This window comes from Cupressus sempervirens, chromosome 7, assembly GCF_028749045.1.
Source record: "Cupressus sempervirens isolate cs-2001-9-10 chromosome 7, ASM2874904v1, whole genome shotgun sequence".
NCBI lineage: Eukaryota > Viridiplantae > Streptophyta > Pinopsida > Cupressales > Cupressaceae > Cupressus > Cupressus sempervirens.
Genome location: NC_143124.1, coordinates 627,779,283 through 627,851,371, shown reverse-complemented (window position 1 = coordinate 627,851,371; position 72,089 = coordinate 627,779,283).

The following is a 72,089-nucleotide window of genomic DNA, read 5'->3' as shown; positions in this document are numbered from 1 at the left end:
ATAGTCTACCCCTTATTTATATCTTTGATATAAGGATACATGACCTATAAACATGAAAGGGTGTCTCCCCTTTAAAATAGTATTTTCTATTCAATTATAATCATCTCTTTTCATTTAAATCCTTTTTACTTTAAAAATAATTGTTGTTTGATATCTTTAATGAGAGACCATTAGTAAGTTTAATCACCTAATATCATTGGCAGATATCTTATGCCTTTTATTTTTACTTTATTTTCTTCTTTGGTGGCATATGGATTTTTGAGTTGAAATTAATATTTTAACAATACTATACAAGTAATATAGTTTTGGGTGAATTATTCTTAGAAAGAAACGATTCTATTGTTTGAAGTTTGTTCACATTCTAGTATATGACTATCATAAGTTTGTCTTAGATTCATTCGCCTGGCACAAGTAAAACATGATAATTTTTTAGAATTCCTTGCTAGCAATCCTGATTCAAGATTCACATACTTTGGCTTATGTATTGGGACTTATAAACAAATGATCAATCCCATAATAGGCATGCATCCATAACCGAGGTGTCTGTATATGATGATCACTAAATTAGGGGACTACACTAGATGTAGTGTAGCATATCTTCTTAGATTTGCGGCTTCCAATCTAATCGGCATGGTATGAGGACACATCATCATGTGCTCCAAACCTGTATAGGCCCATTCCTTTTAATTTCTCACAACATTTAACTTCTCTGTGAATGATATTCCCATGCTTCTCCATTACCAAAACCTCAACTCGCTCATGTCCTCCTCCTATCTGACCTGCAGCTATTACAATGAATATATATATTGATCTATTCTTATCTTTTTTTGATGTTAGATCTTCATCTCTTTCTATTTGTAACCTATTATTTTATGAGTAAATATATTCATATATTAATCGTCATTTTACAATTCAAACCATAGAAGAGTGAATTTTATGGGGGCATGCTCTTGTCAAATGAATGAAAAGTAACTTGAATACTTTCTCATAAAGGTGTGATCATAATCCAATTTCATCTTTGGACTAGCAGAATGTATTACTTTTTTAAGAAATGTGTGGAGAAACTATGATTATTGTTCTATTTATAGAGAGCAAAGTATTATCTTTTGTAAAGAATATTTGAAAGTTGGATGTACAAGCATCCATACATGCACTTTTTTTTCTATTTTATTAACGCGGAGAAAGAAGAGATCCAAAGTCTATTCATTTCTCTTAAATATCACCAAATACATGACTTTTCTAGCCTTTGATGGTCTATAGTACAGTTTATTCAATACATAACACTTCAAAAACTTTTGATAGCTCATTTAAACCTTCATAGTGCTCTCTTCCTCATATAATTTGATTCCCTACAATCATCAATATATGACTTTAAACTCTATTGCAAAAATGGAGCCTCTAAAATTTGAGCTCCATCACCACTATCATATCATTTGGTTCCTTGCATGACATGGATGGAGAGCTATAAATCATCACTGAAGGCTCCATTATCAATAGTATACCTTGGATAGAATGGTTTGCAGAAGTGGTCACACTTTTTGACACACATTTTTGACACCCGTCATGGGGCTAGAACCAAGTTTCTAGCTCCATTTTGCTTCATTTTTGGATTTTCTTATGGTAGGTTTATTATTTTTTATTTTCCAATATGAATTATCATATAATAGATTTCTTCTTTGTGTGTAATAAACTTCTACTTTGCAGGAGATACCTGTCATATAGTGTTTTATTGCCCATTTTCTTTTCAAAATATTACCTATCTTTTGATGATTTATGATTTTAGTTCTATAGTTTTATTTCTTGTGCAGGTTTGATTGCCTAGATTTTGAAACTTTATTGTATGATAACTTGGTGAAGTCTATTTCATCACCTAGATTTATTTTCTTGCATTTTACTTGCATTTCATATTTCTAGTTCATCACAATATCTAATCAAGTGGTTTTGCAATGTTAGTTTACTTTCATTTTGATATTACATGTACTACTTTACAGGTGTATAGTAAAGGAAAAATAAAAATATATCATTGTGTTTTTTATTAGTAGCTTTTGCTTCATTTCATTAGGTACATTGAAATCTCATGAGTAGGGGTTCTTTTGTTGGTAGGGAAGTATGCTCCTATTTTTCTAAGACAATCAGAAACCTTGAACCTTTGGCTTGTTTTATAAAAATTTAATTGGATAGGTTGTTCTTTAGCAACCTTAGTTAACCTCACTTGGCATGTTTGGGAGAAGTATTAGGAAATAGAAGGGTATGCACTTTGCCTCTTAATTTGAGGGAAGTTAGAAATCTAGACCTCCACTTGTTATCTATTTGTGTTGATCTATAAGTGGGATCTTATATCCCTTAGAGATTCTATTTTTGAGGGAAAAATATTGTGGGAACAACCTAAGTGGCAAAAAGTGAACCACACTACTCCAATCCACTATAATAAAGAATCCCTTGACAGAGGCCAAAGTATCATGGGGGCATAATATTTCTATTAATCTAGTGAGGATTCTTGTGGGATTTTGACCATAAGGGAATTTATAGTTGGAAATGCTTGAATTGCTTGGGGTCCTTGACTCCTTAATCTTTCTTGTGATATCATTACATCTAACTACTCTTGGGGTAGTGGGGCCTTAATCCTTTATAAGTACCAAGAAGAATGTTATGAATGTAGCCCTTACTAAGAACCTAGGTCAGAGGCCAAACTATTTTATCCACATTGATATGTTGGTACAATAAATGATCCAAGTGGACTATCCAAATCACCCCAATATTTGACTCACCATATGTGTTCCTTTGGATGTGTTAAAATAACTCCACAATAAAGCCAAATTCCAATATCACTTTGTGTGAGGCAAGGGAGCATCAAGTTATGGGTTAAGGTATTGATGCAAACCATGACCTTTAGGTACATATTTCTCAACATGTTTTCAATTTGTTTTGAGACCTCTAGAAATTTATTGAGCAGCACATCATCGTAGTACTAGACCTTACACTTTGAGACTTTACATATGATTGAATAGTGTAAGGTTTTTTGTCCCTTAAATTGATTAAAGACTAATTATTTCATCACATTTTACTTAAAAAATAAATTCTTTTGAACATTAAACTTTTTATTATTATTAAGTTTTAATTTTTATAAATAGTCAACACTACTAAAATGATTTTTAAAAAATAAGCAAGAAAACTAGGTTTTTTGGGGTTAAAATCTAGGGCAGTTTGTATTTTCAGATTATTTTTTCACTGGTAATTCTAAGGTCCATCATACAATCATGAATTTTATCACCTGTTAGTGCTAGGGTTTATCATTTATCTTCTGGCTATATGGTGCCCAACCTATTTCCAAAATAGCATTTCAAAGGGTTTTATGGCCTATCTTCTTGAAAAATATTTTAGTGTTATCTTTTTGTCACCTGGCCCATATAGTTTTGTCATACAATTATTGTTCTAAGTCTCTAGTATTTGAGTCTTGTTCTCAGTTAGTTTAGGTAATCTTATACTTGGATTTTCTAATTTTTGGTCTCAATCTAGTGAGTTGGAGGTTGTTTCTAGCTAATAAGATCACTGGGATCACTTGACTACATACTTGGTTAGTGGATTTTTCACTTGTCCATCTTTCTCATCATCTCTTTTATTTATTTTTCTATCTAATCCCTTTTTTTTATTTGTAAGTTTATTACATAGGGAACTACCCACAACTTGGGCATCTTGTGACAAGTTATCTTTGCTCTTTTACATCATTACTTTGGAAGTGGACACTTTTCTTAATTAGTATGGATATCAAGTTATTCTAGTCATCCTATTAGCATCTTACATAATATTTCATGCCAGCTACAACTAGATATTGGATCCACTAAGGAAAGTGACCTAAGGCTATTTGTGATACATTACCTGAAAGAGATTCAAAAAATTGGGGTTTTAATCCATTTTTCACCACTTTTGAGACACCTCTTACTTCACTTAGGTCTCAATATAATATCTTTTTAACTATATATAGGGAAGAGTGTGGCAAGAGGTTAAATGAAATCCTAGATAAGATGGATAGTAGACAATTGTGATGCACAGAACAAGAGAGACAAGCCTATTTGGAAGAAGAGGTATGACACTTCGAATGTGGATTAAATAGAAAACCTTCTAGACATGGCTCACTTTCACCTCCAAGATCACAACATACTAGATATGCCTCACATGGTTCTCAATAAGAAAATGATTTTGATCAAGAAGTTACTGAAGAAGAAATATTAAAATTCCAACAAGACAAACACTTACAAAAAATCATGAAAGAAACCTTGGATTAATAAAAAGATAAATGCTTCATACACTTGGCCTCATAAGGAGTGAAATTGCCACATTATTTCAACATTTATATCTTGATTCAAAAGGAAGAACTGTCACCTTTGGAGGTCATCATGAAAAATTAGAAGAGGTGAACAAGAAAATGATGTGAATTGAGAAGGAGAAATAACAATCAATCACATCCTTTTCACTTGAATCTATATGTCATTTTCCTTTCCATAAGTATTTATATATGTCTTCTTTTCCCTGTAAGACTAAATTTCCAAAGTATGACAAGTATGATGGCAATGGAGACTGGCATGAACATCTTAGAAATTTTTGTGTTCTTAGAATGGATTTTATTCATGAACCAACATATATCATGAGATTTTTTCTAAGGAGTCTTAGTGGAAAAGACATGGAGTGTTTAACAAACCTATCTCCACCTATTAAATTTTGTTATCAATTAGTCAAATGCTTTTTCAAACAATACTCATACAACATTCAACATCCTGTCACTATGCTTGATCTTTGTAACACTAAAAATGAATGGGGTTACATTTGTAACTTTCATTTAGACTTGGAGGACTATTCTCTCAAAATACCCTTGTCAAATATCTAAATGTGAGAGAATTGATATCTTTGTGAACAACCATGTTCCTAATCTACATTTTGAGCTTAGAAAGCAATTGTTTGTCAAGTTTGATCATATGGTAGAATACAATTTAATTATGGTGTAGTTGACACGTCTAAACATAAGGAGCCCATTTTCAATTTGACTAATGGAATTCAAGAAATAAAACAACAAGAGGCTTCTAAATCTAATGATTCCAAAAAATCTAATGACTCTAATAGAGGGAGACTGACATGGGTATCCAAACCTAAACACAATTTTATACCTCTAGGAGACTCACTTAGAGTGGTGTTGAAGACCTTAGTCTCAAACAAGAGAATCACATTGTTGAACAAATCTATACCTTACGAACCCAAAGTTAAGCCTAAATGGTGGAATGAAAATAATTATTGTAACTATAATATGAACAAGGGCCATAATATTGAAAATTGTATGAGACTCAAACACCTCATTCAAAATCTCATTAATTAAAAGAAGGTTTGAGTGGATGGGCATGTGACTAACATTGATAATAAAGATTATACTAAACCATTCCCTAAGTACAAAGAAGGAGAAATATCTAACAACAAAAATGGGGATACTAAGATCAATTATACCTACACAGATACTAATAATGTCATACACATACTTGAACCCATTGATGATATGATAAACATGGTTAGGCTTAAGGGTGACAAATACAACTAGGATTCAAACATTGGTGAACCACCTAAGATCATTCTAAAGGGTGTTGGTTATTATTATACACAATGACAACCTTATGAAATTAACACAAAGAATACACAAGAGAAATGACCTATGATCATTCTTAGAGGATTTGATTCTCCATAAAAAACTAAGAGCTTCAACATTGTAACTCGAAGTCAATCTAAGTTCATACTCAAGGGTCCTAACTATTACAAACAAGAAACATCCAAATAGTTGACATCCAAGGAAGTAGAGAACTCATAAAAAAATGTCCACCTCTACCAAGTCAATTTATAACTTAATGGATTAATTAAAATGTATCTCCACTCATATTTCCATTTTTGAGTTGTTGGAACTCTCACCTATGCATAAGGATATCCTAGAGAAGAAATTACTCATGACAAGTGTTTCTAAGGACATTTCCATTGATCAATTCTAGGCCATGGTTAATCATATCATTGGCCCTCGTTATCTTACCTTTTTTGAAGAATATTATAAGTCCCTTAGCCATCTGTATAATCTACCATACATATCAAAGTCAAAATCTAAAAAGCCTCTATTAGATGTGTGTTCATATATGTAGGTGTAGGGTTGAATATATGTACATATAACTTGGTTAAATAGTTTGATATATCATAATTCACCATTGATCCTAGGAGGAAGATTACTATAAAGGCATATGATGAGGAAGAGATATCTTCTAAGGGTCTTATTGTACTATGTATTCAAGTTGGACAAGTTGAAAAAGATGTTTTCTTCCAAGTTTTGGACCTACCTTTTGCTTATAAGATCATGACGAGAAGACCTTGCATTCCTTATATGCAAGAAATGCTCTCTACCTATCATCAAGGCATCAAGTTTCCCTTTAATGACAATAAAGTATCTATTCCTAGGGGAAATATATGTAAATTAATGATCTTACTATTGAGTCCTTTGTACCACATGATAAAACTAGTAAGGAGACTAATAGAACACTTGTTGAATGTGAGAAAAAAATGAAATTGTTGAATATTGGAATGGGAGAGTATTAGTTAGACTTTATAACTACACTTCTTATTTCTCTATGCTCCTCTGGCAGACCTTCTAATAAACTAAATCCATTTTCCTCTACTATAACTATTTATAGTACCTTTGTTCAATCCTTAGTGCCTTTAGAAGATGATAATGAACATAGGATTGTTAAAGAGTGGATTTACCAAGAAGAAGTTCTTGAAGAAACCAGACTCACTATAAAGTTTCTCCTAAGAAATATAGCAAAAGGATATGCATTTCTTGCTAAAATAAGTTATCCAGGTCATGGTCCTTTAAGTGATAGATACCATGCTCTTTTTAAACCACTAAGTTAAACTAATGGATGCAATTCTAAAGAAAATACTAATTTGGGATTCTCTTATGCTGATAAGAGGCCTATTTATGATTAAGAACCTAATAGTAGACATGAATTTGAAGAAGAAACATTACCCATTAACACTATAACTCAAGAGGATGAAGATTTTTCTCCTTTGAATTCTATCCTTTGGGATGAATGTGAACCATTTGTTGATCATAGTATTAAAGCTTCTACATCCCACCAAAATATTGATTCAAATGTTGAGGATCCTAATAGAACAAGAATCTGTAAGAACATGGAACACTTGCTTGAAAGAAAGGAAAGTACTAATTCAATAGAAAATGAGTAGGATTCTCTCTCGTGTGAGTTTGGAGTGGATATAATCCATATTTATGATAACCAATATAAGGTAGAATATGAGTCACCCATAGGGCTAAATGAGTCAAATATACATGTTGCTTTTGTTTACCAGGCTAATAATGCTAGGAGATTGATCAATTTAGGTGTCTTTGAAGAAAACCTTATAAGCTCCAAATTGCTTGTCACTAGAGATGTTTTATATCATATAAATACCTTGGATCCCTCCACATCCCTTTCACTTATGCATCTAGATCTTATTGATTGGTGTTGTGCTTTCACAATGCACGCCCCATTTTGAGTCACAAAATGAGGACCCCCTAGTTTCAAAATTCCCTAGGAGGAATTTAGTATAGAGCCTTGGTCATTTTGGACCTTCCCTTGGGTATAGGTCAAGCTCTATTCTCTAACTGAGAAGGATTGGGAAGTAAGATAGGAAATAAACAAGTTTTTGGACTTCATGGTGCTTAAAGTGTGCATATGCACTCTTGCACACTTGCACACTTCACCCCCTCTCTAGGGATATGCACATGTGTGCACCCTCAAAGGTGTGCACCTATGGAGGTGCACATAAAGAACCTCTCAGGGCCTATGTAAGACCTCGTCCCCCTTACCTTTCCTCATCATTTTCTCTCTACACTCCCTGGCAACTGCACCTCTGCACTCATGAGCTCTACACTGCCTGGCAATCACACCTCTACACTCATGAGCTCTCCACTCCTACACTATCTCCCCTACACACAAAAATTATAGGTAAAGACCTCGGAGAAGTGTGCACATATGCACCCCTAATTTGTGCACATATGTGCACCTCTGACACAAGATAAACAACTAAAATGAGACTAATGCAACCTAATGAGTTGTGCACATACGCACCCCTAAGAGGTGTGCATGCACACACATCTGATAAAAAAAAGAAAAAAAATCTTAACTTAAAACACAACAAGACAATCCCCCCCCCCATCAAAGCACAATGTAGATGCACATGTGAGTAGTTGCACACATGTGCACCCTATAAACCTATCCAAGTTTGGTAGGTGTGCTACTGTGCAACTATGCACTAAGCCAAAAAAAGGCAAAATAAGTCAACTAGTGCACTTACCAAGGCATGCTAGTGCATGAAACAAGCCATTAGTTTTCCAGTCTGATTAGTTTTCACTCAACTTTTTCATCAATATGAGTCATGTAGAGTCCTCTTTTGGGAATTTCAACATAAGATGACTAATCTTTTCTTCTTTTGTGCAGATAAAATGGTTTCATAATTCATCTTCTATGACTGAGAAAATGGCAACAAAACCTGTTGCATTCAAATAACAAGGAGAACCAAAGAATTCTAGATTATAGGACATACATGTAGAGATTTGAGATATAGAGCTAGGTCACATTTACCAAAACACCTTTCTGACAATCTGTAAAAAACTAAAGGAGAGATCAACAATGATATCTACATTGATCTAGAGTGGGTTGGTGAATGATACTTCACACCCCACATTAGTTTAATCTTTTGAACTAATAATGATGCTAGTAGAATACTATGTGACAGAGGAGAAGGTCATAAAGAGGGTCATGGTCCTAGACCTACAACCTCACAACATTAAGAAAGTATTTCATCTCCCAAGGGAAGATCAATACCTCCAGATATCTTATGATGGAGAAGAAAGGTGGTACAGAGAGAATGAGAAAGAGGAAAAAGAGCTAGTGAAAACCTCATTTTTTATTGTCAAGATACCTCTAGGCCAAAGAGTAGGCAAGATGGATATGACCCAAGGATATATGAAAGGTGATATCAGATACTTGATTGTCCTCCTCAGTAGAGTAATGGGCCTCCTTGTAGTTGGTCACTTACAAATATGGATGGTTCACTTTATTGCAACCATAGGGCCACAAAGATGCCCATTGATTGGGCCACCATCCTAAGTGGCAACTTGGATATGCATGTGAGCAGTTGTGCACATGCACACTCTACTCACCTATCCAAGTTTTTTAGGTGTGTTAGTGCACAACTACACACTAAGCCAAATAAAGGCAAAATAAATGCACTAGTGCACTTTCCAAGGTGTGCTAGTGCATGACACAAGCTATTAGTTTTCCAATCCGATCAGTTTTCACTCAAATTTTTTATTAGTATGAGTCTTGTAGAGTCCTCTTTTGGGTCTTTCAATAGAGGATGACTAATTTTTACTTCTTTTGTGCAAATAAAATGACATTATTATTGGTATTCAATGGCTAAGAGAATGACACTAAAACCTATTGCATTTAAATACCAAGGAGCACCCAAGAATTCTAGATTCCAAGACATAGATGTAGAGATTCAAGATATAGAGCTAGGTCACATTTACTTGAATACCTTTCTCACAATTTGCAAAAAACCAAAGGAGAGGTCAGAGATGATATCTACATTGATCTAGAGTGGGATGGTGAATGACGCTTCACACCCCACATCAGTCTAATCTTCTGAACTAATAATGATGCTAGCAGAAAACTATGTGACAGAGGAGAAGATCATAATGAGGGTCATGAGAGAGATAGTCTTAGACCTCTAACCTTGCAACATTGAGAAAGTATTCCACCTCCCAGCAGTAGATCAATACCTCTAGATATCTTACAATGGAGTAGAAAGGTGGTACAAAGATAATGAGAAAGAGGCAAAAGAACTAATGTAAACCTCATTTTTGATTGACATGAAACCTCTACGCCAAAAAGTAGGCAAGGTGGATATGACTCGAGGATATATGAAAGGTGACATTAGATACTCAATTGTCCTCCTTAGCAAAGTAATTGGCCTCTCTATAGCGGGTCACTTACAAATATGGATGGTTTACTTTATTGCAACCATAAGGTCACAAAGATAACCATTGAGTGGGCCACCATCCTAAGTGACAACTTGGATGAGCAGCTAGTTGTAGTCAAGATAGACCCTCATTTTTACATGACATCATACATGGTGTATGTACTAGTAGCCAGAACCACTGACTATCTAGATCTATACAAAAAGCAAAGAATGCAAGATGCAAATGCTTGGCCCTATGTAATATACCCACAACTATTGAAGAAGAAGCCCCCACTTCAAAGTGTAGAATATAGGGTTGTCAATGATGGATTCATTTTTTCCATCACTGGGTTCATTGAGCAAGATTATACCAAAAGAATGTCAGTAGAGGCTACAACAACAATAAGTAAAGTAGGTGCCTACTACATTCAATTCAAGACATTCACATAGCTCCAACTAGCTAGTACTCTTTTATTCCCCAAAAAATCCCAAGATACCCTTCAAATTGGCTAATACTCTTGGAGATAGCCTACCAACTCACTTCTACTAATGATAGAGTGAGGAAATAGAATAAGAAGACATGGGTCTGGCCAATAAATATCGAGGCATTTGAGGTAAAGAAAAAATAGGATATCACTACCTTTGATTTAGAATGAGATCAGTATCCCTTGAAAGAATATAACTCTCCTCACCCATATTTCAAAAACATTGGACTAGTCTAGCATCTTGTGGGAAAAGAGTTCATCATGCAAAATCCCTAGAAGATCATTGGGTGAATGCAATAGATGACTATGATGTCCACATAAGGGACTATTTTAGGATGAGTTTATATCTAGGAGAGAATGTACATAAAATAAAGATTCCTCTAAAGGTCATAGAAAAGGATTCTTTATAAGTCATGGATCCTTTGTATAATAGAGACAAAATATATCACAAGCCAATTATGAACACAAAAAAAGGGCATGAGCAAAATGATGACATAGATCAATAGGATAGACATGTGGTAGAACTCAAAAGGGAATGGATATAGAAGCCATTTAGGATGGATCCAATTCCCCAGGCCATACCTCTACAAGCTACAGCTAGGCCTTAGAAAGGTAAGGATGCCAAGGTCACCATACCAACCTAACCCACTCAATCACCAGTGAGGCTAGAAATGATGCATCAATATGAGTGGGAGGTTGAGAATTTTGAGGCAAATAAGGGAAGAAAGAGGAAAAGGGTAGCCTATAGGAAAAGGAAACAAGCAATTGATCCCCAAACAACACCAACTCAGCAAGAGCTAGAGCCAGTAGACTGACCTCAAGCTGAGAAAGAGCAAGCACAACTAGAGTAGCAAGAAGAGGAATAACCAAAGGAACAATGGGTCTCACCATTGAGAACATCAAAGGAAGAATCCTCTCCCTTAGAACCAAAGAGAGAAAGAACAAAAACAACTATGGTGTGTGTCTAGAGGAGGAGATTAAAGAAGAAAAGTACTCCCTTCCCATAGGTTCTAGAGATCATCCTGAAAGAAAAGAATGAGGAAGAAGGGAAATAGATAGAATTTGTCCCCTTGAGTCAGAGAACTTGCTCAACCAAAGTAACAAATGAAGAGAGAAGGAGAATCTCTATTTGGACGCCTCCATCTACTCCAAGAGAGCCTATCCACATAGAAACTTTAGAGGATGAACAACAAAAGTGGATAGCTAAGATGGAGGGTGAAGGGACTAATGTCTTCAAACTCTCAAACTTTGATTTTATGCCATTGGGCACTAAGATGGTGGGTGAGAAGATAAGAGATACTCCTGTGAGTGAGCCTTTAGGAGAGGATTGGAATCAATTTCCTCCTCTTCCTTAAGGATCTTTGGGTATTCCATCGCCGCCATGGTAGAATATGGCCGCCATTTTGGATAAAGGGTTAGTAGCTCCACCTCCTCTGGCAATACAAGAAAAACTAGAAACTCAAGAAACCAAGGAGGGAGAATACCAACATCTTCATGGTGCTGAAGTATCGAAAGAGGGGTAGATAGAATAAACTCAACAAAGTCCCCTAGATATAGAGGCCAGATCCTTAGCCTAAAAAAAAAACATGTTGGTTTTTTAAAGTGTCATGTTTAAAAAATCCCCAATGAGAACAAAATACATCTAGGGGTAGCTACTTCCCATATACAACATACCCATTTAGACACCAGGGCCAACTATAAGGCTAGACACTTCTACTTTGAGCTCTACAAAACCTAGGTGGGTATACCTCAGATTCATTCATATGGCACTAGTGTTAAAGCATACACTTGAATCTAACAAAGCAAATAATACCCTTAATCTTCTAATACTTATGTAGAAAACATAGACATGAAATAGCTAGAATCATGACATATGAACTAGATAAGTTAAGTGAGGGTAACACTCTTCAACTCTAAAACAAAAAGGGAAAAGGACTTTGACTATAAAGATTGATTTCAATATAACCTATACATGAACAACATAACACTTTCATCATGTAGTTGATTAGTGCCTTATCTATTGGGCAATTCTACAAATCCCTAACATACATCCCTAAAAATCATTGAGACATTTCATATATTAGGACTTCCTGATCTATCCATTCACCTTATGAATCAAGCATCTACATCTTTCTAAATCTCATCACTCAACCTATCCCTTCATGAAATCTAAACCTTGTGATGATAGACTAACAATTTACATGACTCCTTGAAGCACAAGTAAACAATATCAACACATTCAACCTCGAATAGATTGCAACTAATTTTTATGCTCTTTGTGTACAAAACACAAGAGATCACAAACAAAATAAATAGGAGACAAGATTCAGACTGAAGATTAACATGTTGCATTTTATTCATTTCCTTTAAAGAAATACATAAAGGATGCATGAAACTAAAATATAAAACTACTAAATAGACTAGAACTATATGTATTATCACTACTTGTTGTTCATTACATTAGAGAAATGTTGAATGGTGTAGTCATAGTCGTGATATAAATTTCAACCTAACTAGATCCATCCTTGTGGTATCATAGTAGTGAAAAATTTCCAAGAACTAGAACCAACAAGTGTTATCATAGACTAATGAGAACCAACCCTTACAATCAGAGAGAAAGAGAAAGTTATGGGAAAGGAAAAAGAAACTAAATATGATCTAGAAGTGATACATGTCCACTTGAATCTCCATCCCATCCTATTGGAAAGCATCTATGTTCTCTCTATAACTAAAATCTTATAGGAATCTCGTCATTAAGCTTTAACAAACCAAAAATATCTTTTCCAACTAATGAGAAACCCTTGTGCTGATAAAAATATCATATATGCATCTGAAATATTCATAAAATCTTCTACTAAACTAATGTGAGAGTGAAAAAACCATAGCGCACACCTAGTTCACCCTTTTTGCCAAAAAAAAAATCTGAACTACTATACCCTAATGTGGTTGAAAAATTAGTACTTGGTACAAAACCCTAAATAGATCGTATATATTGCTTCCTATGCAAAAAAATCCAAAACTTGAAAATTTGTTTCGAGACCTTTCCAAGAGTATATGATAGTCATATATTTGCTTATCGGAGATGCCCTGAATGTCCATTTGATGTTTAGGTTCTTCACTGGTTTACAGGTCTGCATTTCTTTGCAAATTTTTTATGCAAAAAAGTTAACATTCACTAAGGTCAAAACATTATTATATAATCACCTTTTATTTAAAAGACCTTGCATGTAAAATAGAAAATAATCTTTTAAAAAAAAATTTAATGACCTTTTATTTTCCCTCAAATTTTGCATCTAGGTCAAACTTGGGTTGACCAATATGACACATGACAACTTGTGATTAGTCTAACCTTTGCTCTATCAATGTCACCTAGGTTCCACATGGCACCCTCTGATTGGTCCACTAACCTACCAACTATCACCTAACACACACCATGTGGCAGTCTCCTATTGGATCTCCATGCATAGTCATATTGCCACGTCATTCACCTATTGCGTGCCCTGCCATGTGATCGCCAAATGGCATCCTCTAATTGGCCCAATTATAGACTTATAAGTTTTCATGGGATTATACATATAGTAAAAAAAGGGGATGAGAATTGTTAGTAAGTATGATAGTTTGAATGGTTATGAGAAGAAAAGACTATGGGGATTGGATGTTCGGAAGTGTTGAATTGGAGAGTAGAGAGTAAACTTATTGAAGGTAATTCGATTAGAGGTTTTGTTGAAGTGGCATGGTCAACTCAATGATATTTCCATACTGTAGGCACTATGGAATGGTTATGAAAGATATATGTTTTCTCTCTCTTATTATATGTTTGCACATGTACACAATTATTTTGTGAAAGTTCTAGTTGCTGATCATATGATTTTGAATGTTTTAATTGCAACCATGTACTACAAGACAAGAGTTTCCCTTGGCTCATTGTATGAAGATACAACCATATTGGGATGGAAGGATTTTCTCCAAAAACTTGTATGAATAATGTGAAGGCTACATTTATGCTATTTACAAGACCAAATTTGAACACAAGATTGGGCATTTATGAAGTAAATTTGACCATTTGAATATCAATTTGATAACATAATGGAGCACTCCTTACGAAATTTGGAGGGTAGAATGCACGGTTGTCTCCTTAGTACATAAGTTGCTTGACTTGTGAGTAGAGTTGGTTTGCTAGAAGCTAAATCATCAAAACTGTAAAACACATGCCACCTATCCCTGCATATGGAAGGACCAAAATGCATGAAGGAAGGAGGAGAGAAGATTGTAAAAGGATGGAGTCAACGTCAATCTAGCTCTTTTGTGATGTTCTGATGTGTAATCGCATGCCTTATTCGGATGCAATCCTTTTTTAAAATACCATAGGTCAAGGATGTGCGGATACGTTTCACCAAGAGATTTTTCTTTATGCGTGGGCTTGTGTGTCGCAAATCATGGGTGCTACCATTGTAGAGTTTAGACTTCCATCCAAAGTCTCAAATTGTATTTTATAGTAATATGGAGCTAAAGCTTTCCACACATGTTGAAGGGAGAGAAATGAACTTAAAGCCCAATCCTCAAGTTGTGAATTCCATACTGGGGAGAATTGACTTGCATAGAAATAGACTTCTCAAAGCTAGTGCAAGTAAATCGATGGTGAGCCCCAAGTATATGTCATAGTTTTTAAGAGGAGGTAGGCAAACTGCAAATGAATAGTGTTAGTTTCATGCCACATATGGATTTTGCAATGAAGATGTGTTAAGTCTTTTATCCCACATTTCCCCTACGGAACATCTTCAACCTTTTAAAATATACCAATGCACCATAGTGTAATGTCTCAAAGGCACACACCTTTTGAGACAAAAGGCAAGCTCGTGGTGGGTCCCAGTCAATTGGAGGAAAACATAAACAAATTTTGAACACGTAGATCTATGACTAGGTAGTGATGTGGACTATCAAAAAAACTAAGAATTGACACGTGGATCTAGATGGGAAAATCACAAAGTGACACCTAGTACAAATTTTGAGGAGGAGTGACATGGTAGGTCCAAATTTGGAGGACTTAGATTGTGACACATGTTGGATCTGATAGTCATCACTTCCCTAGATTGTGAAGTTGCTTGATCATTAAAGAATGCGGAGAAGTGATGTTGTGACATGTGGCGGTCAACAGTCACATGGTGGATTTCGAGAGAAATTCTTAGGATGTTTTCATGTGTTAGATCCAATGGACATCACTTGCATAGAAATTGAAGTTTCTCAATCCTTAAAGAATGTAGGGAATCGACATGTCACCATGTGGTAGTTGGTCTAGGTGCCAATGATAGAGTATTCTAGCCAATCAGAGGATGCCATGTGGAAAAGCACCCAACAGGAAGGTGATGTGGCAAGATGACTATGTGTGGAGGTCCAATATGAGATTGTCATGTGGCAGATGTCAGGTGATAGGTGGAAAATTAGTAGACCAATAAGAGGGTACCACATGGCACCTAGGTTGTGGTGATGGTACAAAAACTCATGAATCACATCATGCCATGTGCCAAGTTTGTCAACCCAATTTGACTTGGATAGAAAATGAGGGGGAAATGTTCAAAAGTGCAGGATTTTTTATATTTTAATATTTTACTTTTGGAAAGCATGTACATGGGTCTTTTAAATTAAAAAAGGATATATTATATAGTTTTGACCTTAGGGAAAAAATAAATATTTGAAATGAGATGCAAACCTCAGAGCCATGCCAAGAGCCTGATTTTCAAGTAGAGATTTTGGGCATCTTCAATAAGAAAATATATGGCTATCACATACCGTTGGAATGCTCTTAGAATGAACTTTCTAGATTTGGAGTTTTCTTTTGTACATGAAGTCATATTTTTGAGTTATTTAGGGATTTGGGCTAGGTACTCATTTTTCAACCACATTCAGGTATAATAGGTTAAAGTTGGTTTTTGGCAAAATGATGAACTAGGTGTGCACCAAGGTTGTTAGGGATGTAGTTAGTGATGGTTTTTTTCCACCTCTAAATTAGTTTAGTAGAAGATTTTATCAGTGTTTGAGATGCATACATGATGATTTTATCAGAAGAAGGGTTTATCATCAGTTAGAGAAGATATTTTGAGTTTGTTCAAACATGATGATGAGATTCCTTTTAGATTTTGATTGTAGAGAGAAGAGAGATTCTTTGCAGTAGTAGGGGATGCATATTCAAGTGGACATGTGTCACTTCTAGATCAGATCCAGTTTCTTCTTCATTTCCTATATCTCTCTCTTTCTCTCTCATTGTAAAGGTTATTTCCAATTCTTGGACATTTTTCACTACTATGATACCACAAGGATGGTTCCAAATAGGTTGAAATTTTTCTCATGACTATGATTCCACCGTTTCTTTAGCATTATCTCTTGTATGAATAGCAATAATAAAGCTAATTTAGATAGTTTTGGTTGATTTAGTGGTTCAATGAGTTATTTACATGCATCTTGAATCTATAGTTTCAAAGAAATGAATATAGTGAACAACAAACTCCTTAGTTTCATTTTGATTCTCATCTCCTATCTTTGTAATTTATAATGTTTTGTGGTTTAGGGATAAAGAACTTAAACCCTTTTACAGCCCCTTAAAGTTGTATTTTTTTAATTTTTGTTTTACTGTTGGAAAAAAGAGCCAAGTAAATGCTTGATGTATTTGATAGAGTTGTTGGTTATTTGAGAAGGATATTTCATGAGAATGAGTTCTTTAAGAACATTGATGTATGATTCACAAAGTGATAGGATATATCTGATATCTTGATGTATGGAATATGTCACTAGTATCATAGATGCATGTGTGTGATTTATGGAACTGTCCAATAGATAAGGCATTGATCAGCTACAGGATCAACATGTTTCTCACTATTTCATATTTTGGATAATTGAAATAAAATTTATAATCATCCATTTCCCTTTCTATTTAAGAGTTTAAAGGATTCCCTCAGTCAACTTGTGGATTCCATAGAATTTGCAATTTGCTACTACACATCTTTTTTATTGCATAAATATAGGGGAAATAAGCGTTTTATCTACTTTGTCTAGATTCAATTGTATGCATTTAACACTAGTACCATATGAAGAATCTATAGGTTCACCTACCTAGGTTTTGAAGAGCCTAATGAAGAAGGATTATAGCCTTATAATTGGCCTTGGTGTCTGAGTAGGTATGTTGCAGATGGGAATTAGTTTCCCCTAGTTGTATACAGCTAGGCTAAATCACCAACAAAATAGAAGCTCCTCCTAAAGATCTTCCTCAACATGAGAATAATTTGGAGACAATTAGTAAGGGAAAGGAGACTACTTCAGGACCTACTTCTTCAACCAAGTACATGTCATCTATGGAGACCACACCATCATGGCTAAAGAGGGAGGTCATGTTTCAACAGAAGAAGCAATTGGAGCTGGTAGAAGAGAAGGGAATGAAGGAATTCATCAAAGTGATAAAGAGGCATGAGCCACCTAAAGGTGATACTAGAACACTTGCCTTCATTATGGAGAATCAAGATCAAGACTTTCTCACTCATATCATCATTCCTCCTCATGCCAACACCAAAGAATTGATTCCTAAAGATTACCAAATAAAGGAGTTCATATTGGGAAAGTTCACGGTGGACACAAGCAAGGTGTTGATTTCTACAGGCCTCATGGAGGTATTTCAACACATGGATTAGGATGAATCAAAATTGATAACACTATGAAATAAGAACGAGCTACTCAGAGGCTACTTGAATGAAGTAATGAAACCCATTGACCCCAAAAATCCAGAGGTCGCTCTTGGAGCTACATGCACTAGGAAGGAAATGAGTGAGGCTACAAATGGACTCATTTTGGGAAGCATGTCAACAATGGCACAATAGTTTTGAAAAAAGGGAGTGCATATAATACATGGCAATTTGAACCTATTGCACCACATCTAGTCAAATATTGACAAGTTGGTTTCTATTTTAAACCAAGATTGTGGGTTGATGGATGAAGTATGTACCTTGGCCAAAGATATACAAGCACTCATATCAGTAAAAGGTCATAGGTACCAGATGCTAATGGAGGTATACATTGTAGAGGAGCTGGATAAGCTTGATGAATGGATAGAGATGATATCAATGAGTAATAAAGTAATCGAGGGATTACATGAGGGAATCTAGCAGATAAAAAAATAAAGCTCAAGAGAAATTTTTGGAAGTAGAGAGGTACTATAAGGACACTAGCCTTGAGATTTTTAAGGATGAATCAAAGACCAAGCTTTTTGTGGTGCCATCAGCAGTCCAACAATTTAGAGGAACTTTTGAAGATGCTTTGTCAGAAGATGATATAAGACAAGCATCTAGATATGAAGAAGCATTGTTGGAACTGGACACCAAGCTTGAGGATTTTGTGGAAATGAAAATGGAAGCTAGCAACTACCAACAGTTAGTAAAGAATAAATATGATGCTTTATATTTACTAAAAGGTAATGAAGTAGCCAAGATGATAGAGAATTTCAAGAATAAACATCCAAACATCATTTGAGTGTAAAGGGGAATAAAACCCAAATGTTGGAAATTTAGTTTTGACACTTGGAAGATTTTTTGGTTTTTAGGAACCTGTCACTAAGGTGCACTTTTCACACTGGTATGCCAATTGTTTTGGAGAATAAGTAGTGTGTTGATTGTTAACTACTAGTTTTAATTTTAAAGTATTACATGCACTAGAAATGTATTTTAATGAAAATTCAACTCCCAGAAACACCTAAAGAAGGTTGAGATTCCATTTTTAGAGCTTCCGAAGACTTCCAAATCATCTCACAACTTCTATCTTATATTCTTATCCTTTCATTCTTTTGTATCATCTAAAGGCTCATGCACCCATTAATAAATATAAAAAAGGGTGGAGACCTACTCAGAACCATTTAGAGAGTCAGTTTATATATAATTAGAATTGTTTTATTAGTTTTTAGCATAAGTTTACATTTAAAGAGCTCTCACTCCTAACACAAATGGAGGAGGTGATTTCTTATAAATACATGGATCTAATATGTACTCCAGGCTATTATTTTGATGCAATAATATATGTTATTAGTTTGCTCATTCTGAGTGTAGTTATTCTTGCTAGAGTGTGTTATTTTTGTGAATGTATGTTCATGAAAAATAATGGATCCAATGGTTTTATTGTGTTGTTATGATTGTACAATCTTTTAGTTCTAGTGTTTTGCCTTGTGTTAACAAATTCCACTATTGTGATAAATTGGAGAAAGGATCATCTTTTTTCTTGTGTAATGTTTTTTCTCACATGAGTCCACTTTCCATGGCTTTGAAATTTGCTAAAACATGAAACATCTTTTGGTTATTATTGAAGTTCCCATCAACAATTACATCGGTGGAGTTGAGGAAGCACTATACCTACTTTCATTAGTTTCCTACCCAATCCTTTTGATAATTTAATTTCTAGACGTGTTGCTACTATTGGCTTATGTCTGTTAGGAATTTCCCTTTCAGTTATTTTCTTTAATCTCTCATTACTCTATCTCTATTATTTTATTTTCAAAAACTTGGTTAAAATAGGAATTCATATAGCCGCATTGATAAATTGCATTCATCGTAAAATAAAAAATAAAATAAAAATATCTCTTTTGTGGTTATAATTCAAACAACAATAGGTTGTGTAGATTGGTTCAAACCAAAAAAAGCATCCTCATGAACATACACATTTATCTTCAATTGAGTTTCCTAGTCAATTGAAAAACTCACCCAAAACCTTGGAGTTGGTCCTTGATCAATTTTTCAAGAGAGGGATTCAAAAGGACCCTTGTCATTCAGCATCGTACAAAATGATAGCTCAACATAAGTGGAGCTAGAAGGAGGGCCAAAAAACCATTTAGATAGAAAACAAAAAACAAAAAAATAGGTTGTTGTTTGAAAATTCTATAGTTTTCAATTGTTCAAAAAAAATCTAAGTTTGTCACTGTTAGAAGGTGCACAGGTGTGCTTTCTGAAAAGGTTCACTTTCTAGAGGTGCATTTTTTCATAATCAACATAAACTAGAAGATCCTAATCCACCATCTCCATTTTAGTGAGCTTTAAGGTCTTCACCTAGTTGACACGAGTTCTTAGAATTTAGTCATTTTTGCAAGCCTCGTAGTGATAAAGGGATATCAAGAATTCTTCCACTCCCACTCCAAATTTCATCATCTTCTTTAGTTCCACCTTTGAACTTAGCTCCACTTATTGTTCCACCTAATCCTCCACCAATGGCCTTTTTTGAAAATGCAATAGATTCACTAATCAACTTGCAAGGTGCACTCAATGACCTTCTCAAGTATCTTCAAAAATTCTTCTCAAGGTTTGTCTACAGAGAAACATGAATAGTTGAGGATCATATCAAAGTCTTCAAAGAAATATGCAATCAAAAAAAAAAATCATTAAGATAATGTTGTTCTTTGTTTATTCCCATACACACTGGGAGAGGTTGTGTTTAACCAGTATGTGAATTTGCCAACAAGATGTATCCAGAACTAGGTGGCCTTTGATAAATTGTTTGTAGATCAATTCAAAACATTCATCAACCTAGCTATGATGCATCATCAATTTATATCAATCAAGAGAGATCCAGCAGAACCATTTTGCATTTCAATCATCACTTTGATATGGCATACCAAAAGTTGGAAATACCCTACACCATACCGGTTGAAGTTGCAATCTAGATCTATCTTATTGCTATGGACCACTTCAACGTTGTCTTCCTAAAAAGATTGTCTGCTATAGATATTGATACATCGAACAAAGTCTTTGAAGAAGAAATTACCTTTACTAAGCAGGCCAATTCTAATGGAGGAGGATTGATGGTTCCAACTCAAGCTAGTACAACATTACCAACATATCCTATTGGAGCATAAGTGATGCCTAGTCAATTTATTCCATTGATTCCAATTTCACTACAATAGGCACCAATTGTACCAGCTCCAACCATAACCTACCCAAGATATGAACCTCAAAAAGTTGCCCTCTTTGATCAAAAGGAAGCAACACCCGCTAAGACAAAAAATATTGTCACGACTAAGTTAGGCCAAATGAAGAAGAATATGTCTCAGATTACCAATGAGCTAAACCCATCTGAGATTGTTGCAAAGGAAAAATAAAAACTTTCAAAGAATAAATGTAGGCGTTTACAACAACAACTATGGTCAAAATTACAACAAGAATTTTAGTGGAAATAACAATGAATGGAATAATTTCAACCCTCCAGATTGCAACAATAGTTTCCAAAGACAAAATTGATAATAGAATACCCATCCAAACAATTTAAGTATCCCTACAGAAAACAACAACAACAATGCTCAATTTGTGGACATCAATCAATTTGACTCTAGTCAAAACATACTTAATGATGTTGGTTCATATTTTAATGGAAATCAAGAAGTGAACCAAAACTCACAAGGCACTAATAATGAGCCCCTTATACAATTCAATACTATGCTATTAGAATCTTATGATTCACTACAGAATTTGGGAATGGAATAACAAATCAACAAAGAATTTACCTTTCCATTTAGTCAAGAATCGGATCCTGAACTAGAAGATATGTTTGCTTTTCAAAATGACAAGTGAAATACTTACAACTTACAAAATTGGAGGGAACCCATGACTGATGAGATTCCTTTGGCATTGCAACCAATGCCTCCAAATCCAAGGGCAAATAACAATCCAACACCTAATAGAGCACCCTATGTTGGACAAAAAAATCAAAACCAAGGAAATATACCTATGATACTAAAAATTCTTGCTTGGTCAACTAAAAAATATAGTGTAGTCAAAGATTTAAAAAGAACAAAAGCCAATATATCCTTGTTTGATATGCTACAAATTTTCCCTCATTAGAGGGAAGCACTATTGAAGACTCTTGATCATACCAAGGCAAGACCTCCCATAGGTCATCAAAAGACAGTATCACAACAAGTTAACATTTCTGATGCAATGCCTACTATGTATAAAGACAAGGTCGAAGTGCCCCCTTTCTTGCTTAGTCTTAAACCTTCACAATTGTCTCGTAGATTCATGTGCTTCTTGTAATGTCATGCCAATTTTGATAGCTCAAAGGTTGGGAGTCACTCCTCAACCTATAATCAGATAGTAATTCAACTTGATAAAACAAAAGCCAAAGTTATTGGGGTATTGAAAGATGTTCCAATACAATTGACTATAAACCCAAGAATTCAAGATATCATAGACATATATGTGGTAGAAATTATAAAAATATATAGCTTGTTATTGAGTAGAGAATGAACAAGGTGTCTAATAAGATGGTTCTCAACTGATTTTACTCAACTATAGTTGCCTTGGAAAAGATTGAATAACCAGATCAAGATAGATGCTATGGAAAAATTGAAGAAAATGATCATAGAGTATAATGCACCAAATGAAGTAGCATATCTCCAATCAAACTTAGGTTCTTACAAGGTGATGGCTCTTGACATAACTCAAGTCAAAAGAATAGACAATCTGAATGAAGAATCACAGAACCCTACTCCAAGAGAAGAGGTCGTGACTCGGTTCATAGACAACATGGTTGTGAATTTGCAATGTTTAGGAGAAGAAGTAGACTCAAATGTTTTACTCCTTCCAAGATTTTGTAGGTTTCACAAAGTAAGTCATTTATAATTTGAGTGCTCACATTTCCAAGAAATGACTTCTTGGGTATTGACTCAGATAATGCACCTAAAAAATGGTCACACTCCAAGTGTGATGCAAAAGGAAAATTCAAGTCCTATGTGCAATTCTAAAGTCATAGAGATGATGAAGAGGAAAAGTAGGATTTAAATGTGTCATATAGTTATACCTCTTTAGATGGTGAAGCTTTGTCTTATCCTCCACCAGGGATGATTAAAGTCCTAAGGAGAAGACGCTTTGTAAAAGGTCAAGGCTGGACCTTAGTAGTTGTTCATCCTAAACCACAAATCAATAAAATCACATAATTGATTGGGGAAATTCAATATGAACAAAAGAAATGGATGATCCCCATATCAAAGGTAAACAATGGTAACTCACCAAGTCTACCACTTGAAAGATTGCAATGGATCCTGTTGGGACTTAAAAATTGTATGGTTCATTTTTAGTCACATTTCGAAAATTTGAGAAATCAAGCCCCTTAAATGTTTTTTGATGAGTTTGTACCCGGCTGTTAGTCTAAGGCCTAAGAGGTGTTTAATGCTTCTAGCACCTTTCATTCAGTGTGTTTGCATGTTCCATGAAGTTAATTTATCATTCTGAGCCTTCCCGTGAAGTCTTGTTTTAAGCAATTGTCAAATCTGCATTTTACCCTAAGTGTTAAACAACGACAGGAGGCTATGTTTGCACCTAAATATCTTGCACCCAGAAATGATTTGTGACCTGCCACTTTGGGAGTGTCCATTGTCCATATCCATGAACCTATGTTTCATATTTTGAGTCATTTTGAGTCCGTTTGACTAGGTTTTGAATCCCTCAAAGTTGGTCAGTTACTGTTTTCACACATTTGCAAAATGTTCATAATTTTGGGAAGCCCTGTTTGACAAGTTATAACTTTTGACTAGTTGACCCAAATGCTAAAATTCCTTTTGTGTTCCATTGTAAATGTCAGAGACTTGTTATGTTTCAATTTTTAGCTCTTGACGAATCTGTTTGATCAGTTTTCAAATGTGATTCCAAATGCAATTTCTATCTTTTCACTAGTGTCGGCATTTGCAAATTTGTCAGTACCCCTGTTCGTGATGTTATAACTCCTAATCCATGATTGGTAGGATAGAATGGCTGGTTCCCCTGTGTTTTATACTAAAAATACTACAAGTGTGCCATTTTTCAAGCCTTGATGAATTCGTCTTCACACTTTACTAGGGTCATTCCATTTGCAAAAAATGATATTTTACTAGTGTTCACTCTCTTGCAAATCCAGTGGCCAACTTTGCACCTCCGCCAAATTTTTGTCATGATCCGTCATGAGCCTAAATCATATAATCATATTCTTCTCATGACAATGTACTCATGCCCTAGATTCCAGATCCCCAAGTGCCCATTTGTCTAGTTTTCCAGGCCATTTCCAAACTTACTTTCCAATTTTTTAACATGCTTATCTGCAGGTGAATTTAAGTTGGGCACTTCGGAGGTCAATATCTTTTGACCCTGATGTCATCACGCAACAAGATCTGGTAGGCCTATTGAACATGTCAGAGAGAATAGAGGTCCTAAGTTTCAGAGCTCTGTCAGATGCTTGAATTAGTTTTTAAAGCCAGGCAATAGGCCTTGTGACAGATTTCATGGTGGTGTGGAAGTAATTGAAATAAGTTTTTAATGGTCAATCAGTGGTCAAAATGGATTCCAGTCAGTTTGAGATAATCAATGGACCACTTTACCAGATCAGTTGTTCGAAAACGAAAAAAAAATTAGCCGAACCCACTTTGGGCCTAGCTGATTCCATCTGATGAGCCTGTGTGTTATGACATTAATGAGATGCCCCAGGTTTCCAAGTTTTTCTAATAGGTTTCCATAATGATTTCATTATTATTATGATGATAATATGTGTGGTATGTTTTTCGAACATAATATATCTGTGGTTATCGGCACTTAGCATTTGAAGATGCAAAGCTTACAATAAGAAGGATATTGTTTTAACACAAGGCATCTACATGGAAATAGAATTTCTAATACACAACTCCATATGGTAAACAAAGTCTAAGGTTTTCATTTGGAAAATGGTAAAAAAGGGGGATGTGAGGCTCCTCCTTGCTGTCCACATGATCGGAGAGATTTAAGTTTTATTTTGCTCCATGTTATTGCTTTTCTCGGGGATGATCACATTTTTCAAAAAGGACATCAGTATATATTCATATTAGAAGCTCACATAAGAAATCCAGCATACAAAATAAATAAAGTTGTTTCAACAAAAAGCCGTGAGCAAAGAATAAAAGGCAGGGAAGGCGATTTGCAAGGGAGGTTGCATTTTTTGTTTGCAATGGAAGAGTATGTGTATGTATCATCATCAACAGGCTGGAACTTCAACAGGAAATGCACCCACGTCCAAACTTGAGCACCCACCTCGAAGATCCATGCAAGAACAAGGAGCCCAAGCTGTTGAATAAGTAGGGAGGATAGTCCACACTTTTCAAGGCATCCCACACATGATATAAATCGACGTCCAAGGCAAGGCGGCCCAAGGAAGAGGAGGCGTCAATGTAATCTGCAACATCTAATGGCAGCTCCATATCAAAAAGTCACAGTCATGATGAACAATCAACAGGTTTTGGGAGCTCCACGTTTTGGCAAAATGAAGTGTTTATGTGCAAAAAGAGCCCTACATTGGAGGATTTGCGTCCCATGTTTGGTGAAATGACAAACAAGAAAACACCAATTACAGAAACAAAGAGAAGCCCATGCAAAAACAGCAAGCCACATTTTTCACAGAGGAAGCGGCTATAATGGAGGAAGCAGGGGACTTTGAAAGAGCTCCACGTTAAGAGATTGATGAATGCCCCATGCAAAGAAAAAGAGTGCCATCAAAACTTATGCCTTGGAGAAGAGAGCCATCAGTCCACAACAAAGAAACAAAGCCGCACATCACAGAGAGGGAGATTGCAGTGATGGGAGGAATACGATGATGGATTGGAGAAGGAGTAGATTGGTAGGAGGACACACACGTAGGATCAGGTGGCATGTTGAAAAGGCAAGCAACAACTGCAACAAGAGGCCAGACTCATGCATGAATGGAGTTAGCGTATTAAAAAAGAAGCCATCAGTGCATAATAACAGTGAAGCTGGCATGTTACAATGAGGAAATAACCCATGTGAGTAGAAGGAGCAGAGGAAACATGTTGAAAAGGAACATGCAAAAAAAAATGGGCCACCATGGAAGTCAAATTCGCTATTTTTTTGCATAGGGGAAGAGTACAATATAAAACTATAGTCCCACATTTGCAACACAACTAACACTTTGTGTTTAAATACAAATCTACCAGTCCTGTATTGTGAATTGAAGTTGGCGCCTTTTGTGAAGGCCAAGTTGCATTGTGTGGACCCTGTAGTTGATTTGGACGTGATAGATGATGTCAGCCAGAATCGACCAAAAGCAAAATTTTGAACGAACCAATGCACGAGCTGATGGGGCGACAATGAACGAGACGCTGACGACACGTGTCTTGATCTGGCCATCCTCACTATCTCATCGAGCAAAAGTTGCATGAAAGTTACCATAGCGACATGGCGAGGATTGATGCAATGATGACACGTGGTAGCGGCTTTTTGAGATGCACCAGATCGTGCCACATGGCAAATCTGAGGGTTCTCATTAACTCGCTATAAGAAAGATGGAGGGAAGATAACATGGGGAAGTAGCAAGAAGATGACACGTGGTGCTAATGAGGATGTCCAGTCAAAATGTGACATTTGGCACTGCTCAAGTTCGAGCCAATCAAAAGATGACACGTGTCAAGCATGGTCAAACCAAGTTTGACCCGAATGAAATTGAGAGGGAAATTTAAGAGGTTCAAAATAAAATTTTAATTTTATTTTATTTTCCTTCTAGAATCATGTGCAGATCATTCTAAAATAAAGATTGAAGTTTATCATATAGTCTGAAACTTTAATGAAGGGTAAATTTTTCAATTTTTCAAATGAATCTAGAGCCATGAGTAGAGGCCTGGTTTTCAAACGACCATAACCTGGGTCTTTTTTATCGAAAATAGATGCTCCAATATACCATCAGAATAAGGAATAGCTGAATTTTTCATTTCTGGAGTCATATTATGCACAGGTATTCATCAATTTGCGTTGTAGGTCAATTTATGAAATCAAGGGCATTGGCAGTAGAATGAGCAGTTTTCATCATGGATCACCAGAACTGGTAAAAGGACAGATATGAAAGCTTGGTGAAAGGTGAAAATGAAGAAAAACAATTCTATGATGTTTTCTTGGCTTCTAAAGGTCATATAACTGATTTTTCACATTTTACTTTGAGTTCAAATATGACATCAGAAATCAGTTATATTTTTTACCAAATATCTGATATTATTTATGCTTCTAAGAGCCAGAATCATGGGACTTGATTTTTAGTTAAAGAGAGAAGGTAGAGAGAGGCTTTTGATCTTCTTAGGAGGGAATTCTGAAGGGACAGATGTCAGTTGCAAAATGAATCCGAGAATTGCTTCCTCTCTATTTATGCTTTCTTCTTCTCTTTTGTAAGGGTTGGAATTTTGGAAAGTTTCTGGTATGAAGATAGTTAGTAGGACTGGCCCTGGAATTGATGAATTCTAAATGGAAGATCTGGGATGTGCTAGTTCCAGCCCATGAAGCTTTGCTTTAGCTATGATACCCCCTTCCCATCCCATCAGTTTCTCATTCTCACCAATTTCTCTCTTGTATGACAGCATTTGTTATTATACAGTCTAGTTTATTAAGTAGCTTGTGAGTTAATTTCATACATTTTCATGTATTATTTCAAGGAAATCAATACAAAGAACAGCAAGTGTGAGTTTCAGTTTGAATCTTGTCTCCATTCTCAGTGAGTTGTAATGTTTTATGATCTTTGAACAAAGAGCCTAGGTCATAGTTGTAGTCCCTTAAGGTTGTATGTTGTTTCATTGTTGTTGATAATTCAAAGAATTGTGTAAATGCTTCATAGATTCAATAGGGTTGCAAATTTATTGAGAAGGATCTCAGGTAAGAATGAGATTTAAGTCGAACATTGATGTCTATTTACAAGGTAAATGGATAGATCATATATCTAAATATATAAATCAGTATCAGATATCTAAAATGCATGAGGGAGATTCATAAGTTTTCCCAATGGATCAGGCACTGATCAGATACAGGGTCATTAAAGTTGTTGATTCATACTTGGTTTTCATCCACTTTCCCCCACCCACATAAAATCAAATCAAATTCAAATCATCTTTACATTTTATGTTGAAGAGCTAGAACAGTTTAACCCTCACTTAGCTTGTGCATTCCATAGATTTTCATTCAGCTATTGTAGATCTCTGTCATTGCATTAAGTCATTAGGAGATATAAGGGGTTTCAATCTTCTCAATAGATTCAAGGATATGTTTTTGCACTGGTATGGTATCATTTGAATCTGAAGTCTACCTGCCTAGGTTTAGCAAAGCCTGAAGTAGAAAAAGGGTCATGCCTTATAGTTGGCTCGGTGTCTGAAATGATGTGTTGATAATGGGAGTTAGTTGCCCCTAGATGCATCATGTTCTCATTGAGGTAATTGAAAACCCTCCAGTGTTTTCACACACCAACAGGTCTCGAAGAAATAGTCCTTCAAATTTCAAGTGAAAGAAAGCTTTAGAAAAATAAACACAAGTCAAGAAAGTTGAAACAACAACTGATATGGACACTCATTTTTGAATGCTCTAGATAAAAATTAGGAGCTAGTAGAAGTATTGAACTAATTATTCCCAAAGGTAGGTCTTTTTATGTTGCATATCATTTTTAATTTAGGTGTACTAACAATGTTACAGAATATGAAGCCTTGGTTCATGGACTTCTCTTCACATTAAAGAAGAATGTCAAAGCTCTCACAATTGAAGGAGACTTTCAATTAGTGATTAGAAAGGGTAAATCAATCTAGTCTTACAATGATATAAGCCTACTTGCTTACCGAAAAAGAGTTTGGGACTTGATGGAATATTTTGAGGCCTTGAACATAAGGTATATCTCAAGAAGGACAACTATGGTAGTCGATGCCCTTACAATTTTAGCCAGTGCATTACAACCAGTTGAAAGACCAAAAATCAAAATATTTTTAGTCAAGATGACCAACATATTCTTGAGTTCATCATGTGTAATGGTATTTTCAAAGGACAAGATATTGATGATACTCCTAATGACAAACCAAAGGATGATGAACTAGAAGATGAAGATGGGATCATAAATTGGAAGATCAATACTATTCCTAAGGGGATGGTAGAGTTAGAACATATCTTTGACTAAGACAAATCAACACATAGTATCTTGTTCTCAGAATTCGCCTTCTCAGTATCTTAATAAACACTAGGGGTGAACCATCACATCCATCGTAGAAGACCCCCCATGTGTAGTATAGAATGGAGGGTGCAATGAAACTAAGCAAGGATAGATTGACACCAACTACACATTGAGGTAAGGTTAGTTCAAATAAATAACTATTGAAGAAAAGGGGATTGAAGAATTTGATTCATATAATATAGGCATGGAAGAGGACCCCAAGTTGGTAAAGATTGGAAAGGCATTTATTCCCCAAGAATGAGAAAGTATGCTTCAGTTACTTATAGAATACAAAGATGTCATAGCCTAGAGTTATGAAGAACTCAAGACATATGATCCTGACATCATCACTCACAATATTCTGATGAATCCTAATGCTAAGCCTTTTTAACAAAGACAGATGTTGTTGAACCCCATTATCAAGCCTTTAATAATGAAAGAAATCTAGAAGTTACTCGATGCTAAAATTATCTTTCCAATGTGACATTCTACATGGGTTGCTAACTTGGTGCCATTACAAAAAAAGACTAGAGAGATCTTCCTTTGCATAGATTTTTACAATTTAAACCACGCATCCTAGAAATATAACTACCCTTTGTCCTCACTTGATGAAGTATTGTTGATTATGAATGGGTCTAAAATGATGTCTTTTATAGATGGATATTCAAGATACAACCAAGTGATATTTGATGAGGAAGATAGGTTCAAGATTGCATTTACAACAAAATGGGGAACCTTTGCATATAGAAAAATGACCTTTGGATTAATCAACACATGAGCCACATTCCAAAGAGAGATGGAGGAAGTAGTCAAGGGGTTGATAAATAAATGTATAGTTATATATATGGATGACCTAACTATCTTTTCAAAAGGTCAAAGTACTCATATTACTGATTTGAGATAGGTTTTCAACCAATGTTAGAGATATGGCATATCTTTTGATCCTAAGAAGTGTTAGTTCGAGGTTACCAAAGGATAGATTTTGGGTCACATTATTTTTTAAATTGGAATATCCATTGATCCTAACAAGATACAAGTGATTCTAAAATTGTCACATCCTCATAGACTCAAAGAGCCTAAATCATTTTTTTCAGGAAGATTAATTTTGTCTGTAAGTTCATTACTGGGTTTGCTGAGATAGTTCACCCCCTCAATGACTTATTGAATATAGGAGAAAAAATTGAATGGGTTCCTAAAATTAAGAAATCTTTCAAAGATATCAAAGTAGCTATCTTCACAGCTCTAGTACTTATAAGTCCAGATTACAGGTTACCTTTCAAAATCTATTCTTTCACTTCCAAATGCTCATGTGTAGGGATTCTCACACAAAAGAAAGATAAAGAAGATGGGAGACCTATCGCATTCATGATTTGTCCACTAAAAAATGTTGAATTTAATTATTCCAATGTTGACAAAAAATCATTCACCCTAATAAAGGAAATCAAGAAATTATGCCATTACATACTCAAGAGCAAGGTATATGCTATTGCATTGTATCTTGTAGTCAAATCATTACTAATATGGAATAAATTAGGCAAAAGAAGAGGAAAATGGATAGCTAAATTAAAGAGTTTGATTTAGAAATACAACCAATTAATCTTGTGAGAGGACAAGGGTTGACCAAGATGATAGCAAACAATAAGATGAGTATTGACAATGAGATCAAATTTGATGATGAATTGCGATTGACAATGAAGAACAGATCATAGTTCCTAAAGAGGACATTGATGAAGGAATAATAATAGATGTATGGTATCAAGATATCATGTGTTACCTCTTGTAGAATCAATACCCTTACTAGATGAATAATTCTCAACATAGAGGACTCAAGATGAAATGTGAATCCTATATGCTTCAAGATAAGAACTTTATAAAAGAAACTTTAAGGGAATTTATTTCAAATGTTTGGGTTGTGAAGAAGTGATAGAGGTATTGGAATAGTATCATGATAAGTATGGCCATGAGACATAGATTAGTAGAGGCTATAACCCATATGATTTTGAGATCGAGTTACTTTTGGCCTATAATTTTCAAGGACACATTTTTAAATGTACGCTTTTACCACACTTAACAAGTGCTAATAGGTAAAGACACCTAGCTATGCCACTGCAACTATTATTTGAGGTAAGCCCTTTTTTCCAAGTGGAGGTTGGACTTTATTGGACTAATAAACCTGCCATCATCAATAGGACATATGTTCATCCTCATAGCTACAGATTGTTGCACATGTTGGATAGAAGTTGAGACTTTATAAAATTGCACATCAAAAGTGGTTACTAATTTTTTGGAAGAGCACATTGTCACTAAATTTGGAATTCCTTTCTTCTTGGTATGTAATATGGGTCACCTTTTGCATCGATTTTCCTTACTCAATGGGTATTAGACAATCAAGTTATAATCAAGTTTCATCTAAATACTATCCCCAAGGGAATGGTGTTGATGCAGTACAAGGTAGGAGAATCCCCAAAGGATATGTCCTAGCCCCAAAAGATAACTACACAGTGAAAACACAACAACAATATAAGATCTAATACCAAGTCACAACTATTTATTCATAAAATAACTGATTACATGCAATGTGACAAGCTACAAGGCCTTCCTAGTTATGGCCAATTAGAAAGCAAGTAATAGTTCTACAAGATCTCTCAAGATCCAACCCAAACCCTAGCTATTCTAGATCCACACTCTGGTAGAAACCTCCAAGGAAGATCTAAACTTTTTTCTTGCAAGCCCACCAAGCAATCTCCTTGTTTCCCAAGCCTCAGCTACTAGCCCTTCTCAAAGTTTGCTTCTCTACCACATCCTCTTCTCCTTGCTAGATGAAAAATGACTAAAGGCTCCACAAGACCCCCTACTTATACCCAACTAAGACACAAGTTAACCTATTAAGCTACAAATTAAATAAACTCTTACATTAAATACATGTTGAGCCACAAGTCAACCTCCAACAAATATTAAATACTAAATTCCTTATAAGGCTTACAACACAAATCAAATGCACATAAGAGAGACAACCAAGACCCAAATAGGTCCACATAAACTCCCAAATTAATCCATGTCATAATCATATGCTATATGCTATATGCGACATGATCAAGAAAACCCACAAGAACTTCATCCTACAAGCCAAAATATCAAGTGTCAGCAAGACCACAAGCATTGTCAAGCTCCCACAAGAATTCCTGAGTTCCACAGCTGTCAAGAAACCAACACACGAACACTACAGTGAGTTTCAAGAAATAGTAGATGTCAAGTTCCTTGAGTGACCAAGCCCTTCAATGATTGAGCACCTTAGCTAATACTACATCCAATAATGACCAAGCACTACTCCTTTGGTAACTGAGTCTACAACTCCTATCCAAAATCCCACCAATGTGCAAGATTGCTAAAAACCCTAAGATGCTCCTATATTAGACATGTCAGGTTCAAAAAGATGTTCTTAGTAGCTCAAAGAACATCTTCTGGGATTCAACACATAAATCCCAAATTCATTCTTCACATACAAATCCTCTAAGTCCTTAACTTTTACATTATTTCCCCTATTCCACTTTTTCTTCTTCACATACATCCTTGGTGTTCCACCGGTCTTTCTTCCACACTGATCTCTAACCCTTTCAAAATCTACCAACTCAACTTGACTACCAATACTTAGGTTCCTTCTATAAATTTATTCATTCTATAATAGAATCAAAGAATGCTTCCTACCACCTTTCACAATTGTAAACACATTCTTGACACAATCATACACAACCCTACAATCATACTACCAAGGTCTACCAAGAAACACATGACAACTATTCATGTCCACAATATCACACAACACTTGATCCTTATACTACCCAATCTATAAATCAATAAGGCATTACTCCCTCACTTCCAAAGCATACTCACCTTGCAACCAACTAATCATATAAGGATAAGGATGTCTCGTTCTCTTCAAACCAAGTTTATGAACCATCTCCTCAACAACAAGGTTACCAATACTACCACCATCCACAATCACCTTGTAGACTTTACTACCAAACTTACAAGTCTTGAAAAAATTACTCCTCTAACAAGAGTCCAATGTTCTCTGACCAACCAGTACTCATCGAGCTAGAAAACTCTCTCCTTTCTCAGGTTCACTACTATGATTCTCAACTTCATTCACAAGAACAACCCTCCTAAGACATTTAAAATATCTATGTTGTAATTCACCACATTTGTAGCAATACCTCTAAACTCGCCTCCACCTATCCTTATCTTCTAATCAATTAGTTTTGGTTCATCTTCTACACTTGGTTTAGCCTTTGACGAGATATCCTACTTCTCCTTCCCTCTAGCATTACCTTGATTTTTCATCTTCAACTTATCTTTTGCCTTCATAGCATATTGATAAGCATCCTCAACTGAATCAATCTTCAACATGCCAACCTCATCTTGGATATTAAATCTCTAACCATTATTGTATTGAGATACCTTCTCCTTTGGAAATTCTCTATGACCAGATCGAATAGTCAACTTGTAGAACTCCTCGATATAATTTTTCACAGTCATATCCTTCTGCTTCAAATTTTACAACCTTTTAAATAGATCAATTTTATAATCAGTAGGAATGAACTTAGTCTTCAACTTGGTTACCATCAATCTCCATCTAGTGATCTTCATTTCACCTTCCTCTTCTCTATCTCTTTGTAGTTCTTTCCACCAAAGAGAAGCATGTCCCTTCAACTTAGTTTGTGCCAACTGTACTCTAAGTGGATCTTCAATATCCTCTAGCTCAAAGTAGTTTTCCAATTCACCATCCAATCAATCATGTCTTCAGCATTCAAAGTACCTAGGAAATTAGAAACCTTTATCTTATACTTCAACCTTATATGAGATCCAAGTCTAGCAAACTGACTAGCCCTATTTCCAATTGGTCTCTCCACATGATCAATTATGTCTTCGCCACTTGATCTAGCAACTTTAAAGTCTTTAGCAACATTTAGTACCCACATGTCGAGGTACACCACCTATAGCACTCACAATTTAAAAAATCATGTCACTCTTCATCAATGCCATCTAAGATCTAAAACTGGCTTTAACCTTCTTTGAGATCCTTTCTTCCACAACATCACTAAGATCATCAATTTCCCTAGGGTTTAATCTTCTTGGTGGCATCTTCTATGATTATTTGCAAACCCTCTATAGTAAATCCACAAATATAGAAGATCAATCAACTCCACAAGATCAAATTTTGCACTTCCAGCCTTCACCCAAGTCCTAGTGCAAACTACCTCAACTTCAACACTCATTTTACACACTTTGAAACAACTAGGCTCTAATACCACCTAATGTAGTACAAGGTAGGAGAATCCCAAAAGTAGATGCCCTAGCCCCCAACAAATAACCACACAGTGGAAACACAACAACATTTCAAGATCTGATACCAAATCACAACTCTTTATTCATAAAATAATTGATTACGTGCAATGTGTCAAGATGTAAGGCCTTCCTAATTATGGCCAATTACAAAGCAAGTAATAGTTCCACAAGATCTCTGAAGATCCAACCTAAGCCCTATCTAGTCTAGATCTACACTCTAGTAGAAACCTCCAAGGAAGATCTAAACTTGTGCTCACAATCCACCAAGCAATCTCCTTGTTTGCCAAGCCTCAGCTACCTGGCCTTCTTGAATTCTTCTTCTCTACCACATCCTTTTCTCCCAGCTAGATGAAAAATGACTAAAGACTCTATCAAATTCCCTACTTATACCCAACTAAGCCACAAGTCAGCCTAGTAAGATACAAATTAAATAAACCCTTACATTAAATACATGTTGAGCCACAAGTTGGCCTCCAACAAATACTAAATACCAAATGTCTTAAAAGGTTTACAACATAGATCAAATGTACATAGGAGAGACAACCAAGACCCAAATAGGTCCACACATACTCCCAAATTGATCCATGTCACAATCACATGCTACATGCATTAAATACACCAAACGATCAAGAAAACCAACAAGAACTCCATCCTATATGCCACACTACCCAATGTCAACAAGACCACAAGTGCTTCTGAGCTCCTAAAAGAATTGTTGAGTTTCATAAGTGTCAAAAAACCAATGCATGCCAAGCACTATAGTGAGTGGTGAGAAATAGTAGATGTTGAACCCCTTGAGTGATCAAGCCCTTCCATAACTGAGCATCTTGACCAACGACTAAGCACCACTCCTTTGGTGAACAATTCTATGACTCCTAGCCAAAATCCCTCTAACATACATGATTGTTAATAACCCTAGGGTGCTCTAGCATCAAGTGTGGTTGAGTCCACCAATAAGAACTTGATCACAGTGATAAAAAAAATTCTCACAGAGAATCCAAAAGATTGACACACTCAATTAAAATACACATTATCGGTAGAGAAGTTAGGATAAAGAACACTTTGGGAACATCCCCATATCTACTCATCTACGAACAAGAACTAGTATTCCCACTCAATCTCAAGATTCTAGTGTTGAAATTCATGAGAGGGTATGATGAGGATGCTGATAGATTCTAGATTAGGTTGATGGATCTCTTAGAATTAGATGAAAAAATGACAATAGCTTTGGATTACATGTCAAAACATCAGGTTGCCATAAAATGTTATTTTGACAAGAGAATCATGATAAAATCTTTTAGAATCTGAGACCTTGTTCTTTTGTGGGACAAGGTAAAAAAAAAAAGCAAGGTAGTCATACTAAGTTTCAATGCTTGTGGATTGGCTCTTATAGATTGTAGAGATTTTGGGAGAAAATATTTTTAGGCTAAGTTATTTACAAGGGGAATTTGTGTCCTTACCAATCAATGGCTAGTTTCTAAAACATTATTTTGAAGCCCAAAATGGAAAACATTTCAAAAAAAAGAGTTTTATGCAATTATGTTTATTTTTTGCAATTGTGTTTTCTTTTAGTCGTGTGTTTGCTTTAAAGTTGTATCTACCTTTTCTTCTCAGTCTAGGGGGTTAGGTGCAACCAAGATCCTTTCTTGATTCATACAAATAAGATCACCCCATTTGGTTCCAACTTTAAGGAAGAGGTATTTCTTTGTCAAAGAATTTAAATGATTTTGTTTCTTGTACCAAATGAAAAATTGGTGTTGCTTGCAGTTGAAGATGACTTCTTATCTTAAGATCAGAATCACAGATCAATAGCTCTCAACTCTTTTCAAATTTAAGAATTGATTATCTAGGTGTTTTTTGAATCTAGGTTGAAGGTAGTAAGGGATAATCCAAAACTTATTGGTTTAGGAAAAGGTTCTCTTCAAGGAACTACTAAGATCACTATTTAGTGTGAGAGTTTGTCAAAAGCTCATTAAAAGAGGAACACGAGAGTTATCGACTAAAGCAAAAATCTAGAAAACAACACCAATGCCTTGGCTACACAATCTAAGTATGGTTACGATAGAAAAGAACAAAAGATTTACAAAAGGTGTTATATCTAAAATATTCCAGATGATTGTAAAAGGTAATCAGATAGAAGGTTATGCACTTCAAAATATCTACCCTATACTACACAACATTCAAAATGCTTCAAGGAAGAATCAAGTGGAAATATGAAATCTCCACAAAGAAAGTTAAAAAAAGGGTTACCAAAGAATCAAAAGGAAAATATTGATTAATAAATCACCAAGAGCACTCAAAATAGATTCTTTCATCTAGTCAAATAATGATTGGCAAACAGGTTTAATAGGATTCCCAATGAATGGACCAATGGAGCCAACAATTTTCTCCAAGTTTCTAGATACTCATGATAAAATACACCTTGAGACATCAGAGGAAATTTGAGATTTTGAAGTTTCAACTTCCAAAGGACTTGAAAACTACTTGAAATATTTGGAATCCATTTGTCACTTAACACCTATTAGAAGAATGCTTGCTGATGAAGATATGCCTTTTTCATTTCTTCCCTTTTGTAGGGGCTATTTATTGTGGCTTCACAACACATGCCCCATTTTGAGCTACAAAATGAGGATACCCTAGTTTTAAAATTTCCTATGAGGAATTTAGTCTAGAGCCTTAGTCCTTTTGGACCCTCCCCTTGGACTAGGTCAAGCCTCGATCTTTGACTGAGAAGGGTTGGGTAGTAAGGTAGGAAAAATTAAGTTTTTGGACTTCATAGTTCTTAAAGTGTGCATATCTACACTTGTGCACATGTGCACGTCACCCCCACTTTGGGGATGCGCACATGTGCATGTGCCCACCTTAGGAGGTGTGCATAAGGAACCCCCTAGGACCTATATAAGACCTCATCCCCCTTACCTTTCCTTATCATTTTCTCTCTACACTCCCCAACAACTGCACCTCTGCACTCCTAAGCTCTCCACTCCTATGCTATCTCCCCTACACACAACACTTAAAGGTAAAGGCCTACAAGAGGTACACACATGTGCATCCCTAAGAGATGTGCACCTCTAACACAAGATAAACAACTAAAAAAAGTCTAAGAAAACCCAACAAGGTGTTCACATACACACCGCTAAGAGGTGTACATGTGCACACCTCCGATAAAACAAAAGAAAAGCTTAACTTTAAAAATAAAAAAATGCTAACCCCCCATCAAAGCACAACATAGATGCACACATGTGCACCCTATGCACCTATCCAAGGTGCGTAGGTGCACTAGTGTGCAACTATGCACTAAGCCAAACAAAGGTAAAATGAGTGCACTAGTGCACCTACCAAGGTGTGATAGGTGTGCTTGTGCGTAACACAAGCTATTGGGGGGAAAATTCACTATTTTTCCAATCTGATCAGTTTTTGCTCAACTTTTTTGTCAGTTTGAGTTTTATAGAGCCTTCTTTTGGGTCTTTCAACATAAGATGACTAATTTTTTCTCATTTTGTGCAAATAAAATGGCATCATCATCATCTTCCATAGCTAAGAAAATGGCATTGAAACCTATTGCATTCAAATACTAGGGAGCACCCAAGAATTCATGATTCTAGGACAGACATGTAGAGACTTGATATACAAAGCTAGGTCAACATTTATTGGAATACCTTTCTAACAATCTGCAACAAATCAAAGGAGAGGTGTGTGATGATATCTGCATTTATCTGGAGTGAGCTGGTGAATGTTGCTTTACATCCCATATCAATTCAATATTCTAAACTAATAATGATGCTAGCAGAATACTATGTGATAGAGGAGAAGGTTGTAAACATTGTCATAGGAGAGATGGTCCTAGACCTATGACCTATGACCTCATAATATTGAGAAATTATTCCACCTCCCAAGGGTAGACCAATACCTCTAGATATCTTATGATAGAGGAAAAAGGTGGTACAAAGATAATGAGAAAGAGGTAAAAAACTAGTACAAACCTCATTTTTTATGATGGGACACCTCTAGGCTGAAGAGTAGGCAAGGTGGATATGACCTGAGGATATATGAAAGATGACATTGGGTACTTGATTGTCCTCCTCAATAGATTAATGGGACTCCCTATAGCTAGTCACTTACAAACATGGATAGTTCACTTTATTTAAACTATAGGGTAGCAAAGATGCCCATTGATTGGGCCACCATCCTAACTGACAACTTGGATGAGCAACTAGTCATGGTCAAGATAGGCCCTCATTTTTACATGACATCATACATGTTATACCTACTAGTAGCTAGAAGCACTAACTATCTAGGGTTATATAGAAAGGGAAGCATGCAAGATACAAATGCTTGGCCCTATGTAGTATACACACAACTGTTAAAGAAGAAGCTCCCACTGCAAAGTGTGGAACACATGGTTGTCAATGATGGATTCATTTTTTCCATCATCAGGTAAATTGAGGGAGATTATGCCAAAAGAATGTCAGTAGAGGCAATGGCAAGAATAACTGTAGTAGGTGCCTACTACATTCAGTTCAAGAAATTCACATATCTCCAACTAACTAGTACTCTTTTGTGCCCAAGATACCCTTCAGATCGGTTCATAATATTGGAGATAGCCCACCAACTCACCTCTACTTATGAAAAAGTGAGGAAATAGCATAAGAATAAATGGGTTTGGCCAATCACCATCGAGGCATTTGAGGTAAAGAAAAAATAGGATATTGCTACCTTTGATTTAGAATGGGATCAATATCCCTTGGAAGAACATAACTCTCCTCACCCATATTTTAATAGCATTAGGATGGTCCAACATCTTGCAAGAAAAGAGTTCATCCATGTAGAAGCCCTAGAAGGTCATTGGATGAATGCAATTGATGACTATGATGTCTACATAAAGGACTATTGTAAGATGAGTCTATATCTAGCAAAGAATGCTCTTTAAATGAAGATTCCTCTAATGGTCGTAGAAAAGGATGCCTCAGAAGTCATGGATCCTTTGTATAACAGAGATAAAATCTATGACAGGCCAATTATAAATGTAGAAATATGGCATGATTAAAATGATGACATAGATCATTAGGCCAGACTTGTGGTAGAACTGATAAGAGAATGGATCTAGAAGCTAGTTTTGATGGATCTAGTTCCCTAGGTCATACCTCTACAATCTATTGCTAGGCCTTAGAAAGGTAAGGGTGCTAAGATCACCATACCAACCTACCCCACTTAATCATTAGTGAGGCCAAAAATGGTGCATCACCATGAGTGGGAGGTTAACTATTTTAAGGTGGAAAAGGACAGCCCCTAAGGCAAGGAAACAAGTGGCTTAGGCACAAACAACACCATATCAGCAAGAGGTAGAGCTAGTGACCCAGCCTCAAGATGAGCAAGAGCAACCTCAAGAGCAAGCACAACCAGAGCAACAAGAGGAGGAGCAACCAGAGGAACTAGGTGTCCTACCATCAAGAACTTCAAAAGAAGAAGCATCCCTATCAGCGCTGGAGAGAGCAAGAACATAAATAACTATGGTGGGTGTCTAGAGGAGGAGATTAAAGAAGAAAAGTACTCCCTCCCCACATGTTCAAGAGACCATACCGAAAGAATAGGATAAGGAATAAGGGGAATAGATAGAATTTTTCCCCTTGAGTTAAAGAACCCTCTCAGCCAAAGAAACAAAGGAAGAGAGAAGGAGAAGCTCTACTCAAACACCTCCATCTACTCTAAGAGAGCCTATCTAAGTAGAAACTTTAGAGGATGAACATCAAAAGTGGATAGTTGAGATGGAGGGTGAAGGGATTGATGTCTTCAACCTAACAGACTTCTATTTTATGCTAATGGGCACTGATATGGTGGGTAAGGAGATAAGAGATGCTCCCATGAGAGATCTTTTAGGAGAGGATTGGAATCAATTGCCTCTTCTACTTTAAGGAACTCTCGTTATTCCATCACCACCACCACAAGATACAGTCACCATTTTAGATAAATGATCAGTATCTCCACCTCCTCTGAAAATACAAGTAGAACTAAAAAGTAAAGAAACCAAGGAGGGAGAATACCAAAAACTTCATGTTGATGAAGTATCTAAAGAGGGGCAGATAAAAGAAACTCAAAAAAGTCCCCTAGATGCAGAGGCTAGATTCGTAGCCCAACAAAGAACAGAAGCTCTTCCTCAACATGAGAAGACTTCATAGAGGAGTAATAAGGGAAAGGAGCCTACTTTGGGACCAACTTCTTCAGCTAAGTACATGTCACCTATGGGGACCACACCATCATGGCTAAAGAGTGAGGTCATTTTTTGATAGAAGAAGCAGATGGAGTTGATAGAAGAGACGGAATGAAGGAATTAATCAAAGTGATAAAGAAGCCTAAGCCAACTAAGGGTGATGCTAGAACACTTTCCTTCATCATGAAGAATCAAGATCAGGACCGCTCTCATATCAACATACCTCCTCCTCATGCCAACACTAAAGAACTGAATCCTAAAGATTATTAAATAAAGGAGGTCATATTGGGAAAGCCCATGGTGGACATGACCAAATTATTGATTATTATAGGTCTCAAGGAGGTATTTCAACACATGAATCAAGATGAATCAAAATTCATAACACTATGAAAGAAGAATGAGCTACTCAGAGGCTACCTAAATGAAGTAGAGGGACCTATTGACCCAAAAAATCTAGAGGTTGCCCTTGGAGCTACACTAGGAAGGAAATAGGCAAGGCCACAAATGGACACATTTTTTGAAGCATGTCAGCAATGGCGTGATAGTTTTGAGGAAAAGGGAGTGTAGATAATACATGGAAATTTGAATCTATTGCACCACATCCCATCAAATATTGACAAGTTAGTTTCTATTGTAAACTAAGATTTTGGACTAATGGATGAAGTACATACCTAGGCCAAAGATCTATAAGTACTTAGATCAATAAAGTGTCAAAGGTACAAGATTCTAATGAAGGTATATGCTCCAAAGAAGCTAGATAAGCTTGACAACTGGATAGAGAAGATATTCATGAGTAATAAAGTAATGGAGAGATCACATGAGGGAATCTATGTCAATATTTTTATGCAATAATATATGTTATTGGTACTCTCATTCTGAGTGTAGTTATTCTTTTCAGAGTTTTTTATTTTTGTGAATGTGTATTAATGAATAATAATGGAGCCAATACTTTTTTGTTGTTGTTATGATTGTGTGATCTTTTAGTTTTGGTGTTTTCCTTGTGTTAATAAACTCCATTATTGTGAGGAATTGGAGAAAGGATCACCTTTGGTTTTGCACAGTATTTTGTTGAAACATGAAACATCTTTCGGTTATTATTGAAGTTCCCATTGACAATTACATCAGTGGACTTGAGGAAGCATTTCTCCTAATTTCATTGGTTTCCTACCCAATCCTTTTGATAATTTAATTCATATATGTGTTGTTAATTTGTCTTATGTCCATTAGGAATTTCCCTTTTATTTATTTTCTTTAATCTCTTATTACTCTATATTTGTTATTCTGTTGTCAAACTCTTGGTTAAAATGGGAATTTATATAGTTGCATTAATAAATTGCATTCATCATAAAACAAAAAATACAAAAAATATCTCTTTTGTGGTTATATTTCAAACATCAATAGATTGTGCAGATTGGTTAGAACCAGTAAGGCTTCCTCGTGAACACACACATTTATCTTGATTTGAGTTACCCAGTCGGTTGAAAAACCAACCCAAAACCTTGGAGTTGGTCCTTGATCAACTTTTCAAGAGAGGGATTTGAAAGGATTCACGTTGTTTAGCATCCTACAAAATGACAAATCAACAATTAGTTACAACAAAATTAATAACCTAAGCTTTTAACTTATCATAATGATTATGAGATTACTTGCTACCTAAATATTGTTGAGACTATTTTCTTTTCCACTAGTGGACTAACAAAAAACATGATTGAGTTAGATATCAAGTATCTTAGTCCCAAAATAAAAAGAATAAGCACTCTGATGGAAAAAACTACTTTTGTGGTAGTGTTAGAGCCTAAAATAGTTAAAACAAAATACATATCCAAGGGTTAAAATATCCTTGAGGTGCTTGAGGATAAGATACTTGGTAGTATACCCAATTATTTTTGAGAAAGATCATCAATTTTTTTAAGCCTACTCAACCACTTAATATTGGAACAAAAGAGGCACCACACATCACTCACTTAGCTTAGTCTTTGTTAGGAGATGAGAAGAAATAATTCACAAAATTCTTTGGGTGAAAGAAGATAAACTTTTCTTGGACATATTAAGATATGTTAGGGTTTCACACTAATCTCATTATGCATCACTTGTCCATAGCTCCTAGTGTTAAAAGTATCAAACAAAAGCAAAGAATGATGCATTTGTAAGTAGCTCTATTAGTCAAAGAGGAACTAGAAAAGCTCCCAGGTGTTGGTTTTATATGCACTATTGACTATACTATGTGGATTTCAAACATTATACCTATCTTAAAATATGATAAATCCATTTGAGTTTGCACTAATTTCTTATATATTAACAAAGCTTTCCCTAGGGATGATTTTCCACTTCCATATATTGACATAATGGTAGACATGACAACAGCCTTTGAAATGTACTCCTTAATGGATGGATTCTTGGGTTATAACCAAATTAAGGTAGCTCTTAAAGATCAAGGGAAAACTACTTTCACATGTGCATGGGAAACCTTTTGTTAAAATGTCCTAGCATTTGGATTAAAAAATGTTGTATCTACATATAAATGAGCTATGACTACCATATTTCATGATGTAATACATTAAACAATAGAAAAAAATGTGGGTGATACCCTGGCTAAATCTAATAAAAGGAATACACATCTTGAAGATTTGGGACTAATCCTAAATTGAATAAAATAATTCAAGCTTAAAGTAAATCCTAAAAAATGTGCATTTGGTGTCACCTCAAAAAATTTACTTGGTTATATCATCTCTACAAAAGGAATTGAGGTTGAACATGAAAAGGTATAAGTCATCATGGTTATGCCACCTCCTAGAAATATTAGTCAAATGAGAAGACTACAAGGATACCTACAATCTATGAGGAGGTTCATTTCTCAACTTGTTAACAAGTCACAACCATTTAACATAAAAAAATTTAAGGGAGTTAAGTGTGTGTGGAACAAATAATGTGTGTTGAATTAGATTAAGGAATACTTGGAAAATCCTTCTATTTTTATCCTCCTTTCCTTGGGAACCCTCTTATTATATATATTTTTTCAATGCCAACATCCTTGTGGGCATTACTACCACAAAAAGATGAGATGGGAAAAGAATGAACTATATACTATATTAGCAAGATACTTATGGGTTATGAGATCAATTATAAAAACATTGAGAAAGCTTTCAATAGTGTTTGTATCCCAAAAACTTAGACACTATGTGCTTACACGTACTATATAGCTTTTCACTAAGATTGATCCACTGAAATGTTTGTTAAGTAAAGCTACACTTACTATTTTATTATCTAAATAGACAATGATTCTTTCATTATTTAACATTGAGTAAGTCAAAGGTAGTCAAGGACAATCCATTGTTGATCAGATAACAAACTTCCTCCTACAAGATAATGCACCCATGCAGATTGAACTTTATGAATCTCCCACCTACATGATTGAGGGTGCATGGAAAATTTTCTTTGATGGTTCCTATAAACAAAATGGTTTGGATGTTGGAGTCTTATTTATCACACTTCATGGACACACTATCCCTAAATCTTACAAGTTATTGTTCCCTTGCACAAACAACATAGTTGAATATGAGGCTTTGACAAATAGAATCAAACTAGCTATTAAATGGAGATTACTGAGTTGTAGATTTTTGGAGTTTCTCAGCTTGTCATCAATCAAGTGAAAAATGAATATCAAAAAAAAGATGAGAAATTGATACCCTATAAAAAAAAGATGGTTGATGATCTTAAGAACTACTTCACTTTTGTAACATTTGAATATATTACTAGAGTTGAGAACAAGATTGTTTATGATATGGCTATATTGTCTTATATTCTTTAGTCACAAGAACATGAGTCAAGATATGAAATCCTGGTGGAAAAGTTACTTTACCCTGCATATGACTCTCCTAATAACTACATCATTTGCACCATCATTGGTCATGATTCCTCTCTCTATGCTAACATATATTCCTATCTTCATGACCAATCATCCAACATAGCCTTACTTGTAATGAAGAATGACAACTTGTCTGCAATGCCTCTTACTATACCCTAATCTATAATGACTTGTTTAGGAGGATTCTAGATATAATGCTTCTTAGGTTGTTAGAATACATAGTCCACCAATATAACTTGGTGGGGGTGAATAAGTTATCCAATTAATATCACAATTATCAACCTTATTAAGCATTAACCATATGAGCAATATAGTTAGAAACTACAACAAGATACTCATGCACAATAACACTAGATATGTTAATTATGGAAACCCTTGATTAGAGGGAAGACCTTGGTGGGGATGGTACCTACAAGATGATGTACTAATATAAATATTCCTTCTTAGATGATGGACCCTATTAGGATTCTATAACAAAATTTAATACATATTAGTGCCTATTAAGAGACTTTGAATCCTTGTTAGGAGATTCCAACCCTATCAAAAGTTGTGGAAGACAGCTGGACCCACTCCCCAAACATCTTTAAGGGAAAAATAAATTAACCTACTATTGAAATGATCACTATATTATTCCTTATAGAATAATAGAAATGAATAGTACTACTTCTTCCTCTTCTTTTCCTATCAACCGGGCTTCTGCTCCTTCTGATCTTGTAACTAGATCACAAATCTTGCATCCAATAATCCCTTCGATCACTTGCTCACATTCAGTAAACACTCTGCTCCTTTTCACACTTTTCATACACTTTAATCATACAATCATGTTATAAACAAGGAAAACATCTTTCCTTTATACCATATCTTCAAAGTAATTCCTTGAGCTGGGTTTGAGGCTTTCCCAATTAATTATAATAAGATAATTAATTAATTTACAATTACAATAGCACTATTGGCTCACAATCTATACAACTTCTCACACATGTGACACTAGGGCTTGTGCATCCACTAACATCATCATCAGACTATCATAAGTCACTGGATGACCATGCATCAATAGATTATATCACTACCAAAGGATATAATGCAAACATTAGAATCCACTTCTTAAGTACTTTGTCTTTGTATTTCTCTCTATAAATTAGGTACAACTTCCACACGTCTTTGACTTACATGTTGCACATTGAACCATGTCATCAAGACACACTGAAGAACATGTCCATGAATGCACATCACCAGATAATCAAGACATTATTTGTACATCTAACATCTCTATCTATTACTCTATCAACCTTTACAAAGTTACTCCTATGTTGACATCAATGACAAACACAGTCATGAATGCAACATTTCAACACTCTCCAATGCTTACAATACTCCCCCAAAGGAATATCATCAGCATTCATGCTAACAATATCCCCCTTTGGCATTGATGGAAACATAGATGAAAAATATCTAAGTTCCAAGAATACCAAATAGTATTTTGTTGCTGCTATTGTTCACATATTTTAAAATCCTCTTCATTAATCAAATCTGAAAACCTCTAGAATACTATTATGTTCAACATCTTCTTAGGATTGAAAATAGTTGTTCACAATAAACAACTTACCATACATATCTCCCCCATAGAGATATTTCTCCTTCTTTCTCACATTAATCTTTCTAAATCTCCCTAATAAAGTAGAGATTTATCTCACATTCATACTTTTCTTATGCATTCTCTCCCCCATTCAACTAGAGGGTATTTTTCATGTACATATCTCCCCCATTGATATCAATGACAAAGGCCTCATTATGTCAATTTATTGCTCCAATGTATAACTAGCTTGAGTGTCAAAAGACACTATTCAATACCAAATACCAAGAGTCCCCAATGACTCAACTCCTCACAAATACTCCTCCATATAGGAAGCATCAACATTTAGTCCAGTCTAACAATTGGTGCTATGTGCCATTGGACTAATGCACTCTCTACATCATCTACTCAGAAGTAGGTCGGGGCATAACCCCAAGCATACCTCTCAAGTACTCAAAAGTATCTTTAGGTAAGGTCTTTGTAAAGATATTTGCAATCTATTCTTTAGTACTCACATACTCCAATCTAATCTCTTTTTATGTTTCCTTATCTCTCAAGACATGATACTTAATAGATATATGCTTAGTCTTAGAATGCAATATAGGATTCTTAGACAGACTTACAGTACTTGTGTTATCAAAGTATATGATAACATATTTTAAAAATTCAATTCCAATAACTTTCAGCATCTACTTCATCCACATAACTTGATTAGAGTTATTTGTTTCTGCTACATACTCTACCTTAGTTGTACTCTGTGAAATAAAATCTTGTTTCTTGCTCAGCCAAGAAACCAATCTACCTCCAAGAAAAAATTCTCCACCACTGGTGCTCTTTTTGTCATCCATATTGCGTGCCCAATCTGCATTAGTATATGCACATAGAGTGAAATCACTTGATCTATCATGCCAAATTCCATAGTCAGATGTTCCTTTCAAATATCTAAATATTCTCTTTACTACTACATAATGATACTCTTTAGGATCATCTTGAAATTTAGCTACAATCCCAACTGCATTTGTTATATCTATTCTAGTGTGAGTTAGATAGTGCAAACCTCTAATCATGGATCTCTAATTCCTCTACTCAATTGTAGGTGGCTCATCCTTGCAAGATAACTTCTAACTAGTTATCATAGGTGTACCAACAAGCTTACAACTTTTAATCCAAATATTTTCAACAAGTCTTTCAAGTACTTGGCTTGTGAAATAAAAATACCATCACTGTTTTGCAAAAATTTGCAATCCTAGGAAAAACTTCATTTCTCCTACCATACTCATTTCAAACTCATTCTTCATCTCTTCAACAAACTTATCACTTGCTTCATCATTACCTCCAAATATTATGTCATCAGGAAATATTACTATTATCAGCAAACCATTTTCAATTTCTCTCAAATACAAGTTACTATCTGCCATATCTTTAACAAATCCAAGCTATGTCAAATACTTATCCCATCTTGCATACCAAGTTCTAAGTGCTTGCTTCAGACCATATAGAGATTTCTTCAATTTGCATACCATATCTTTGTCTTTTGTCAGAGGAAAACCTTCAAGCTTCTCAATAAATACCTCTTCTTCAAGTTCTCCATTTATGAAAGCTGATTTAATATTCATCTGATATACTTTGAACTTCTTATTCACTGCATAAGATAAGAACATTCTTACTACTTCCATTATGGCTACAAGGGCATATGTCTCCTCATAGTCTATGCCTTCTTGTTGTGAGTAACCTTTGCATACAAGTCTAGCCTTGTTTCTCACAACTTCACCTTGTTCATTCATCTTATTTCTAAATACCCATTTGGTTACTATCACATTCTTGTCTTTAGGTCTAGGAACTAACTCCCATGTTTCATTCTCCACAATCTGATCCAATTCTTCTTTAATTTCTTGAATCCAATGACTATCTTTACATGCTTCTTCTACACTTTTAGGTTTAACTTGAGAAATTAGACATAATTCATCATTAACTTAGTTTCTTGTCATCACACCTTTGTCTTTACTTCCAATTATCTACTCTAGAGGGTGATTCTTTGTCATGTTCTACAAAGAGGTAGGAGTTGACATCTCAACTCTTAACTCATCACTAGGCTCTGATCTCTACTCTTCAATCTGATTCCCATTTTGTAAATAAATGTTAATCTCAATGATAACTTCCACATTTTCATGGTTATCCTTTGAATCAACAATAGTTAACAAAGCTATCTCTTCTACTACTTCCTCTTTCTCAACCAATTTAGGCTCATTATCTTCATCACAAAGTGAACTCTTTCTATATTTTTTTTTACTCGCTTAGGACATCTAGACAAAAAATGACCAAACACTTTACATTTCCAACAAACAAGAATTTGCATACCTTCTGGCTCTCTTTCCATAAGTAGATCAATACCTTCTCTGATCTTCTTATCTTCTTTGGATCTAGATTTTTCATTACTTGTGCTTCTATTCTTTTGTATGCAAAAAAAAGATTCTGGATCTAGAAACTCAATGCTTATTTCTTTAAATATTTCTAATGTCTCAACAAGAAGCTCCGTCTTCTAGGTGCCAAAATTTCCTCCATCGAACTTAGGACTGTCCTTTCTGAAATGACTTGCCACTTATCTCCCAAAGCTATTAAGATGTCTCTTTAAGGACCTAAGGATTTGATACCAATTGTTAGAACATATAGCCCACCAATATAACTAAGAGGGGATTTGAATCAATTATCCAATTAATATCATGATGTCAACCTTATTAAACTTTAACCATATGAGCAATATAATCAGAACATATGAGCAATATAATCAAAAAACACAACAAGATACTTGTTGGAAATATTCAAGACTATGCTAAGTTATTGAGAGGGGAGGGGTGAATCAGTAACTTCGAAAATTTTATCAAATTTATCTTAATTGTAATAATCCAATAACCATTTAATTCAATAAATCTGATCTAACTGCATGCATAAGAAATTGAAAACATTTATGGCACATGAACACAATAATTTGGTGACCCAAAAACCTTCCAAATAGAAAGTAAAACTGGGGTGGGGATGATACCCACAAAACTTCAATACTACAACATAAATTTGGTCTGTTAAGGCTTACAATGACCACTTCTAATGATCTACCCTGTTAGGAGGAATTTAGGACTACTAGGTCCACCTTGTTAGAATATTTTCAAACATACAACGAAGTATGCACTCTGTAAAGAGATTTGAAAAAGATTGTTAAGTCTAACTTGTTAGAGGATTTGAATTGGTTCACCTATTAGAATGAAATTTCTAATCTCTAACTTATAACTGATTTTCTAATAGAGATTCTTTGAGGTACCGATCACCTTTATGTGATAGATATGACTTTGTTGTTCCTTTGTTGATATGGCCTTACACTACACTTTGTTGTCGATTCACATATACATATATTCATCTATTCATTCCTTCACACACACATTGGGTATAATACAAAACTTTATATATATATATATATATATCAATCCAATTTACAAAACTACAAAGTCGGGCAATATACAAGTTAACACCAATATAACAAAGTCAGCTCGAATGAAGATACTCAAGTTTTGAAGATTGACTTGATGAAGTTCTGATACATGGTATCCACTATCATTACTCGACATCATCATGCATTCGATAGAAGTAGAGGCTCAGTCCATACTAATCAACTCAAAGTAGTCTCGAACTTGGTCTACACTAGCGACTTGGTAGATATTGTGTAACTTGGTAGAAACTGAATTACACATTTACCACACCTAAACTTGGTAAACACTAACTTCACTTAACTTGGTTAATATTGTCTTCATTTCTCATTAACTACTAACTTAGTAGGAACTGTGAATCTCGGTAACCGCTGGGATGCTCGGTAGGAACTATAAAGCTTAGTGGCTACTAAATTACATGGAAAACAGTGTAGACTGATCAATGAGGTCGATAACCATACAGAATCTGAATAAGTTTTGTCACTAATAAAAAACTTGACTTAATGTCAACAATCTCCCCCTTTGGCATTAGTGACAAAAACACTCATCAGCCAAAACTTATATACATCATAGCGAGATACTGGCTTGATATTGTGTTTGAGATTTTTCAAAAAAAATCTTTGTAAATATATACTTTCCTTTCTTTTGCATGATTCTCCCCAATACAATATTCATACCATTTTTCATATATACATACTATCTCTCCCCCTTTTTGACAATAATGCCAAAAATTTATTCAAATTTTATTTACACAAAGACAGTAATATGAGAAAGAAACTTAGAATGTACCTTAAGTATGAGTGATAGAACCTTATTCCAATTTTCTTGCAAAACTTTGCACGTATGTAGAGAAACTTGGACTTCTATAGAGAGTTCTATCATGTGATCTGCAATTGAGAAATTATTGTCATGGATCAATATTTTTTAGTAAACAATGTGTTTCTATATTGTATCCATGATGGGAAGGATCATATTCTATATGTTTATCAATGAAGACCAGATCCTTGCTTCTTGTCTCAACAACTCTACTTGCATATCTAACAAGAATCTGATTTTCATATGATGTGTAGAGCTTGAACTGGGGTCAAGCTGCAACTGTTGTGCACTAGCTTTCAGATCTTCATCAATCTTTGTCGATTTGCCCTTTATTTCCTTTGTGAACTCGATAACATTACATAATTTTCCAAAAAGTGATGTTACATTTGTATAAGAGTTTTCAAGATTGGTCAAAATTGAGGAAAGCTCCACTTGCTGGATGGCAATTTGTTGAGCAATGTGCTCAAGCACTTTGTTATCAAATTTCTTCTCTACTTTCTAAATCAATTTTTCTTGATCATTGGAGTCCTCATTAAATTTTTGGATTGCTTCTTCCAATTGAAACAAAATGTGTTGAAAAGTATTAACTTCAACACCTATTACCTCAGTCAAAATATTCTTAGCACTTTCAATGATTTTATGTTCTCTGTCTCTTTCCTCTCTTAATTTCTTTTGCTTTGCTTTCTTTTGGAGGAGTTTACTAGCTATTTGCACTTGATCTATAGTGGAATTATCAAAATCCCACTTTGGAATCTCAATCTCCTCATCTAGATCAATATCCTCCTCTATCTCTTTTCCACTCAAAATTCTTATACTTGGTTGAGCTTTAGGTTCAACTGCCTTTGTGCATAATGCCTTAGAATCCGAAATGGAAACAATAGTAGAAATAGCAACACTAGCAGTAAAAATTGATATAGTATCGATAGATGGAATATTGACTGGTATGCTTACTAAATCCAAAACTAATATACTTACAGAAGTATCTAAAGCTATAGAAAACAAAACTATGGAATCCAAAATTGTAGAACTCGAAACTATACTTACTGCTGAAGAGCACAAAATTGTAGAACATGTTGTACTCACTATTGTTGAAGATGACTTAGGAACTAAAGAAGAGGGAGGTTGTAGCTTGGTAGATGAAGTGGTAGACACTTCCATTAGTGATGTGTCGAGCTATGAGGGAGCAATGAGTGATTGGACATTTGATGCATCTACTATGGTCACAATCAAACTTGTTGAAGTTGTCTCTGAACTTGATGTAGCTATTGATTTGCCTAGAATATGAGGAAGTGAGACAATGACTGCTGCTGCTATCTTTATAGGATCATTCTTCTCATTAGCTTCTTTTTCTTCCTTGGTAGCTTCTTCCTCTTTATCTTCTTCAATTACTTCATTGTCAAATTGTATTCTCTCAAAATGTGCTTCTTCTTCCTCATCATCACTATCATCATTCTTGACTTCTATTGGAGAGACACTCTATTTATGCAAGTGATAAATGATTTTCCACATGCCTGTAGCATTCCTAACTACATGCTCTATGTCTTTCACCAAAATTAAACAAGTATTAAATCTAAGAGTCATCTTTTCTTCATTTTTCTTCAAAGATTATTTTACTTTAGCATTGGTAATGCTTGGTAACAACTTCCTTAGGGTTTTCTCATAGATATCTTTTGTTGTCTACATAGTTGAGTCCCATCTTGGCTTTAATCTCTCTAAAAGTTCATTACAAATCTGAGAAGCTAGCTAATTAGGGGAATACTTATATTTGCCCATCTTGGTTAGCACCAATTATTCAATCTACTTCTTCTCAGCCTCTATCTTGGTCTCATACTTTAATGATTTGAAGTTGGTTATGCCTAAACCTTCTTCCAATTGTTTTAGTTTTTCTTGGAAGCTGAGAGGAGGCTTGCTAAACACAACTTCACTACCTTACTTCCTAGATCTCCTAGAAAACACTATAGTGGATGGCTTGGGTGGCTTGGTGATGATCACCTTGCCTTTCTTCTTTACTGGCTCTACTTCATTTTCTAACTCATCTTCATCCTTGGCTTCATCATCATCATCTTCTCCCTTACCCTTAGTCAACAAAAGAGGTGTGCTAGATTTGAGTTTTGCTATTCTCCTCTTACCTTTGTTAACTGCCTAAGGAAGCTTGATTTCAAGCTCTATCCTTTCCTTAGCCTCATCATATGTTCCAAAGTATGGTGCCTTTGGATCAACAGGTTTGTTTATCAAGGTCTCAATTATGTCTTTCACTTCATCAATGTTTACCTCATAGGGTAGAGGTTTTACCCATACAACTGTTGGTTTTACTGCCTGAATTTAGACTTTGTCACTGTCTACCATGAAACAAACATCATTTTTGTAATCTTCAACCAATTTCTTAGGAATCGTAAATCTGTTATTCATTTCCTCCTTGAAGACATCAAAGTAGTTGTCCATTATACTGACAAAGTTCTCACCCATTTCTACAATATAATTTTTAATCTAATACAAAACTGGCACATCCTTTCTCCATATGATTGTACCTTTAGAAGGGAAAAACTTTTGAACATTGAAGAATAAGCATGTCAAAAATGAACCAAATTTATAAGGATTGTTCTTGGATGTCTTTATACTTTCCATTTTTTTATTAAATTGTTTTAACAACAAGTTTGCAAGATCAAATGATAGATTATTCTTCATGACTTTGAATGCCAAGTCTACTACTTCACATGATACACTATTTAGATGACTAGAATTGTAGATCTTGTGAGCTATCAAATGTATGCCAAATTTTAGTTTTGCATTTGATACACTACTTAAAATGAGTTCAAATATTGTCAATGAGTACTACCTTAGGAGGGATTTGCGATTGCACTCCATTTGGATTGAGGATTTTTGTGATTTCTGGCACAAGTTTGAAATATGGTGGTTTCCATTCGACTCCTCGGACTAACATCTCTAACCCTTTCTTTGCCTTGTTGGTACTACTTGATGCTGCCATGGCTACTCGGTAGGTGATGGAAAAAAATTTGCTAAAAATTTTGCTTGAAATTGCTTGATTGCTCTGCAATTCACTCGATCACAATAGCACTTAAAAATTTTTGATGAAAAATGAATTTTCTGTCCTTCCTTTTGATAACATTTCCCATTAATTCTGAGTATGAAAGTATCATTATGTACAATGTTATGTGTCAATTTACAACAGCCTATCATCCACTATCTATTCAGATTGCTCAGTAAATGCTTTATAACTTGGTAACCAAACATGACACGATAGAGTCCATGACCCAACCTAACTCAGTGATAATTGATTTGATCTTCTTTGATCCCTTTGTATCTTCAATATTGATTTGGATCTTTGCTTCCTTTCAATTTTGGAACTATTTAGATGTGATTGTGATAATGCAGTTCCAATCTTTGCTTAAGAACTTAATTGGAAATGGTGGAGTCACCCACTTCTTGAGTGGCATGACCATCATTGCTTGGACTAGCTTCTTTGGTGGATTTAGGAATTCATTGCTACCTCATTTTTTTTTTTATGTTGTTTGCCTTAGCTTTCTTTTCATGTTCAATTCTACCTGTATTCATGCAATTCTTGGCTAGATGACCAAGTTCTATACAAGTGAAACATCTTATGGTGGTATCTCTTTTCCTTGTGTGATATTTAACACAGTTCATGCCAATGTGTCCATAATATCCATAGTAATGACATTTGCACTAGGTGTTGTAGTCCCAACCAAATATTGCTTTCACAATTTGCTATGTTGGGTTGAATGTCTTGGTTCTGCAGTTTGATGCCTTGTGACCTTGTTTCTTGCATTTGTGACATTTGCCTTCAAATTTTGGTTTCTCTTTACATTCATTAGCCTTGTGACCCTATTGATTGCAATTGTAACATTTTCCATTGAATTTTGCTTTACCATTACTACAATATTTGTTTGATGTATGACCTATCTTACCACAGTGATTACAAGTAGGTCTTTGATTCCTTTGAGCATATTGTTGGGAGGATTCACCTTCTTCTTTATATCCAATTCCTATTTTACCCTTTTGTCTATATAGATTCTACTTATTTAGTCAACTCAATCGATTCATATCTGCTTGAGATTTCATCATTCTCTCATTGATTTGTTTTTCAGTTTTTAGGTCATTCTTTAATTTTTCATTGATTTTCTTTTCAGATCTTTGCTCACTTATGATTCTCTCATTGATTTGTCTTTTTTAATTTAGATCATTCCTTAATCTTTCATTGATTTGTCTTTGACTCATGATTTCTTCATTTGCATTGGAGATTTGATCTATAAGATCTTCACGTTGAATAGATTGGTTTAGGATCTCATTGTTTCTTCTATCCATTTCTTCTTTCATCTTGTTTCTTTTGTCCAAGATTTCACATAGCCTTATTGACTAAATTTCTTGTTCTCTTTTGAGCTTTTTTATTTCTTCTTATAGGGAACCATTTTTCTCTAAAAGTTCTTTGATTGCATCATTTACTTCATATGAACTGCTTGAAGGGAAAAAGTCTTCAATCTTTTCTTCAATGTACTACTGATCATTCATCTGATTTGCAAGTTCCTTCCTTCTTTTTAAAGATTGGGAAAGTTTCTCCTTGGCTTTCTTGAGTTGTACAAAGTTCATTTCTAGATCTATTTTTTCATTGTTGATTTCCTTATCAAGTTTGAATATCTCCATTGTCCTTGATCTTTGCTTGAGCTGTTAAACTTTATCCTAAGAACCACAAATGCTTTGATACCAATTGTTGGAAATATTCAAGACTATGCTAAGTTTTTGATTAGGTAAAATAGGTTTTACAAGGATCCTGAAACCCAAAGTTTTATAGCAAAAAGAGCGAGATGAAACAGACTAAACAAACAAAAAACTACCACAAAAGGTCAAAGACAAAAGAAGGCTTGAAGCCAAAGTACAAAGGCCAAAGACAAAAAAAAAAAAGCCAAGCGAACAGGCTAGTGTCCATCTGTGTCCATGGTCTATAGGGTTTCTGCAACATCATTGTCCTTCTGACTGGCTGCGCCCTCCTGAATCCTGGTAGGAGTGTTCATCTGGTTCCCCTAATTCACCTGGTCACTAGCCTCTTTCTAAAATTCAACCCAGTTGAATCCTTGCTATGTTTTCTACTTCGCATCCCTTTCAAGGCTAGTTGTAGTCAGATAGTCCCCCAAATTGACAATATTCTCATTCAAGGTGTGAAGGGTGTTCACTATCTGTTTGGTGATAATCTGGTGGACAAAATCCAGCCTTTGGACCTTCTACTCAAGCTGGGTGAGTCTGTCATCCTGATGGTCACTGGAGACCTGGCCTCTATCTTTCTCCTGACTCCCCACCTGGTCTTTGCTTCCTTTGGCTTCCTGGTCCTTGTCAGAACCCTGGTTGTTGGGCTGGTTGCTTCTATCCTTTAGAGCCTCAATTTTCTGAAAAAGCCACTTAATGGAACGAAAGTTGTCAATCAGGTTGTTCTTTGCATTGTTCAGGAAGTTGAAGCTAGTTTCTCGCACATTTTCAAAGATGACCAAAAGATCCAGGTCAATGAGCTCATCGTAGTGGGTACTTTTTTCAAGGTCCTCCAGCACCTGGATTTTAGCAGGTTCTCTAACAATACCCAAACTGACCCTGTCCCCACAGAAGTTTCTCCAGACCCTCCTCTTGTTCTTTCTAATTACCTCCCCCCCTTTTTCAACCATGATTTCAATCATCTCCTCTGGGGGCAAAATGGGAACCTCCTGAGGTGAATTGGGCAAGGTGGGGTTGGGGGGCACATCAACAGGGTCCTGGGATGATCTTGGGGCAGGGCCTGGTTCACTTTTCTTTTCTTGGGGTTAACCTTGGGGTCCATAGGGGTCACCACCTCCATGTCATTTTCTCTCCCCTTATCTTCTTCCATCTCACATTCCCTCCCCATCTTCAAGTCCTCCTCCTCAGACTCCACATCATCATCACTGGCCTCTTTCACCTCCTTAGGATGAGGAGAGGGGGGGATAGGGGGAAGACATCTGGGGCTCTTCCTACTAGGGATGCAGGGATCATGGGTAATAGGGATAGCTTTGCTCAGGGTGTCAATTTTCTCTAATTTCACTACAAGACTATGCTAAGTTACTAAGGAGGGGGGGGGGGGGTGAATCAGTAACTTCAAAAATTTTATCAAATTTTGATCTTAATTGTAATAATCTAATAACCATTTAATTCAATAAATCTAACCTAACTACATGCATAAGAAAATAAAAACATTTATGGCACATGAACACAATAATTTGGTAACCCAAAAACCTTCCAAATAGAAAGTAAAACTGGGGTGGGCATGATACCCACAAAACTTCAATACTGCAACATAAAGTTGGCATGTTAAGGCTTACAATGACCACTTCTAATGATCTGCCCTGTTAGGAGCAATTTAGGACTACTAGGTCCACCTTGTTAGAGGATTTGCAAACATACAACAAAGTATGCACTCTGTAAAGAGATTTGAAAAAGACTGTTAAGTCTACCTTGTTAGAGGATTTGAATTGGTTCACCTATTAGAATGAAACAACTAATCTCTAACTTAACTAATTTGTTGATAAAGATTCTTTGAGGTATTGATCACCTTTATGTGATAGATATGACTTTGCTACTCCTTTGCTGATATGGCCTTACAATACACTTTTCTATTGATTTTCATATGCATATATTCATCTATTTTTTCCTTCACACACACATTGGATATGATACAAAACTTTATATATATATATATATATATATATATATATATATATATATATATATCAATCCAATTTACAAAACTACAAAGTCAGCCAATATACAAGTTAACACCAATATAACAAAGTTAGCTTGAATGACAATACTTAGGTTCTAAAGACTAACTTGGTGAAGTTCTGATACAGGTCATCCACTATCATTACTCGGCATCATCATGCATTTGGTAGAAGTAGAGGCTCAGTCCATACTAATCAACTCAAAGTAGTCTTGAACTCGATCTACACTGGCGACTCAGTAGATAATGTGTAACTTGGTAGAAGCTAAATTACACATTTACCATACCTGAACTCAATAAACACTAACTTCACTTAGCTCAATTAATACTATCTTCACTTCTCATGAACTGCTAACTTGGTAGGAATTGTGAAGCTCGATAACCACTGGGATGCTCGGTAGGAACTGTAAAGCTCCGTGGCTATTGAATTACATGGAAAACACTGTAGACTAATTGATGAGGTTAGTAACCATACAAAATCTAAATAAGTGTTGTCACTGATAAAAAACTTGACTTATTGTCAACAATACTCATGTACAATAACACCAAATATTTTAACTAGGGAAACCCTTATTTAGAGGGAAAACCCCATCGGGGATGGTAACCACAAGATAATTAATTAATTTAAAATTACAATAGCATTGTTGGCTCAGAGTATACAACTTCTCACATGTGCAAAACTAGAGCTTGTGCATATGTTGATGTCATCATCATACTATCATAAGTTACTAGTTGACCATGCATCAATAGATTATATCACTGCCAAAGATATAATGCAAACATCAGAAATTGCTTCTCAACTACTCTATCTTTGTACTGCTCTCTATAAATTAGGTATAACTTTCATAGATCTTGGACTTATGTGTTGTGCATTGAACCACATCATGAGGAAACCGTGAAGAACATTTCCATGAACGCACATCACTAGACAATCAAGACATTGTTCGTACAACTAACATCTCTATATGTTACTTTATCAATCTCCATAGACTTATTGCTATGTTGACATTAATGAAAAACATAGTCATGAATGCAGCATATCAATACTCTCCAATGCTTAGGATACTACCCCAAAGGAATATCGTCAACATTCATGCTAACATAGGTACCTAGAGAGAGAAAAATTTGAATATATGTTAGCTTAGGTCTATGAGGGATTGTATGGGTCTCACTCTAATGGTCTTGTGCTAGCTCAAAAGCTACTTAGGGTTGGTTACTACTAGCCTACTATGCAACTAGATTTCATTAGGTATGTTAATTCTTGTAAGAAATGTCACATGCATGGTAATTGAATACATGCTCCAAGAAGGGAGCTTATCCCTTCCATTACACATTGGTCTTTTCAATAGTGGATATTTGATCTAGTAGGTCAAATATATCCCAACTCATAAGGTGGACACAAATTTATCATCACAGCTACTGGGTATTTCTCAAAGCAGGTTAAAGTTGTACCACATTCTTCTACTACAAGGGAACAAGTGTCCTTGTTTATCTTGAATTATATCATCTATCTTTACAATGTGTCATCCTCTATAATTACTGATAATGGAGGAAAATTAAAGAACAAGGATTTAAAATAGTTGTATAAGAATTTCAAGATCAAACAAAATTGGTCATCCATCTACTACCCTAAGGGAAATGGAAAATTTGAAGGTTCAAATAAAACTCTCCTTAAGATCTTACACAGAACAATTAGTAAGTCTAGTAGGGGTTGACATCTTTAAATTAATCTTTCTTTGGGGGCTTATAGAACTAGCATATGCATACCTATTAGAGATACTCATTTTTCTATTGTCCATGGGGATAAATTTATTTCACCTATTAAGGTTGAGATAACATCTCTTAGGGTCTTCCGAAAAGGACTGGTGACAAATGAAGATTATTGCATTTCACACATCTAAGAACTTGAGCTATTGGATGAACATAGACAAGATACCATATTTTACATTAGAATCTATTAGAAAAGGATGTCTATGAGCTATAACAAGAAGGTACATCACAAAATGTTTGAGGTTGGTGACTTGGTTTTGAGAGAGAATCCTAAGAATTAACAAAATTGTGAGCAAAAAGAAAAGTTTGAAACTAATTGGATGGATCCTTATATCATAAATTTTTCCTTTGGATCTAGTGCTTATCATCTCTCAACACCAAAGGGAGAACAACTCCCTAATCTTATCAATATCATTCACCTATAAAAAAATTGTACTTGCTGCTCTTTGCATTTAATGCTTGTGTGCATAGCCTATGATCCTTATAAAAAAAAAATTTAAAATTGATAAGTGGTCTTGAAAAAATTCCTTAAAAACTATAAGATGTCCTAAAAAAATGATCATCTGAGTGAAAAGCTATCAATAGGCACTTTGATGCATCTATAAAAAAAAATTAAAAATTAAAAAATTCCTGAAAGAAAATAAATAAGAAGTAAAAAAATAAAAAATCCTTCCAATTGATGAAAACCTGGAAACATGTGGTACTTGTACCTTTTCACTTTCATCTATTAGCTCATGGCTTTATCCATGAACCTCTTGAATTCCATTGCATGCATGTTTCCTTGGTCTGAATTGGTTTATGTCTAGGTCTAGGGGGCATATTCTATGTTATCTTTGTCTATAGGACAAAATTGTTTTCTTAAGACTCCCCTCTTAGTGTTGAATGTTCCTCAACACTTATTGGATAGGTTACTTTGAGCCAAAATTTTATTAGCAGTCTAGGATTGTGCGATACATCTCACTTGTAGGCATAAGTTCTTGAGAGTCAAAAATTATTTCCCTTTTCACACAATGCTTAATCTAAAATTATTGAGAGATGCATGATGATTTTCTTTGTGTATTTCTTGTTATTGGTTACTTTCACTGGCATTTCCTCCATAGTCCCTCTAGAATGTCACTTGACTAGAGGACTGGGGGCATCGGGCATGTTTTCTTTATCTTTTGCCTATGGGTGTAGTTTCAATGACCCTATGTTTCTTAGTGTATTAGTGTTTATGATAATTGCCTCCTCTTGTTTGGAATGTTGTATATACCTTGACATGATTCATTTGTACACTTAGGTGAGTTGGGGCTATGTTCTTGACCGTCACATTATGTCTATTATGCAAGACCATGTTTATGGCCATCTCAAAAGCTATGTCTCAATGCAAGCATAATATTTCCATACTAATTGGGAATCTAATAATGAGTCATCTTGACCTCTATGTCTTAGATTCTTATGTTAGGTTCGTACATTCTATTTGATATAGTTCATTTTTGCATATTCGTAGTTGCACTTGCAGTAGTGATGATTGTATGATCTTGTAATATCCCTAATAAGGTGAGATGATTAATAAAGGACCTCAAATCAGACCCTTTCACCCATTGCACTTTGTATTTTCATCTTAGCTTGCATTTTAGGTTTTTCATTTTGCATTTGAGTGAGAATTGAATCTTTGTCAATCAACTACACTCATCCTCACATCATTTCTTTTCCTTGATCATGTCTTCATCAAATCTGAGCCTTTTGTTCATAATCCCTTCTCTTCTATCATGTAATAAAAGGGGTTAATCATATCATCCTATTCAATTTTGTCCACAATGCTAAGTTTTTGAATCATAAGGTTCATATTATACATAAGAACATTATAAGAGAATTGCATCCATATCATGGAAAGATCAAAAGAGCATATGCATATCACTGAAAGTAAAAGGTGTATCCGTGATATGAGTATCAACATAAGCACATGAGATAAGTACACAACAAAAAATAACCAAATCCAGTATCTCATATATATAATGATAAATTAAGTACAATTACAATGAGATCAAAAAATGGATCAATGTCAAAATCTTTGAATGTATTAAAATGGACCTAAGTAAAAACTACAATAGAAAGCTCATGACTAACTCCCTCCCTCATTATCTGATGGAGGAGGTAGAGGATCCTATGTCCTATTTGGGGGTTGTATTGTTCCCTCTAATCACCCTACTTGTTGAGAGTAATAAAGTGCTCCCCTATCTGTTGGTATTGTACCTATATAGGCAACATAATAGTAAGTCACTTGAGGTCCATGCCTCTTTGCATCATGTCATGCTCGGTCACACTTATGTGTTAGAGTATACCCCTTTTCTCTCTCATCTATTAGTTGTTAATCTCTCACTGCCATGATGAAACATAGTTGTTGTACCTTAACCTCTAGCACCCTGATCCATCATGCAGATGTGATATTCTCTCCTCATTGCTCTTGTTGTTGTAGAGGATCCCTTTGGCTCAATCCTCTCTCTAACTACTTCCTCCTCACTAGTCTCCCTCCCTCTAACTAATCCTCCTCCATCGCAACCATCTCCCTCATCACCACCACCATCTACATCCTCTGACTAGGGCACTCTAGTAGGAACAATAGACCTTGGGAATAGATGTTGTTATTGTTGTTGTCGTCTGTACTTTAGGGTCATTCCTACATTTTTCACATCTAGCATGATATCCCACACAACTACCTTTGGTCCTAATTCTCTGGTAAGAACAATATGTAATTCAACATAGGACCTCATTCTAGGGTTTCCTCTATAGGGCAGTGTGCATAACCTATGAGCTCTGTAGTAATACCCTGCTACCTCCTAAGTTGTCTCCACTCACAGCTAATGGAAAATCTCTCAACCATTCTCGCATGTTTTCTTAGAAAAGGTCTACTATAGAACATATATGTCATCTCATATCTTTCTTCGTGCTACTACTGACGTCTCACATAAGGCTTCCATACCACTACACTAATATCATCTAGCCTATGTCTCCAATATAGGCTCTTCCTCAATAAATTTTAGTGAATATATCCATAATATCTATAAATGGATGGTTGACCCCTCTGTCTTAGTGTTACTACAAGATGAGCCACATGGATATTCTCCCACACCCACACCTAAGTAATTAGAACCCCAACTAACCATCTCTTCTCCTCGCTATACACCACATCATGTAGCTCTCTATATAGATCACATAGAATGTTGGGCCCCCATGCCATGTGCCTAGGGTAGGTTAACAGATCCATCACTAGGAGGCCCCATCAACACTAGAAGCCTTAATGGTTTTTATTGGCATTAAATACACAACCAATCAATGAATAAATTATACATGCCACTAGATAATCATCACCATATAGAGACATCATCTACTCCCACAAGATGTGTCTGTCCAAAATGGTCTCATCATCAAAGACCCAGCACATCATTGCTATAGCCGCATCATTGTTATATCCCCCCCTAAGGTTTTGTCAAAGTACACCTACAACAAAAACATGGATCCATATCAAAATTTGCAAAATATGAGTTATTTTACAAAGAACAAAAATGCCACTATCACTAAATACTTACATGCTCTCCTTTGCATGGAACTCAAATGATATGGTACAAATCTTGCAGGGTAATTGTGACCTCTCTAATCAACATATGAAAATGTGTTATGCTCTTAATGAAACCTCTTTGTGTGTGTTGTTAACAAACTGTGATTTTCCTAGATATGGGGAAAATGTAATAGTGAACCAAGTCTCATGGCATCTATTGTGGATGTATCATCATTAGTCAACCAACTCACTAATCACAAGTCCACAAAATAGGGGTACTTGATATGCAAATGTAGAAATCTCTTATGCATCACATAAGGGCAAGGAAAACATGTCAGAATATGTCGATGATATATCACAAAGAATATAAGAGCATCAAGGAATCATCAAAATTAGCCAAAAAGTCAACTGGTCAATTAAGAGATCAACTAAATAATCAAATTTATATGGGTGATAAATAATATCTTGATTTGGCATTGTACGATATTTTTCCCTTTCTCATGTGATATTTCATATAGGATCGTATGATACCAAGGTGGTCTACATACAATAATATAGATAATAATGGGGCAATAAAATAATACCATGTAAAAGTTTGTATGATAAACTTAATAAGGCTATATGATAAATTCTACAGGGACAAGAAACTTTCGTCCAATGCAGTCAAGGAGTTCGTGAAAAATTCTGCAGAGATGAACAAGCTGGAAAAGAAAGAGTCTTTCTATGTGACGGAGACTATAAAGAAGTTATGGAGGTATGTTTTATATGCCCTCATTGATTATGTTACCTGGACCCTAGGTTTGATCGGGTCAGAACTCACCATTTTGTGATTTTAAATCATTTTTGCCATAAGAAAAGAATTTCCATACCCTTTTACCTTTTCACTTCTATGAACAAGGAAATCTCTAGTTTCAAGAAGAAAGCCACCGTTAACCCTGCTTTGCATGAGGGATTATTGCTCCTCATCCATGAGCATTTCAAAGCTCAGTCTATATGCAAGAAACCTCCTCATGTTGAGGATGTTGACGAAGGCAGCTCCAACTTTTCTTCTGACTCTGATGACATTGAGAGCATTAGCTCAGAGGAGGAGAATGTTTCCTCAGGAAGGAAGAAAAAAGGTCAAGCTAGGAAACTATCCACTGCTACAACTCCCAGCAAGAAAAGCCCTAGGGATCATGGCCAAGCTCATGGAAAAGAGGGTTATGCTGAGGAGGAGGAGGAAATGGATACAGAAGATTCTAACAAAGTGTCAGAGGAGGAGGAGGAAGAGGAGAAACCTACGAAAAAATGGAAGAGGGAGGTTGTGAGAGTTGAGGAGACTAGAAATTAGAGGACAGATGATATTCCTCTTCCCCTCTCCCCTATCCAGTCTTAGCCTCCTTCAAAGGAAAAATCGAATGTCATCACTGGTGAGAACGAGGGGGAAGTGCAGGTCAAAAATAGGATAAAGGACTAGAAAAATTTCAATACAAGGACTGCTCTACTATGGGGATTTTTAGGGAAGCTATGAACCCTCAGATCCTGGTGGACAATCTGGAGCAGCCTAGGCTCAATGAGCTCATAGACCCAGCTATCCTGGCCATCTCGGACAACGCAAGGGAGATTGGAATGAACCTTCTAAATAATGCCCGCAGTAGTATGATTGACAACTTTAGATTAATCAAATGGCTCTTCCATGAGCTGGAGGAAGTTAGAGAAACGGTATCCCAGATGGAAAGTATTAAGAATAAGATAGGTAATGACAGCCAGGAGGACCAAGAAAATAGAGAAAGCTTAAATGAAAGGAGATTAAGAAATCTTGAAAACTACAACCACAACCTGGCAAGTCAGATGATTTCTCTCCTGAGTTTGATGAATGACAACATCCAATCCCTTGCTGGTAAACTTAAGGATAGGGGCTTCCTGGTGGAGGAGGGAGGATAGAACAGGGATAAGGCCAGGTCGGATGATGACAAGGCCACAATCAGTACTCTCACTAGTATGGATCAGGGCATTGAGAAGGTCCAGGATCAAATGGAAAAGGAGCAGCAAAAGATAATCGAGGCAGCTCAGACTATGCAGGAAATGGAGAAGATAACTGAAGACTAGTTTTCTTGTCTTTTGTCTTTTTGTCTTCCTGGCTTTTGGCTTTTCGACAAGTTTTCTGTAGTCTATTTTAGTTTGTTTGTTTTCTGGCCTTTCTGTGGGCCTTTGTTTTGGGCTGGGCCTTCGGGTCTTTTTTTAGTTGTTGGACCTCTGTTTTGGTTGGGCTTCTTTAGCTTATTATCAGCCTTGTTTATGTAAAACTTATGGGTTTCAGGATCCCTTAAAACCTATTTTTCTTATCAAAAACTTTCCTATCATTTAATAAAAAGTATTGCTAAGCCAAAAAAAATTAAAAATCTCACAAACAGAAGTACAATCAAGGTTGGTTTTCAATCACTTACTCATGTACCATAGTCCTGAGGCTTGTTACACCTCCTACTTAGCTTAAATTAATGATCTTGCATGGGAACCTAAATCTTCATTCTAAGGTCTTTGTGCTTACTAAAGAACAAAATAACAAATGATTTGAAAATGACCCTTTTGGACCCCTTATATAGCATTTTGACCTTAATTTTGACTATTTTGGATTTTTGCAAAAAATGCACCCTAACCTAATTTCACCATCCTGGATCCATTTTTGGGATCAAAATAAAAATATAGATTCATCTTACTTATCAAAATATTGATTTAAAGTTTATTTCTTCTTTATGCAGTTGAGTAACCCTTTTGAGGCACATCTTTTATCTCTTCTAAGGAAAACTTCATTCATATTTCCTCATCATTCCAATCATCTCTTCATCATTAATTATGTATCATTCCTTCTTGCCTTAAATTAATTCTAATACTACACATTTTTTAATCAAACTTAATAATACTAGGGCACACGCTCATCTCTTGGTGGTAAACTCAAATCTATGCTTTTTGAATCGACTATCAATCATCTTGAACCAAGTATCTTGTCTTGATTTAATAAAATCTATCTCATTTCTACATCTCCTCTACATAAATTTGATCTTTATCCTGATGGGATAGGAATAATCTATCATTAATCTTTCAAAGCTATAGATTGATTATGCTATGCTACCATCGTTAGGGGCATCTCAACTCTATCACTTCACATCAGGTTGAGATCCTTCAAATTTTTATGCTTGAGGCATACGCTCAATCAACCTTGGACATATTATTTCTCATCATATCACTTTAGTTCTAGGATTCTCTTATCAACCTTTTCCTAATGTTCAATTTCATCACTTCACATCAAACTATGTGTTTAGGATTATCAACCTTAGTAACCTTTGTTCCTTGCTAGTTCAAAGTTAGTTATATCACAAAACTTCATTCGATCAGGTTTGGAGTTAGATCTCTTATCAATTTCTTGATAGTTTCATTATTTGACTCAATGTACTAACTCAAAGGACTCACTGACTGACTTAAAGAGGGGCAAATATAATCACCCAATTTTGGTCTAGTAAACTATGCACCCCCTTTCTAAGTATTTTTCAATCTAGATATATTGAACCACATTATGTGTTGAATCAATTTTGTATAATTAATCAATCTAAAATCTTTGATCAAACCATAATTTTATCATTTATTTGATTATTTCCTATAGTTTGACCACTTTATCCTAAGTTTTATTTAATTAGAATAACATGTCCCCTTTTAATTAAATAAAAAATCCCAAGCAAGAGCCTACAACACAATGGTAAATTGTGAGCCTCTTGTTGAAGAGGCCTTGGGTTTGAACCTACCTACACTTAATAAATAATTATAATAATAAATCACAACACAGTAATTAATCTTGGCTCCTACCTCTTACCAATAAAAATTTTAAATAAATAAATAATCCCCTTTTATTCTAAGTTAACATTGAAAAGACATTTTCTAATTCAAAAAGAAAAAGAAAAAGAAATTATCTACAAATTAAATGCACACTTTTCAAGGTGAGTGGAATCTTTTAAATTTTCAAAAAGGTTTTTCCTTTTTAGCTCTACCGCTTATTCTTTTGCCTCTTAATCTCATCCACTCCTTTTCCCTCTTGAGAGACATGAGCACGTGGATCAGAAAAATAAAAAATCTCCACCATTTTTTTTGTCTCTTAATATTGACCATCCTAATCTCTTTAAAAGGAGGCTCTCTCCTTACTCTCTCATACATTATATCTTAATGCTAATGTTATAATGGCATTTTGATTCTTGGTTTCTTGAGCACTTTGCACTCTCATATTGCACACTCAATTTTTAGATTAGAATTTATTTTCATTACAATTGCATTAACTCATCTAGCTTAATTAGGAGGAAGTAATCTTGTATCTTATTAGCTTAGTTTTCTTTCTTGTACTTGCATCTCCCATAGTATCTTAATCTTGAACTTCATTCTAGTTTAGCTTTGCATTTCATTCACTTGAGGTCTTGGATACTAGCACCTCCATTTCTTTTATTCTTTGAATCTCTCATTTTATGGTGCACTTTGCAAGGGTCTTCATCTTTAGGTTCATTTTAGAGCCATTATCATATCATTTGGTTCCTTCTACACCAAGTATATAGAGATATAAGTTATCATTCAAGGCTTTATTTTCCATTGGATACCTTTGATAAAAGGGTTTATAATAGTGGTCAGACTTTTTGACACACAAAAGGATGTGATTTTAGTTTGGGCTATAGAGAAACTTGCAGATTTATTTGGAATCCTAGTATATTTACAACTTCTTGATTACTTGAGAACAAGCAATCTCAAGAAGGGAAGACTATAATGTTCCCTTTTTGGGATATTATGATAATTCAAGACAACACCAAATATTAAAATGAATTGTTAAGAAATTAAAAATGAAAATAATTCTAAAAGTGACTTTTAATGTTAGAATTGTAAAAAAGTGACAAACAAGGAAAAGACAAAAAGACAAGAGAGGGGAAACCAAATGGTCGCAACTTGAGCATTAAAAGGATGGAAGCTAGATCATTTTAGCTTATGCTTGGAATTTTTTTTATGTTGGGGATTTCTCCAGGAGAAATTGAGGAATCTTTGAGCTTTCTTTCTAAAACTTGTGAATGGAAACCTTTAGGCTATTGAAGGATTGGATGAATACTCAGTTCATCATCCATGGTGAATTCACAGTAGAACTCACAATTATATTTCAGGTTCTTGTTTATTTGATCTAACTATTGTTACTATTATGAAGATTGGAATATTTATGATATTATTTTATTATTGAATATTATAATCCAATAGAATTTATGAGTATATTTTATTGGGCATTTATGGTATTTTCTGAAAACCATGCATTAAATTATCTACTAATAGTTTTGAAAATTATTTGAGACAATTTTGGTAAAAATACTCACTTGGTATATTATATGTGTGTGTTGGAAATGTTTGTGGATCAATCCCAAGCATATGCTCATGTTGGATGGTTGTCACAACAACACAACTATTATGGCCATTGAATATTAACAACTACTTGTTGTTGGGGGAAATACCCCTAAAATAGATTGCACAAAGTGTTGTAACTAATTTCAAAACAACTTTTTGGTCAACCATACATAATCTTGGATTGCCACACAAGCATCTAATTCATATTTTGAAATTTAATTATGTAACTTATTCTTTTTGTGATGTCCCCATTTCAAGAATGTAATTCAATTAATTAAATAATATAATTTGTAAATACTAAAATATAAATTATTAATTAATAATAAACAATAAAACTATTATAATAAGTGGGACATAAGGAAATATCACTTTTTTTTTTAACTCTTCAAAGTGAGATCATGTATAAGCAAGATAGTTTTCTAGGAAAATGGAGAACTATAGATATAAATCAGCTACTACAATTATCAGTGAGTAGTTACAATTGTTACCGAGCACAAGGAAAGAAGTGAAGGAAATACAATAATTACTAAGAAAAGTTAATGTCAATCGAGCATAGTATTGTCTGAGCAAGATCTAGTATTAACCAAGAATGAAAAAGAAGAACTAAAGGAATAAGATGGAATCCAAAGACAACATTTGATAAAAAAAATAAGGGAAGTTCGAGAAGCATAAATGATAAGGATGGAGTTAGTTATACAATCAAAGGATAGAATAATTCAAAGATGATTGTTTGAAAGAGGTTTTCTATTTTCAAAGTGAGTACAAACTTTGAGGTAGAATAGTATTCATTGAGTGGCTATATACAATGAACTCTAGAAAAATGAAGATCTAACAAACATGTTTAAGAGGCAAAATGCATGGATCAAATTAGGAGTTGAAGGAGGAAGATTACTATTTAAGGGATAAGCACAAAGCTCATTATTTTTTATGCCTAAGGAAGAAGAAGAAGAGTGAAGTGGAAGTCAAGTATAACTAAGTGAGATGGATTATGAAGATCAAACAAAAGGAAGTGCTAAGTTGAGTTTTGAAGTGAGTGGATATTCCTAAATGAGATCATAAGGAATTATATAAGTAGAGAAGAGATATAAACAAGCAAGGTAGTGTTAAACCTAACAGATCAATTCATTGCTCCTTTCTTTCCATTATAGAAGATAAAGCATCTTAACCAAGTGGACCTAATAGTCTATGAAATAACATATGCTAGCATTCACTATTAATGTTTTTAAAATCTTTTAGAGTAGGTCACTCTTTAGAAATGTCAAGGAGTGATCTAATATCTAGATGATCTTTGGTGTAAATTCTCTAACAAGGTCACATGTAATAATGTGTATGTAAACATTTAATAAGGTTGGCTCTTAACAGAGCTCAATTTAGAAGAGTAAAAGTTTTGGGTTGTCAGTTCTTAGGTGGTTTTTCCCTTTATAGGGTTTCCAAGTTAAATATATGTTTCAATATGTGTGAATTATTTTGATGTTGCATGTTTATTTCATAGTTTACACTTATTATTGTAAGTCAATATACACTACAAATTAATTTTTTTATCTGGTAGAAATTGGTAAATATCTCTTATAATCAGTAGATGCTAAGACAGTGAGTAAACAAGCTAGAAGTGTTGTATGATTTAGTTTATTTTATGAAGATTGATATGATCATTGAGCTAATAATTTGAAATTTTAAAGTGTTAAGGTTTTTTAAAAGATTATTTACAAGCCTTAGAGATAATTGATTCATCCCTCCCTTATTAGTTATCTAAATCTAATAATTGATATCAGGGCACAGTGCTTAAAAGAAAAAAATTTAAATGGATTTAAACTAAAGATCTAAAGTTGTATCAGAAAGAGGTACTTGAGCTAAACAAGGAAAAATATTCCTCATGGCAGAACAGGATAAGACTACATTTATCTAGAGTTAAGAGATAATGCTCTACATTGGCTTGACCATGAATATGTTTCCCCTATAGGTCTTATGACTATGGATGAAATGAACCAGAAGAGAGAACATAATAGTTTGATGCTGGAGATTGCATCTACCCTAAATGATTTAGAATTTGATAATATTAAACACTACACTTATGCAAAAGAGAAGAGGGACAAGTTGGCACTTGTACATGGTGGAGATGAGAATGTATTGAGAGATGAGTCACAAAATCTAAGAGGCAAATATGATTACATGAGAATAAAGGAAGGTGAAAATGTTGTGTGGTATGTAAATAGAATCAAAGAAGTTGTGAGTGCGATTAATGTTTCTATAGGGGACATCAACAATACTGAAGTTGTAACTAAAGTTCTTAAAATTCGCTTACCTATCTATGATATCAAAGTATCTACAATTCAGGGAGTCTGAGCTATGCCTAGTAATGATCTCACTCTTGATGGTTTAGGTGGTTGTTTTACTATATCTGAATTAAGCAATTATGATAATAGTGTTCCTAAACTTGGGAATTGTTTTAAGGAATTACTAATCATTGGTAGTTCAAAGAAAGAAAAAAAAAGTAATGATGTAAGTGAGCTAGAGTTAGATGATGATATGGATGATATTGAAGCATTGCTTGCTAAGAGGTTACTGAGACGCAAAGGTAGATTACCTCTAATATGTTTTAAATGTAATTAATTTGGTCACTTTGCTACTAAATGTCCTAATAAGTACAAGAATTTTAATAAAGACAAGAGGGAGAAAAACATGGACTACAACAATTACAAGGACAAAGGAAGTCATGCTACATTGTTGAGGAAGAACACGATAAACTAGACACTAAAGATGAGAAATATGGAGTTAAAGTGATATATGTTGTTGTTAAAGAAGATCCTCATGAACAAAGTTATAAGGAAGAAAAAAATCTTATTTCACATGTTAGTAAAAATGATACTTGGACTGTTGATAATGGATTTTCACATCACATGACTGGTGATATCAATAAGTTTGATAATTTTGAAGAATATGATGGTAGAATTGTTAAGATTGGAAATGATGTTCCATGTCTAGTGAAAGGTAGAGGATCATTGATTCTTAATGATAGAATGATATTTGATGATGCATATTGGGTGAAATGACTAAATTATAATATGTTGAGTGTTTCTTTGTTAAATAACATGACTCACAAATTTCAATTTCAAGATAGAAAGGTGAAGATCTATGATGGTGAAGGAAACCTGAATGAAACAAGAGAACAAATGAGAGTGACTTATTTTAAATATATCCTACAATTATCACATGCCTATATGAAAAATATTTGGTTGTGCATAAGAGACTTTGTCATGTGAACTTTGATAACATTGCTAAGATCAGTAGAAAGAATAAAGTTAGAGGCTTACCAAGCTTAGACAAACCTAACAATGTTATATCTAAACAATGTCAACTTGGTAAGATGACTAATTGAGTTTTACTAGCAAGACGCATTCATCTAATGATATTTTGGAGTTATTTCATACTAACTTATGTGGACCAATGAGAGAAAGCTATTATGGAGACAACTATTTCATATTAGTTGTGGATGACTATTCTAGAATGATGATAGACATATTCATGAAGCTAATGTCATATGCTTTTGATATGTTCAAATGTTATAAGGCTAAAGTTGAAAAGGAGATAGGTAAAAAATTCAAATGATTATGATCTAATAGAGATGGTGATATTTTTTTCTAATAAATTCACTAACTTTTGTGCTAAGAATGAAATCAACAGACAATTATCTGCCCCTAGGACAACACATCATAATGGAGTAGTAGAAAAATGAAATAGATCAATTGTTTATTGTGGGAGAACATTAATGATTGAAAAGGAATTTCACAAATGTTTTAGAAATAAGTTTCCAGAACTATTGTTTGTACTCTCAACTAAGTTCAGTTGAAGAAAGAAAG